This window comes from Primulina huaijiensis, chromosome 3, assembly GCF_012295235.1.
Source record: "Primulina huaijiensis isolate GDHJ02 chromosome 3, ASM1229523v2, whole genome shotgun sequence".
Lineage (NCBI taxonomy): Eukaryota > Viridiplantae > Streptophyta > Magnoliopsida > Lamiales > Gesneriaceae > Primulina > Primulina huaijiensis.
In genome coordinates, this window is record NC_133308.1 from 4,022,124 (window position 1) to 4,091,375 (window position 69,252).

The following is a 69,252-nucleotide window of genomic DNA, read 5'->3' on the forward strand; positions in this document are numbered from 1 at the left end:
TTCCAAAGTTAAAACACAACGAACACAACAATTTCAAGAAGTTAATATCACTGCCTTTACTTTTTCATATAAAAATACGTTGGTTCAAAGTTCGTTGATTAATAGACCTTACTCGGCAATGTCAATGTTTATTGAAGTATCAGTCTCACTGTCACGATTTCTGGCACATGAAATGATTTTATTCCCTAGTTTCCCTGAGGATGCGAGAAACAACAAATCCAGACTCTGCAAGTTCCTCATTTTCTCATGATCCTGCACGTCATTAACATCATATGGAGCCGTTTCAGTTAAAAAAAAAATTATGGTGTCAGTTTAAAAACAAGTGCTCTACAGAACACAAATCACACCTTCAGCTCATTTTCAACTTTCTTTGACTCAATTAGAAGCCGTTTTTCATCTATAAATGGAAGCTTCACTACACCCTAGCTCAAGGAGGTAAAAGAAATAAGAACATTACTGAAGGATGTAAAAAGCTAATACTTTGATAACATATTCAAGGGAAGGTGGGGAAACCTGCCACAAGTATCGCTTCCCATCTACATCTGTCTCGAATTCTAATCAAGCAATTAATTGAAATCGTGAAAGTCAGCATCATTTTTCACAACCCTACAGTTTATTTCAAGAATATAGCATAAACAAGACTTGCCTGTGGGGTAGAAGTCGATTATCAACGAATCCTCATTTATCATGAGTCTCTGGTATGCCTCAGGAAGTGCATGAGCACTGTAAAATGTACTTCTAATCTTTAGATGACCATTTCAGAAACCAAAAATCCATCCATAAGCAAGAGATATGAGATGAATACACTAAATTTACCTCTGTGGAGGGAAGACACCCATTAGCTGATCAAAAGGTTTAAAGGGCGAACCTTTCATAAATTTAGCTCGTGTTTGCGTGAGACCTTTGAAATCCGATGCTAGGGGACCATAATGATACGGATAAAACCTGTCACGGTTCAATAACTCAAGGGATTCATCTCACAAGGAAAAATGTACAATGTGACATACCAGGTCCATGAAGGCACCCCAGAAAAATAGTATAAGAGGACCCAACAAAGTCCCTCCCCGTATTTAGTAACCTGAAAAATGAAGAAAATATCAAACATGATAAAATAAAACAATGCCGTGTAAACCTTGGTGAAGAGAAGTGAGCTTAATCAAATTGTTTGCTTGTTAATTTGTTCATAAAGATGGTAACTCTTATACATGGAATGAGGCTTTTTTAGTACTTAATATAAGAGGAAAAATACAACGGCCAACTATTTGAGAATCTTTGGGATTTCAACACACCACATTTTTTCTCAGGGCTTCAACCTCTTCAGGGTTTTCAACACTGAATTTCTCTTTATAGTATCTTTCCTTCCAGCCAGCTGTGCCAAATTTCACCTGTGCAAATAGGCATAAAGAAGGATATGTTTTGTTTAACAATTTCTAGATGAAGAATGATACGAAGTACAAGTAAAATCCAATTTTGGAATATATACAGTTACAGACTTTATCTGTGCCAAAACAGCCATCTTTGAACAAATCCGACTGGCTACGCATGTAATCTTTGATCTTCTGCTTCAGCTCTTTTGTATTTTTCAAAATCTGAAAGGCAATTGAAGTAGCCGCAGAATTCATATCATCTATCAGAAATAAATTGATATAATCAAATTGACCGTGATCAACTGAGGAAACACTTGGTACTAATTGCAAATGATAAAAGCTTTATGTACAAAATTACTCACTGCCTAGGATGGATGTCCTGGAAGCAGAAGTCAAAATATCTCAAAATTATCAAGTGAAAAGTTGTTTTAGTCATACCTGATCATCTGATACGTTTACACTTGATGGTAATTCTTGTTCTTTCTGGTATTTCTTGTCATAATCATTCTTATAAATTATATTTTTCTCAATCTTATTGGCATTGGTCATCTCTAACAGGATCCTCCTCAATTTCTTGTCTCGAATCTGAGCCCTTTTCTCAAATATTTTATCCTCCTTTTCTCCGACAGTAATCAAGAACCTCTCTACTCTTTTTAACTTTATATAGCGAGCATGTCTGTCCTTCACCTGTTTCAAGGACCATGGTAAGAAAATTCAATATGGCAGCATCAATATTTCTCAAAAGCAGAAAATTGAAGGAGTTCTGAGCAATTTACCTGTTGCATATCAACTAAATAACCTCCTAAGTTCTTGAACTCATTTTTATAAACATGCATCAACAAATTTATTGCACCCTTTGGCAGCATCAGAAAATGTTCCCAATTCCCATCATCTTTAAGTAAAAAATTCAGTGAACATTGCTTGGAAACAGAAAATGAATTAGAACCTCGTGGATTTCCAACGATGGCATATGAGGAAGAAAATCATTGCCAGCAAAACAACAAATCAAGATGAAATCGTCAATGATCCTCTCAAAATCATAGGAAAGCTTCTCAGGAAGACTAGTGATTTCCAAATCCAGAGCCAGATATTCTCTCAGTATCCAGACATGGAGAAACTTCATCAATTTCAGAATAACGTCAGCATATGAATAAACATAAATTATTGGTAAACAGCATTGTACCTGGTAAGGCTTTTTCTTCAAACTTTTATCAATTGAATTAATTGGTTCCTTTTGTGACGCCAATTCATGTGAGTCGCTAAAGCTTGTTCGCTGAAATGGATCCTATTCCAAGACAAATACACCCGAGCATGACTTAATTTCATATAATTTCCATCATAGCGAATATATTAAAGGAGATTCTAACATGACTGAAAGCAAACATTCATATTAGTACCCTCTTAAACCAGCCACGTGACTTCAAGATACAAATCTCAGCTTCATTTTCACTATTCTCTGCGGCTGATCGTAGATCCTGTTAAACAAAGAGCGAGGTTACAAAAAAGATTAGTAAGTTTTCCAACATAAATCTCAACTACCCACCCTCCTCAAAACTATATTTTAATAACATCCAACACAAGAATAAGAGGTTCGATTAGAATAAAAATCTTCAAATTAAGGGAAGACAGTGTCATTGAACCAAAACCTCTCTGATAATAGAAAAATGGATTTCATGTGTTGTCAAGGCGAGCATAATGAGGTCCGCATCCTGCAGCAAGATGTCAAAGTTGGATTTAATGACAGGAGGGAAGTTTCAAGTAAAAACGAAGCAATTTTTAAAATTGATCATTCTGACTTCAATGATTTGAGGTCATACCAATCCATATAGGCAGTGCCTAATATTTGGATCATATGCTGGAGCCGACCGCTGAGCTCGTATATATGACATTATCTTATGTTCTCCTTCGCCAGGAACACTGGCATCTGACAAAATCACCTGCAAATTAAGATAAATATTGTACACAGTGTCATGTATATATGTTGTGTAAAAGGTTAGTTTTATCAGCATATTTCCATGCATGGATAACCTTGATCCTTCTCCAGGCTACACTGTCACTAATCCGCAGCCTGATGTAGTTTCTAAGTTTCCTCGCCAATGTGTACATGAATTCCGTCCCTGGTGTGATGACATTCGAATCAGTGACTTGGGATTCTTTCTTGGGTAATAAAACTTTCCCTTCCATTTCAAACTCTTTCCTAAACTTATCATCCACTTCCTCCTAGAGAATACACAGAGAGATAACAAATAAAAATTCAATGACAGTAATTCACAACCACAACCAGTGGTGGAGCCAGGAATCTGGTGTTACCTGGGCTGAATTTTAAACTCTAATATCTTTTAATATTTTAAATTGATCTACCCGGGCTAATATCAAATTTATCCAAAATTATACATGAATTTACATATAAATTTTTTTTAAAAAATTTGGACCAGTAAAAGGACATGTACCTCCGCCCCTGACCACAACAAAAGACAAAATATAAAGAGGTGAATGTCTAACGGCCATTTGGAGATCTTTTGCAGCCCGAAATCGCCTGCTTCTCTGCTGATTCATTTTCGCTCGTGGGGCGACACCATCTGAGTTGAGTTTATCGAAATGTTCATTTTACATAATAATGTGCTAAACAATCGATCCAACTCTTGCAAAATTTCAAGGTGGAAACGTCGTACCAATGGCTAGGTACAAGAGCTTCCGAGGCCGGACTATGTTAAAAAGTCGATCAATGTAGTCGTATATATTGCTGAAGACCTCGTCGAATGTCGTCGGAGGGAAAAGCTGAACAAGCATAAAACCTTCGACTTTCAGAAAGCCGACCGACATAATCATACGTACCAGTGCAGAATAAATCAACTAAAAATAAGGTAAAATTTAAAGAGATGAATACATAAGAACGCACAACCACATCACATGCAGATCCTTCTTTACCAAAGGAAACCCTTTACATTAACGAGAAGAAGATGATTACTAAACACCAGAAAAACTCAAAAAACACACGTATATAGAAAACGGCATTTCAAGAATATTTGTATGCAAACAGACGTAAGCACAGAGCGATATACATGCAAAAAGATAAAAGGAAGGTGAAGAGACGTTATCATCGGGATGGAAACACGGATGAATGATCCCGTTCATGTCAAGATATAGATTATCGAACTCCAGCTGGTTCGGGTTCTGCGAACTGCTGTCTACTTTATCTCCTCTTTCTTCTATGGCGTCGACAACTATTTGAGGGTATTTTTCAACCAGCCACCTGTAAAACGAAGGCACACCCATTCTTCTTCTTCCTCAGTTTTCGAACTTACGCTGTAAGCTTGTGTGACTTATCAACTTCCAGTGTGTGCGTGTATAAAAGCTTCGAGGTTCAAGTTCCGAACATATAGAAATGATGACTGACGAGGCACAGTGAGCAAAGTTAATTCATTTACCGGGAAATTGGCATTCGGTTCCAACCGTCGATTTTTTTTGTTTTCAATCTTTGGATATTTTGTTAGTACCACATTTATACATAAAATGTATCACATTTCCACTACCATATTTTGTATGACATAGTACCACAATTTTGTGGGTAGGGAGTGAACCCAAAAAAATATTTTGATTGGGTATTTTTCACCAACTTCCTCATTCATTTACGCATCCGGATAAATTTGTAAAATTTTATTTATTAAAAAAAAAGTTGATAAGAAAATACATAAATAAATAAATGACAGCTAGAATAGAACTTTGAGAATCGGTATGTTCGACCCTACCGGTTCGGGCAGTATCTGAACAAACTCATTGATCGTCATTTGTATACTAATCACCAACTCATTTGTTTAATTGAGCATGTGTGAACCCACGTGAGAAAATCCTAAACCCAACCATGATTGACATTTTTTCTGGTGATAATTTGTTTGGTTTTGGGATTTTGGAACGTCAATTTTCACATTAAAGAAAGGGTAAAAATTCTCTCGATCTTTCGAATCACGCCCCGTTCGAAATTCCATTCATTTTTTGGTTTCGAGATTTCGGGTGCTCAGTTTTCACAGCGAAGAAATGATTACTCATTTGAGAGAGAAAATATTTCCTCTCTATTTCAAATCGCTCCCCCCCACCCCGCCACTCGTTCGAGATTCTGGTATTTTTTGGTTTTTAAAGCTTCTCCAATCGAGCTCTAAATTAATGTAAAAAGTAAGATGATGTATATAGTTTGTTCCTTCTCTAACCCAACGCTATGTTTGATGTCAAGATTGAGATTTGATACAGTGCTGTAGCAATAGAGTTGCTTTTTTTTTTTTGTTTTATTTTTGCAATTCTTTTTTATGTTATTTTACTTAACCTCTATATATTATATAATTAGTTTTATAATCTAATTTAATTATTAAAATGTATTATTTCAAACAATAAATTTTAACAAAGTGATTTTAAAAAACTTGGATATTTTAATTTAATACATAATTAATAAAGATAATATTATTATATTAATAAATTATTTGTGATAAATTAGTTGTAGTAAATAAAATAGTATAAAATATGCCATGAATATCTTAATTATGTAGTTATAATTAAATTAATTAATATTGAATACAAAGATACAAGTATAAAAAAAATTAAGATTTCAAACACTAATTTTTTGAAAATCAAAGAAAATGATACAAAATTAAATAAACAAACATAAAAAACACTAAATTATTAAAATTGACATTACAATACAACATAAAATAAAATAATATGACAACACTTAAAATCAAAGATAATGATACAACATAAATCTAAACAAGATAATAAACAACAAACTATTAAAAATCATACCACAATAAAATAAAATAAGGATGACAAGCACTTAAATTTAAAACGGAGGTAAGCTGGATCCAGATCCTCCAATGTCTCCAAAATATTTTCCATCGTCGAGACTATCACGTGCACGTTTCCTTTCCTCCCTCTCACTCAAAATTCTTGACTGTTCGGCCCTAAAATTTTCATGCAAAGATGGATCTTGAATTGAGTTGAGATCGATTACCAAAATTTTGTTTCCTTCTTGAAACCTAGTCAAATCCAACATTTGTCGATTTTGTTCTATTTTTTTTTTTCATTTTGTTCCAATTTTCGTTCAGTTTGTTGCATACGTTTTATCTATAATTCTTTGTTATGTTCACGATACGCATTTACAGTTTGGATTATTTCCAGAATTTTTTCTTGTCCTAATCTGATTGATTCAATTGTCTGTGACATATATTCATCTTTTTTCTTTTTCAATTTTGCTTTTTTCACTCCAAGTGGCCGCTGTGACGAAGTACCACCAATATTTTCATCATTTAAATTAATCTCAAATGGTGATAATCCAGGGGACGCTGATTTGGGGGAATCCGTTGCTTGTGTGTCCGATTGTTGAGAGTCAAAAAATTCAATACCTCTTTGAATTGTTGACCGTGAATGATTTGACGAAGCTGCAAATTTCTCCATATCTTTCATAATAGACCATACATGATCAAACTTAAAACCTTTCTTGAAATTAGAATCATGTTTCATTAACTCTTTTGCACGAATTATCTGTATATAAAATTAAAGTTAAGTTAAATAATATAAAAAACTGATAATACTATAAGTATAGATATTCTATCAAAACAAAACTCACAATATCCATATCTGAAGCACCGCTTGGATGGAGTTGTTCAACTTGTAGGATGCATGCTTTTAATTTACTAATCGCCGCCAATATTAAGCCCATACGAGATTGCACAGATCTTTTGTTATGAACTTCAGTCATGTCGGGTGCTCTGGAACTGTTGTAGCTTTGCTCGACACGACTCCAGAATTGATTTCAAGATTGGTTTATGCCTATGATAGGATCTTGGGAAATGTCAAGATAAACATGACAAAGGCGTATGTCTTCTTGATATGAATAAGAAGTAGTTCGTGCATTCGAAGCCATTGAAACAAAAATATGTTGGGAGATAAGTATAATATTTATTATATATAGAATGATAATGGTGACTCGAAATGAAATTATGTTATATCTATATATAGAATGAGTGATACTAGATGATATGAAGTTGATGGTTGTGATTGAATGAAATCTAATCCAATGGTGAACAAATCAGATCAGATTTTTTGTATATAGGATAAAGATCCTGCGGTTCCGATTAAATGAAATCTAATCCGACGGAGTATAAATTGGATCAAAATATGATAAGTTTTATAAATGATAAATAAAGATCTTATGGTTTTGATTAAATGAAATCTAATCCGACGGTGTATAAATCGGTTCAGAATTTTTGGATAGAAGATAAAGATAATGTGAATAGATTTGGTTTTGTTATATAATATCAATCATATGAAGTTATCCAACTCGTACTTCAAAATTTCCAAATATCAATATACAGCATGAATTTTCAAAATTTTCGTTTTTTTAATTCAGCATCATCTAGCTCATCTGATGAATTTGATTCACATGTTCAAGATCAATTTGAGTCCATCAACGAAACATAAAATTTATTGGGGAGTCTAGCAACCAATAACACAATTTTAGCGGCTTCATATGCTGAGCAACATGAAGTTGAAGTCAAACATGGAGGGTCGATTCCCGGTCATATCATAATTCCGCGTGATCGAGAATTGGCGGATCGTAATCTTTTCAACGATTATTTTGTTGATAATCCAAGATACAATGAAGCAATGTTTCAAAGACGTTTTCGAATGTCACAAGGCCTTTTTTCCGTATTGTTGAAGATGTAAAGAATCATGATCGTTATTTCATACAACGAGTAGATGGTCTTGGTCGGCTGGGACTCTCTACTAATCAAAAAATTACTGCTGCAATGCGGATGTTGGCATACGGTACACCAGCAGATACTGCTGATGAATATATTAAGATAGGATAATCAACTACAATTCAATGTCTTCAACGTTTTTGTCGGGATATTGTAGAGGTGTTTGCAGAGCGATACCTAAAGTCACCTACCTCCATTGATATTGATAGACTACTGCATATTGGTGAAAAACGTGGATTTCCTGAAATGTTGGGAAGCTTGGACTGTATGCATTGGAAATGGAAAAATTGCCCAACAGCATGGGCAGGACAATACGCGGGTTGTAGTGGTTCTCCGACCATTATTTTTGAAGCGGTTGCTGATTATGATCTTTGGATACGGCATGCATTTTTTGGTATGCCAGGGTCTAACAATGACATCAATGTTCTCGAGGCATCCAATCTTTTTTCAAATCTTGCGCAAGGTATCGCTCCTCCAGCAAGTTACTTTATTGGTGGAAAAGAGTATCATCAAGGATATTACTTAGCCGATGGTATATATCCTAAATGGTCAACTCTTGTGCAAACAATTCATGATCCACGCTGTCCCAAAAAAAAATATTTTGCAATGAAACAAGAGTCTTGTAGGAAAGATGTCGAACGCGCATTTGGAGTACTTCAATCACGATTTGCAATTGTATCATCTCTAGCACGTGCTTGACAGAAGAAACACTTGCAAGATATAATGATTGCATGCATTATAATGCACAATATGATTATCGAAGATGAGCGTGACTTGGATAAACCAATCCAATATGCGTTGGAAGCACCAACTCCAAATGTGGAAATGGTTACGGATCAAAATATAAGATTTCAAGAATTTCTTGCTCGGTATAAAAAAATAAAGGACAGAGAGGCTCACTTCGCACTACGAGATGCACTAATCGACCATTTATGAGATTTATATAGTAATTCCGTTAATTAAAAGTTGGATATTTGTGTGTCATTTCTATTTTATAAGCATCATTTGAATATTGGTTGTATGTTAGTAATTTATGTTCAAAATATTTATATGTGTGATTGTAATTTTTTTGAATGATTAGTTAATTACATTTAATTAAGTAATAAGTTTAAGTATTTAAAATAATAATATTAAATATTAAAATTTTTTAAAGTAATTATAAATATATATTTAATTAATATTTTAATTCATTAATATATATAATGAATTTTAATGCAGAAATGATTTTAGATATTAGTGATATTTTAATTATTGTGTTTATAAATATTTTGTGAAATAAATTATTTGTTGTTAATAAAATAATAGGGAATATTTCGCGAATATTCCTTTTAGTGTAGAGTTTAGAGTTGATGGGTTGGAGATGAATTTTGTATTTGGTGTAAGAATTACACTATTTTAAAGTTAGTGCGACACTAAGATAACGAAATGAGTTGGAGATGGCCTTAGATTTCGGACCGAAGAAATTGGTTCTCATTTTAGAGAAAAAAATTCTCTCCCCCTGTATTTCAAATCGCCGCCGTAGTCTCGCCGTCGCCGGGTTAGAGATTCTCCATTTTTCACAGTAAAGAAAGGGATTCTCATTTGAAACTTAAAAAACACCTCCATCGTTCTTCTTGTTTTTGTTCGAACTTACGCCACCGCCGCCCATTCGATTAATGGTTGGACTTTGCGTTTTGTCCACTCAAGATTCGAGCTCTGTCTATATCAGATAACTTCAAGTGCTTTTAGTTAATTTTCAAGTAATTTGAACAATTTTATCCATTCAAGATTCGAGCTTCTGTCTATTTCGAAATGTTCAGAAAATTATATTTTATTGATAACCTTCAACGCTGGTGTTCCTCATTCAAGATTTTTCACACTTTTAGCTATTGTCTTGTCCGAAATATTACAATGCTGCTATTTAATTCATTATTCTTGAATTTATTGAACTTAGGTACAATTTTTTTCATTTGTTTATAATGACAACATTGGTTTTCTTTTTCGGCTTATTGGTGTGTAATGACTCTTTCTTTTTTAAATTTAAATTAAATAGTGTTTCAATCTATAATTTGAATGTTGCATAAGAACTGATTTTACTTTGTAAAACAATTAATATGTGCATTTAGAATTAGTCAAGTTAGAATTAGTCTAGTGAAAAAGAAATATGTTTGTGTTCTTATTTTTAGTCGTAAATGAAGCACAAATATCAAATATTTACATCGTTATGAAATTTGATCGTCGTATTCTTGGACTGATTTTTTTACAAGGCCAGAGAAAAAATGATGTCTTCTGAGTTGGATGCATAAAAAATGGATATAAAACACTAGACTTGTCAAATTGGGTCAGATCCTCCGGAGCGGCCAGCCCCGCTATAAAAATTGAGCGGGTTGGGTTGATAAAATAGCAGCCCGTTTGGAGGCGGACCAAATGGGTTGAGCCCGTTTGGGTTGTGGATCAAGACGTGATGGGCCTAAACGGGACGGACTGGCCTATCAAATTATGGTAGAATTTTATATTTTTAAATTTTATATAAAAATTGGAATAAGTCTCATACTCGTTGGAATTTAACATATTTGATGTTGAAAAATGTCAACAAACATAAACAAGCCTTTTCTTCTCTTCAATTGAATGATAATAATTATAAATATTGTCCTTCAATTGAAGAGTGAAAAAGATGAGAAAAATATGTGAATTCTTGAGCCATTTTATGATACTACCAATAATATAAATAATCGGCCGATTATGACTATACATATATGTATACTTTTTCTTCTATTTAATTGAATGATAATAATTATAAATATTATCCTTCAATTGGGGCTATTCTTGAAATAAAGCTTTCAATGTTTTTTTAAGTATTTTATGAAACTATTTGACTTAAATATATTTTTCTTCTATGTTTAATGCGATATTGTTTAGCTTTTTTAAAAAAAAAAAAAAATAAGCGGGTCGACCTGCCTAACCCGCGGCCCAATGTGGGTTGGGCTGGGTTGGCCATTTAGAGACCCGCCCTGTCTAATGGCGGTGACATGTATATACAACACGCATAAACACATGATTAAAAAAGAAGAAAAAACATATACACGAAGCGATTATTGTTTGATAAAAAAATACACCGAAGAGACTAAAATACGTTAAATCATGTGATGACTTAATATAAGTAACATTTTAATAAAACATTTACACAAGAATAAGGTAAATATTCATATTCTGGTTCCTTTGGAATACAATCACTAGACTAATTCTAAATGAACATATATGAAACCTTCATGAAAGGCCATGAGCTTGCTGCCCAATTCCATATTGATGCAGTCTTTCATTCAGACAATCATCTACCTCTATTTTTCATTCACTCTTTCATTTAGTTCATTATATTTGTTCGGTGTCACGATATCACTTTTGCGTAAAAATGACTAAAATTATAAAAGAAATGAACACAGTTACTAAAAAATATCAAACTAAAATTCATTTTTAATAATCTACTCATCAATCTAGAAAATATTTCATATTTAATATTAATAATAATAGTTGTAATAATATATGAATTTACGTAGGATGATTTCATAATATATGTGTTCGTGTGGGATGATTCAATAATTTTTTAGGTCATAAATAATGGTGTGTGTATATGGACGTCATTCAAATATTTAAAAATTTTATATGAAACAATTCAAAATTTTATTTTGATTGTTTTATGCGGAATCATATATAATTATTTTTTTCTCAAAATTAAATCGTTTTAAAAAAATCTTTAAATTATTGAAGTCTTCTAGAACTTGGCGATCTCCCTTCCACCAGGAATTGTCAGCATGTATATAATTTAATTTAATTTACAAGAAATTTATAGAGTGTAACAAATTTCAAAAGAATCACAAGTACTACAACGCAACTATATATGTATTCGTGTTTCAATTTTCTTTTTTTTTTTCTTCCAAAACTCGTAACAACCAACTTGCTCAAAGAAAAATTATTAAGTATTTTAATACGGTTTTACGGATTTATTTTCGGTTCCGTGATACGGATCAACTCAATCCATACTTAAAGTGAAATGTATTACTTTTAACATAAAAAATAATATTTTATCATGAATTGGATAAGATCTAATATTTATTTTATAAAACCGTTTCACATGAATTTTTGTGAAAAAAACAACATAGCGACCAAATTTATAAACAAATTACGATAGAAATTAAAAAAAAAACAATTGATGAAGCAGAAGAAGCTCAAACATCGACGTGGCAGTTCATTATCAATTGATAATTGATCGCCGCCCCCATAGCAACGCCGTTACTGTTGGAATCAAAATTCACGTACGCCGGGCAATTCACATGCAGATGATACTTCCCAGAAATGAAAGTACCCACTTTCCATCTAATTCTTCCCTCGACTCTCACGTTAATCAGCTCCGTTCCGGTTAACCGATCCTGTTTAAGTGCAGCAGCAAGATACGGAGCCACAGGAACGGAGTTCCCGTTCAGATTCGATGACCAAACGGTGGTATCCTTGTGTCCCTGATACGAGGACGGAAGCAGTTTAGGAGGAGTTATCTGCTGGCTGTGATACGAAGCGTACGCTTCAATTTTATCATAGTAAATGCCAATTCTTTCATTAGGGTTACGGGAGGAGAATGTCACTTGGAGGCTCGTGGTGAGTAGGTTTGCGGCGGAGAGGTTGAAGGCATAGACGGTGGCATCTTGGAGGATGAAATGGGGTTTGGTGGGACGGAGGATGAGATATATGAGGAGAATGAGGAAGAGCGCGAGGACTATGAAGCCGAGTAAGGAAGCAAGAAGGCGGCGACAGAGTTTTTTGCGGTACTGGTGGTGGTTGCGCCCACAGTCCTTGGCCGTCATGTCGCGGTGGTTCTTGCGGCGAGGTTATATATATATATATGCACACAAGGAGAGACTTACAATGGATGAATACGTTATGTATTTTACAATCTTACAAAGAATTACATAAATGTAAGAAAAATTATATATAAGCGAGGGTTTGTCTTGATTGTGTTACTAGTATGATATTTAGTTTTAAGTATTGAAATAGTTCAGTACAACAATATTGTCAAAGTTGATAGATCAAAGATGCATCGAACTTTAATGTCACATTAGTTTTGTAACTCAAAATTAATAACAAGAGGGCGAAAATTTAACCCTTTTATCCATTAGGGAGGAGAGATGCTTGAGGTCGAAGGTTAGAAGATTCAAAAATTTAGGTTGGGGTCTTTATATTTTTTAACTCTTTCGAAGACGACGTTATATGTATGGGATGGCATGACCAACGGGTAAAGCTAGCCGACCATTTTCTTTTTTCTTTTTGGATTTGAGGGGCTTTCTCTTGAATTCAACAACATTATTTCATTCAAACATTGAGTTTCTTAATCTCTAGATTCGATCTTTAATATTTAAAAGAATTTTTTTCGAAAAACTATTTAAGATAATACTTGTATAAAGTGTTGATTGAAGATTTTCCTTTTGCTCCAAATTTCGGCCACACATATTTACATTTTTGTGCTTTGCTTATTTTTCTTATAGATATTTTAGAATGTAATTTAGTTCCTTGACTTGTTAAAGAAGATAGTTTTATATTTCTTTACTAGTACTACTAGTATTAGTTTTGTAAACTCGATTTCTTTTCTAATGATTATATTGTCCTGCAGCATCATACAAATGTGTTCACATATACATAATAATTTCTATATTATTTTTAATTAAGTTATCTATTTCGCTGCTTGTTGTGATAAAGTATTATAATATTCAAGACAACACTTATATGTGATACACACAATCTTTAACATTATGTTAAATAGAACACTTTCAAACACAATGTGATCGTAATCGATATGAAACATTTCTATGTTGGGATTATGAGCGGTGAGCTGAATTTCATAGACAATGAACATGCCGAATCACTTGGACTTCGCGGTTCATCATGGGAATAAATCTACGATGACAAGGTTGGAATCAAACTTTTGAGTATAGAAATATATAGTTGCATCTTAAAATTATAATTTTTAAAGGGGAAAATTTTAAAATTCTTCAATTTTCGGCAAGTACGTAATTTTGGACTTTTGTGTATGAATATTCAGTAAGTATCCTCTCACTGCCTTAGGGTCTCGGGGCTATATACGAATCACAAACAACCACAACATAAAAAGAAAATAAGGGTCGAGCCCCATTACATACGATGAGCCAATAAAATTATGACAAATACAACTGACATGAAAGAAGTCCAAAAGAATCGCATCAAGAACTATAACAGTGGTCACCCATGTTAGAAACACAACATCAAGTCGCCGCTCATTCATGCATGTTGCATAGAGGGCGCGGGATTTAACCGTTCGTCTTTGTTCTGTCGTATGAAATGTGGCTAAATCATATCCACTCATTCATCTGATGACTCAATACATCTCAACATATAAATATCAATAGCAGTCAAAAGATTCAAAGCTCGACGTTCTATGCAAAGACATTTAATGTGACTAGTCAACTAACATCCAAAATAAAATCTAGTTGAAATAAAGTAAAATTTTGTTTTATTTTTAAAATAAAATAGAAATTATTCTCAACTCTACACATTAACAATCAATGTAAATATATAAATGCAATTACATCGGTCACATAAAAAAACTACGTCACAACTCATTACAAAATATTTAACATCATCTCACATCGTTATAAACGTCTTAATAAAAACAGTAAATACATACGTCAACTAAACACTTAATTTACCATAGAAAATCTCAAAGAATTCTCTAACAAAAACAAAACATGTGGAAAAATTATCACAAAAAAGTTTGTGAGACGATCTCACTAGTCAATTTTGTGAGACAAATCTCCTATTAAGGTCACTCATGAAAAAAATATTACTTTTTATGTCAAAAGTATCTTACTATTGTAAATATAGACATGATTGACATATCTCACATATTAAGATCTATGAGACCGTCTCATAAAAAACCTCCTACAAAATCATTTATTTCAATAGCCAACAATTTAGCATAAAATTTCAAATTCACCATTTAGGCTTTAAAATTTCCAAAACTTGCGACTTATAAACTAAAATTCTCAAAATTGATATTTTCATTTCAAACATTTATTGATGATACCTTCATTCGGCTCAATATTAGTCTAAGTTCTCAACTTTGCAAATTAGTTCAAAATTTTCAAATCTTCAAAACTAGTTTCAAAATTCGAGTTTAAGTTTTCACAATTCACATCGCACATCTCAACGTCCTCGCAATATCCAAATATTGAATATATGACTCCAAAAGTCAAAATATTCAAGTTTTTACAAATCTGAATTTTTTTATAATTACTAATAATTTTCGAAATTAGCATTTAAAATTCTTAATGCATTTTAACATTTAAATAATGAATAACTCAACTCTAAAATTAGTAAATACTCGATATATAAACTTAAATTTTCCAATATAAATCCAAAAAAATTATTGATACCTTCGGTCGGCTCAAAGTTTATGCCTACACCCAATAATACATCACATATCAATCATTGGAACTAAAATGAATTAAAATCCCCAAATTTCGAAACCTTAAATTTACCTTCAACAATGAATAAAACGACCCTAAGTTATGAAATTGAGCTCCCAAAGCTAACAAAGATCGCGTTCTAAGGTTACATGGTGGCTTTCCAAAAATATGTTTAATTTCGAAAATAGTAATTTTGGGTTAAAATTTGGCTTGATTTGATTTATTCAACTCCTCTAGTTATTTAATTCAAATACATATTTTAATATCAATTTTCTAAAAAGATAGACGTATGTGGCTATATGTTAATCACATTTGTTTTTTTGTTTTTGTTTTTCCAAAAGAAAACTGATAACTGATGATATGATTGTGAAATGATACAATTTAATTAAAAAAAATGTTGGATGGATATTGTTAGTAGATAGGAGCGAGTAAAATGGAAATGGATATCGTCCAAACTTCAAATCGTGACAATTGAATTTCTATTTGAGTCTTCGTTGATCCATTCTCTTTTCATTTAGTCGATCACTGCTTTGTCCTCAAACCCCGGCATGCCATCTCCTACCATCAGCAGAGAATATTTAGAAACCTATGAAATCAAATGATTTTTCGATTTTTCATTGACATGTATTTGAAAAACACTTTGTTTTAGAGGTTGTAATTTTTTTAGATGATTCAAATAAAAAATTTGTTTAACGAAATTGATCTATGAGACATTGATACGTAATTAAACGCACACCACCAAATTTAACACTTCCCTCGCCAAATCAACTTACACAAAATTTATTTGACAAAAAGACAAAACCAACGTCACCTTATCAAATTCCAATCCGACAAGGACTTGGCCCGCCAGTCAACCCCCCAGGCTTCCCGTGGCTGGGGATCCCAACCGCCAAATCCCCGCAGAACACCTTCAAAATATTCCTACTACTCCACGACTTGGACTCGAAGTTGATCCACGAAACCAACCTGAAATTGAATCCAACATTCGCATTCTTGCCTATCTCTCCATTGACACCATCCACCACCCATTTCTCCACGAAATCCCCATCACCTGCAAATTTCGCCACCAGAGATGTCTGGTTTTTCGTCTCTTGTGAAAATGGCGAGATGGCAGTCTTCGAAAGCGACTCAAATTTGTAATAGACGGCGGCCTCCACGTGATTGTAGGCAGAGCATAGGCAGAAAATTTTTTGATCTTGGGCTGAATGATTTGATAAACAATAGTGACATAAATAGATATAAGCTACTAAATATTTGCTATGTGGTTTTTCATCGAATAAAACTCGTCGATTATTGATTTCTAAAGTGACNTGATAATAATTATAAATATTGTCCTTCAATTGAAGAGTGAAAAAGATGAGAAAAATATGTGAATTCTTGAGCCATTTTATGATACTACCAATAATATAAATAATCGGCCGATTATGACTATACATATATGTATACTTTTTCTTCTATTTAATTGAATGATAATAATTATAAATATTATCCTTCAATTGGGGCTATTCTTGAAATAAAGCTTTCAATGTTTTTTTAAGTATTTTATGAAACTATTTGACTTAAATATATTTTTCTTCTATGTTTAATGCGATATTGTTTAGCTTTTTTAAAAAAAAAAAAAAATAAGCGGGTCGACCTGCCTAACCCGCGGCCCAATGTGGGTTGGGCTGGGTTGGCCATTTAGAGACCCGCCCTGTCTAATGGCGGTGACATGTATATACAACACGCATAAACACATGATTAAAAAAGAAGAAAAAACATATACACGAAGCGATTATTGTTTGATAAAAAAATACACCGAAGAGACTAAAATACGTTAAATCATGTGATGACTTAATATAAGTAACATTTTAATAAAACATTTACACAAGAATAAGGTAAATATTCATATTCTGGTTCCTTTGGAATACAATCACTAGACTAATTCTAAATGAACATATATGAAACCTTCATGAAAGGCCATGAGCTTGCTGCCCAATTCCATATTGATGCAGTCTTTCATTCAGACAATCATCTACCTCTATTTTTCATTCACTCTTTCATTTAGTTCATTATATTTGTTCGGTGTCACGATATCACTTTTGCGTAAAAATGACTAAAATTATAAAAGAAATGAACACAGTTACTAAAAAATATCAAACTAAAATTCATTTTTAATAATCTACTCATCAATCTAGAAAATATTTCATATTTAATATTAATAATAATAGTTGTAATAATATATGAATTTACGTAGGATGATTTCATAATATATGTGTTCGTGTGGGATGATTCAATAATTTTTTAGGTCATAAATAATGGTGTGTGTATATGGACGTCATTCAAATATTTAAAAATTTTATATGAAACAATTCAAAATTTTATTTTGATTGTTTTATGCGGAATCATATATAATTATTTTTTTCTCAAAATTAAATCGTTTTAAAAAAATCTTTAAATTATTGAAGTCTTCTAGAACTTGGCGATCTCCCTTCCACCAGGAATTGTCAGCATGTATATAATTTAATTTAATTTACAAGAAATTTATAGAGTGTAACAAATTTCAAAAGAATCACAAGTACTACAACGCAACTATATATGTATTCGTGTTTCAATTTTCTTTTTTTTTTTCTTCCAAAACTCGTAACAACCAACTTGCTCAAAGAAAAATTATTAAGTATTTTAATACGGTTTTACGGATTTATTTTCGGTTCCGTGATACGGATCAACTCAATCCATACTTAAAGTGAAATGTATTACTTTTAACATAAAAAATAATATTTTATCATGAATTGGATAAGATCTAATATTTATTTTATAAAACCGTTTCACATGAATTTTTGTGAAAAAAACAACATAGCGACCAAATTTATAAACAAATTACGATAGAAATTAAAAAAAAAAACAATTGATGAAGCAGAAGAAGCTCAAACATCGACGTGGCAGTTCATTATCAATTGATAATTGATCGCCGCCCCCATAGCAACGCCGTTACTGTTGGAATCAAAATTCACGTACGCCGGGCAATTCACATGCAGATGATACTTCCCAGAAATGAAAGTACCCACTTTCCATCTAATTCTTCCCTCGACTCTCACGTTAATCAGCTCCGTTCCGGTTAACCGATCCTGTTTAAGTGCAGCAGCAAGATACGGAGCCACAGGAACGGAGTTCCCGTTCAGATTCGATGACCAAACGGTGGTATCCTTGTGTCCCTGATACGAGGACGGAAGCAGTTTAGGAGGAGTTATCTGCTGGCTGTGATACGAAGCGTACGCTTCAATTTTATCATAGTAAATGCCAATTCTTTCATTAGGGTTACGGGAGGAGAATGTCACTTGGAGGCTCGTGGTGAGTAGGTTTGCGGCGGAGAGGTTGAAGGCATAGACGGTGGCATCTTGGAGGATGAAATGGGGTTTGGTGGGACGGAGGATGAGATATATGAGGAGAATGAGGAAGAGCGCGAGGACTATGAAGCCGAGTAAGGAAGCAAGAAGGAGGCGACAGAGTTTTTTGCGGTACTGGTGGTGGTTGCGCCCACAGTCCTTGGCCGTCATGTCGCGGTGGTTCTTGCGGCGAGGTTATATATATATATATGCACACAAGGAGAGACTTACAATGGATGAATACGTTATGTATTTTACAATCTTACAAAGAATTACATAAATGTAAGAAAAATTATATATAAGCGAGGGTTTGTCTTGATTGTGTTACTAGTATGATATTTAGTTTTAAGTATTGAAATAGTTCAGTACAACAATATTGTCAAAGTTGATAGATCAAAGATGCATCGAACTTTAATGTCACATTAGTTTTGTAACTCAAAATTAATAACAAGAGGGCGAAAATTTAACCCTTTTATCCATTAGGGAGGAGAGATGCTTGAGGTCGAAGGTTAGAAGATTCAAAAATTTAGGTTGGGGTCTTTATATTTTTTAACTCTTTCGAAGACGACGTTATATGTATGGGATGGCATGACCAACGGGTAAAGCTAGCCGACCATTTTCTTTTTTCTTTTTGGATTTGAGGGGCTTTCTCTTGAATTCAACAACATTATTTCATTCAAACATTGAGTTTCTTAATCTCTAGATTCGATCTTTAATATTTAAAAGAATTTTTTTCGAAAAACTATTTAAGATAATACTTGTATAAAGTGTTGATTGAAGATTTTCCTTTTGCTCCAAATTTCGGCCACACATATTTACATTTTTGTGCTTTGCTTATTTTTCTTATAGATATTTTAGAATGTAATTTAGTTCCTTGACTTGTTAAAGAAGATAGTTTTATATTTCTTTACTAGTACTACTAGTATTAGTTTTGTAAACTCGATTTCTTTTCTAATGATTATATTGTCCTGAAGCATCATACAAATGTGTTCACATATACATAATAATTTCTATATTATTTTTAATTAAGTTATCTATTTCGCTGCTTGTTGTGATAAAGTATTATAATATTCAAGACAACACTTATATGTGATACACACAATCTTTAACATTATGTTAAATAGAACACTTTCAAACACAATGTGATCGTAATCGATATGAAACATTTCTATGTTGGGATTATGAGCGGTGAGCTGAATTTCATAGACAATGAACATGCCGAATCACTTGGACTTCGCGGTTCATCATGGGAATAAATCTACGATGACAAGGTTGGAATCAAACTTTTGAGTATAGAAATATATAGTTGCATCTTAAAATTATAATTTTTAAAGGGGAAAATTTTAAAATTCTTCAATTTTCGGCAAGTACGTAATTTTGGACTTTTGTGTATGAATATTCAGTAAGTATCCTCTCACTGCCTTAGGGTCTCGGGGCTATATACGAATCACAAACAACCACAACATAAAAAGAAAATAAGGGTCGAGCCCCATTACATACGATGAGCCAATAAAATTATGACAAATACAACTGACATGAAAGAAGTCCAAAAGAATCGCATCAAGAACTATAACAGTGGTCACCCATGTTAGAAACACAACATCAAGTCGCCGCTCATTCATGCATGTTGCATAGAGGGCGCGGGATTTAACCGTTCGTCTTTGTTCTGTCGTATGAAATGTGGCTAAATCATATCCACTCATTCATCTGATGACTCAATACATCTCAACATATAAATATCAATAGCAGTCAAAAGATTCAAAGCTCGACGTTCTATGCAAAGACATTTAATGTGACTAGTCAACTAACATCCAAAATAAAATCTAGTTGAAATAAAGTAAAATTTTGTTTTATTTTTAAAATAAAATAGAAATTATTCTCAACTCTACACATTAACAATCAATGTAAATATATAAATGCAATTACATCGGTCACATAAAAAATGCTACGTCACAACTCATTACAAAATATTTAACATCATCTCACGTCGTTATAAACGTCTTAATAAAAACAGTAAATACATACGTCAACTAAACACTTAATTTACCATAGAAAATCTCAAAGAATTCTCTAACAAAAACAAAACATGTGGAAAAATTATCACAAAAAAGTTTGTAAGACGATCTCACTAGTCAATTTTGTGAGACAAATCTCCTATTAAGGTCACTCATGAAAAAAATATTACTTTTTATGTCAAAAGTATCTTACTATTGTAAATATAGACATGATTGACATATCTCACATATTAAGATCTATGAGACCGTCTCATAAGAAACCTCCTACAAAATCATTTATTTCAATAGCCAACAATTTAGCATAAAATTTCAAATTCACCATTTAGGCTTTAAAATTTCCAAAACTTGCGACTTAAAAACTAAAATTCTCAAAATTGATATTTTCATTTCAAACATTTATTGATGATACCTTCATTCGGCTCAATATTAGTCTAAGTTCTCAACTTTGCAAATTAGTTCAAAATTTTCAAATCTTCAAAACTAGTTTCAAAATTCGAGTTTAAGTTTTCACAATTCACATCGCACATCTCAACGTCCTCGCAATATCCAAATATTGAATATATGACTCCAAAAGTCAAAATATTCAAGTTTTTACAAATCTGAATTTTTTTATAATTACTAATAATTTTCGAAATTAGCATTTAAAATTCTTAATGCATTTTAACATTTAAATAATGAATAACTCAACTCTAAAATTAGTAAATACTCGATATATAAACTTAAATTTTCCAATATAAATCCAAAAAAATTATTGATACCTTCGGTCGGCTCAAAGTTTATGCCTACACCCAATAATACATCACATATCAATCATTGGAACTAAAATGAATTAAAATCCCCAAATTTCGAAACCTTAAATTTACCTTCAACAATGAATAAAACGACCCTAAGTTATGAAATTGAGCTCCCAAAGCTAACAAAGATCGCGTTCTAAGGTTACATGGTGGCTTTCCAAAAATATGTTTAATTTCGAAAATAGTAATTTTGGGTTAAAATTTGGCTTGATTTGATTTATTCAACTCCTCTAGTTATTTAATTCAAATACATATTTTAATATCAATTTTCTAAAAAGATAGACGTATGTGGCTATATGTTAATCACATTTGTTTTTTTGTTTTTGTTTTTCCAAAAGAAAACTGATAACTGATGATATGATTGTGAAATGATACAATTTAATTAAAAAAAATGTTGGATGGATATTGTTAGTAGATAGGAGCGAGTAAAATGGAAATGGATATCGTCCAAACTTCAAATCGTGACAATTGAATTTCTATTTGAGTCTTCGTTGATCCATTCTCTTTTCATTTAGTCGATCACTGCTTTGTCCTCAAACCCCGGCATGCCATCTCCTACCATCAGCAGAGAATATTTAGAAACCTATGAAATCAAATGATTTTTCGATTTTTCATTGACATGTATTTGAAAAACACTTTGTTTTAGAGGTTGTAATTTTTTTAGATGATTCAAATAGAAAATTTGTTTAACGAAATTGATCTATGAGACATTGATACGTAATTAAACGCACACCACCAAATTTAACACTTCCCTCGCCAAATCAACTTACACAAAATTTATTTGACAAAAAGACAAAACCAACGTCACCTTATCAAATTCCAATCCGACAAGGACTTGGCCCGCCAGTCAACCCCCCAGGCTTCCCGTGGCTGGGGATCCCAACCGCCAAATCCCCGCAGAACACCTTCAAAATATTCCTACTACTCCACGACTTGGACTCGAAGTTGATCCACGAAACCAACCTGAAATTGAATCCAACATTCGCATTCTTGCCTATCTCTCCATTGACACCATCCACCACCCATTTCTCCACGAAATCCCCATCACCTGCAAATTTCGCCACCAGAGATGTCTGGTTTTTCGTCTCTTGTGAAAATGGCGAGATGGCAGTCTTCGAAAGCGACTCAAATTTGTAATAGACGGCGGCCTCCACGTGATTGTAGGCAGAGCATAGGCAGAAAATTTTTTGATCTTGGGCTGAATGATTTGATAAACAATAGTGACATAAATAGATATAAGCTACTAAATATTTGCTATGTGGTTTTTCATCGAATAAAACTCGTCGATTATTGATTTCTAAAGTGACTATTTCAATCAAATCAAATTTTATCAGCACATGTCTAGGATGAGAAGACCATCACAAATGAAAGGTGCAAAAGTTATCACCAAACATTTTAAATGAGCATCAAAACTAACTTCGATAATTAATAACATCCAAGCACCTAAATAAGAGGAATGAACCCATATTGAGAATTTAATAACATTAAGACAACAACATAAGCATTTCACTTTACTAAAACCATTGTAAAACAATTTATTATCGTCTCAAAACTCAAATTAACTCAAAATAGTATGTCGCGGTCACTTAACAAATCATTGAAAAATCACTTATTAACTTCTGTGCATGAACAAATATAACATGATTTTACTTCAAAGAAAAACAGAAAATCCAGAAACAAATAAAAATATACATCATACGGAAGTTAATTTCAAACTCTATACATAACAAAAATCTAATTCTATGACTTCATCACTACATAAGTTAAAAAATAACTACAAACTCAACCAAGCCACGTTTTGAATATTTCTACATAATAAATGGAATAAACCAATTAAGTAGCAAAAATCAATCATTTCACCTTGTGCTAACTCAATCGAGGCCCTCTGCCGTACAACCCTTTTCAACTCCAAGTCTTTGCTTTCAAAACTGCATTTTATAAAGTAATTTGATTGTTCTTATGATTAAATGGGTTTAAGATAATTTTAGTAGACTAAGTTATTNTTTCGGAGATCAAGAACACGCGGGATCCGTTGGTGAACGTGAAATTGGAGAGGGAGAACGAATCGACCTGGAACTCGGGTAGCTGAGGCCGGAGAACGAGCCACACGATGAAGGTGGTCGTACCGAAGATGAGACAGAGTCCTATCTTAAAGGCGAAGATGCAGCGGAGGCAAGAAACTCGCTGGACGTAGTCGGGTTGGGGTGGGTAATATGGTTGGGGATAATAAGGGTTGGGCTGGTAATTAGAGTAGGAATTAGGAGGAGAACCGGTGCCGGCGGCATAAGGATATGCAGAGGCGGAGGGGCCATTATGGGTGGGGGCGGGATAGCCGGTGATCGGTCCCTTGCGGTCCTCCATGGGAATAATTCTACCGCAGTTTTTTGTGTTAGGAAGCCAACAAACTTGTGATATATTGGTGAAAATAGATATGCGATGCATGGAAACTATGTTTTGAATTGTCAACGATCATTTTCCTTAGGTTGTATTAATTGTTCCAAATTTGGTGTTAGGACATACTAATCTCACATTGAATTTTACATTTAAAAAAAAAACTTGGATAGCGAACTCTAATCGGGAAGTCTCGGACAATATTTAATTTGGAAAATTTAGAAAATCATCAGCCAATATTTATTTTTCATCACTCGAACCTGCATGCATGTTTCTCATTCTTTGAAATAAAAAATGAATATTATCTCTTCGTTTCTAAAAATATCTTCTTTCAAATTCTACACTTTACAACATAATTATTATATTTATTACAATTAAATAAACTTTTATAAATCCACGAAATACTTTATTATTATATAATTATTGTAATTAAATAATGCTGTAATTCAAAACATAATAGCTGAAAACATAATTTTTATACAATTGACGAAATGAGAGTTACATAAAAATTAGATGTGAAACATAATGGACAGCAGCATCTATGAAGTCCGTCCATTCTGGTCAAGCAACATTCCTTTTAGACTTTTCGCTAACCAAATTGCAGTATCTCTTGGCGACACCTTTTCCTTCCCAAACGGCTTCAAAATCACAGCAAGTTCTTCTAGTCTACTTTGCTGAAGCAAATCAGCGGACAGTTCTAGTAGACCTTCAAGAGCGTCAGCTCTTTGCCTGAAAGAAGAGACGTCTAAAACTTCCCTTTCTCGTGTTTCCCCCTGTGTAGGACGAGCTATGGGATTTTCTGGTTTTGAAGTATCGAGGTTAGGAGCTGTAGGAATGGGATTTGTACTTGCCACACTTATTTCCTTCGTGACAGAGTTTTCAAGTAGATTCGAAGAGGAGGCAGTGTCTTCAGAGCAAGTAAATGAAGCTGGATCATTAACATCAAAAATTTCCCTGGCCATATGTATCTGCTTCCTGACGTTCGTGTTTTTATCCACATTTTCATGTAACGGATGCTCAGTCCCCACTTGGTCTCTACCATCATGTATCACATCATCAGAGGCAGTTGGGAGATGACTGTTAATTGATTTTTCAACAACTGCATCTTGCACAAGTATTCCATTGTCTGAAAACAAATTCTTCGGAATTGGGGAGACAGGAGAGACGGTCAAAGAGGAATAATATTCTGCTGAGTGAACTAGTTCCTTTTCCATGAACTTGTCATCGCCCATTGATGAAAGATCACACATTTCACGCGTATTGTTGGGACTGATGGGTGGGGCTGCATCTTCTTCACACAGGAGTAAATCTTCAGATAGAGAAAATGAATTCTCTTTCAGTTTCATGGAATCCATCTTCTTGTCACAAGCACTCACATCCGGAACATTGTCATCCAAGTGTTTTTGAATTGCTTCGTAGCATAAGAAAGAGTCATATTTATTCCAGCGACAGGCCTTAGGAAAATTTTCGAAGGCCTCAGAGTATGATGAGGAAGAGGTGGAGCAGCTTGGTCTAGACTCAGTGATATCAACTTCAGTGCGTAGCTGATGACCGATTTGGCAATTAGCTGCTTGTTGTTCCATAGGGTAATTCCCTATCCTTTCCGAGGTAGAGGGATCATGCTTAAAGATTTCCAAATTGGTGGCTTGCACATGATTGTTAAGTATCTGGTCTGACACGCTAATAAAAGGGGTTGGCGTATCATCACAGACCTCGAATCCTTGAAACGGCACCAAAGAGGAAGCAGAATTGCTGCTATTTGTCTGCATTTTATTGGAACCAACTTCTTCATGCTTCCTCAGATGCCGCCCAATTTCCAGTGAACTGCATTTTATTGGTTTAACAACTTCAGTATCCTTCACATCACTAGAATAAGTTTTTATGTCATTATTCAAGACACTTGGAGAGTCACATCCTTCTTGCCTCATTCTTCTAGGAAACGAAGACCTTCTAGACAAGGTAGGAGGTGTTTTTTCTCTTGTTTTTGAAGAGAATCCTTCTTCAGCAACTGGCTTTAAAGGACCCAGGGGAGGGATTCCTTCATATCTAACTTTAGTCTTCCAGGGGTTTTCCACAAGAAGTAAATATGAATATAGGTTATTGGCATAAAATCAAGCTGAGAAACAGATTTTATTACAGAAAAAAATATTAAAACTTTTAGTACCTGTTGCTTCATAGCATCTGTTAATTGTATTCTCTTATTGGAATCAGAGTCGGGCTTCACTGATGAAGATGGAGGCATCTCTACAATGGCTTTGAGACCTGGACGAACGTTACCTGGTTTGGAGAGCCTCGGAGATGCCTCGACATAAGTTCTTCGGGTACTAGCTCCACTAACTTTTGAATGGTTGCTTCTAATTGGAGAACTATTTTCTCTGATATTTTCTTCCTTCAAAGCCATCACATTGGTTTTAATCATCCTTGGCTGCTTAGGCGCGTTACCATTTCTCTGTTCCTCTGGCAGTTGCTTCTGACCATCAGACTCCTTGGTTTTCAAGAGCAATGATTCAGTTTCTTGTGTGTTGCTTTCACTTGGTGTCAAGCTGTCTCTGTCGCTACAAGAACTGTTGCTACTTTGGCTTTCAGCCATGTTCTTTCTACCCTCACGAGATCTACAAAGAGCTTTTTTTGGTAACACAGCAGCAGCTGTATTATAGGATGGACGGTACTGGTCAACATAGGGCTGGAGATACGGGTGTTTCAGAAGTTCAGATGCCTGATGAACATTTGAAATATCAAATAATTAGACCTCCTCCGAAAATTAGTTCAGGGATTTGAACAAAATCTGAAGGTTCATACGCTTGACCGATGTTCTGGATTTTTTCTTAGCATGCTTTTGATCAATGTTTTCCTGTAATATAGAACACGTTTGAAATGAATTTAAAGTACACCGGCGTTGTAAACTAATGTAGTATATGATTAATCATAATTCTAGCATTTATCATCAAAAGGAAATTGAAATTTTTAGGAATTTGGAAGAGCTAATAGATCAAATTTCTAGACCATATCGATAATCACCATTTACATAGACAGATCGAATTGACTTACAAGACCGGAGAGTAACAGGGAGGCAAAGGGCCCATGGATGATCTGTTAATTTTGCTTATTAAGCCAGCCATGTCCTGAAACATGCATACAGCTATTAAGCTTGCAGATGTATTAAGAAAAACTTAAGAGGGAAGAAAAAGAATGAAACGAGGTTGTGAGATATTACAAAAGCCTTGAATGCGGGACGATGAGCAGCCATTTCATACACGCAGCAACCTGATTTACAAAGAAAATAATGCAAGAAGGGACTTCATATTTGAGGGCAGTGACATGATTCAACTTAGGGTAAAATCATTTCCTGGGTTACAGAAAGCCCACAAAACTCAAAAAGGGTGAACTAGCATGGTCTTCTCCCGCAAAAAAAAAAAGAAGAAGAAATAAAGGCTTTGGCTTTTGATGAAGTATAATGATAGCATTAGAATCCAGTTATACTCATTTGATGGTATTGAAGAAGAGAAAATGGACATTATCATACCAAGAGACCAAATATCGGATTTAAAACCATATGGAATATCAGCAAGAAGTTCTGGACACATGTAATTGGGAGTTCCAACAACCTGCACCGAAAAACAAGTTCAACTTCATAAGCATAATTTATTAAATTTTCCAGGGGAATCGTTTGCATGATAACTATTTACCGAAGAAGCCAAATCTTCTGCTTTCAAAGTTTTAGCAAGTCCAAAATCACCTGCTCAAAACAGAATTAAAAAGTAAAAACTAAGGGATTATGTCATACTAAGCCATATCCAAACATTTTTTTCTAATTCAAAGATTGGTTAATTATTCAAAAAACCTTCATTGCATAGCATCATATCAATACGAATAACATGAATAGTTTAATGTAGCCTACATATTTGAAATTGATTATTTTCATGTTGTTGAAAACATGTGTTGTTATCTAAAAAAAACATGTGTTGTTATCTAAAAAAAAACATGTGTTGTTATCTTAAAAAAAACATGTGTTGTTTCAAAATGATTAATGAATTTAAGCATTTCAAACCAATGGCAAAATCTTTCATCCAAACACAAGGCAAAAGGAAAAAAACACAAATCCAAATTACCTAGACGAACATCTTGATCTTTGGTGAGAAAGATGTTGGAGCACTGCCAAGAAAGTGCTGTCAAGATTAATACGAATAATCATAAAATTTAACAGAGAAACAAAGACCAAAGATTGCATCAAATTAGATTGCTACTTTGAGGTCCCGGTGCAGAACAAATTTGGAATGCAGGTACTCAACAGCCAATAACAATTGAGTGAACCACTTCAACAGTTTCTGCACAGTGTAAAATGATTAACACATTATTGTCAACTACCAATGATAAAATGTATGGTTAGCTGAACATATCAGATGTGTAATCATGTCTATTATTAAAAAATGGGAGTTACATGAATAAAGAGAAAAATGAGACATTATTCCAATGAAAACAACTCAAACCTCCTCAGGGAAGTATTGCCCATTTACTTTTTTCATTAGTTCAGCCCTGAAATATCAACAGCGCATAGAACATAAGGAAGCAAAAACAACTTAAAATAAGCAACAGTACTTCCCAATCAAATTATCACCCAAAACTCACATGTCGCCTCCTTCACAATACCCAGTAACTATGCAAACATAGCAACCCTGCTTTAGGATTGGGAAACAAAGAGATCAGGAGGAAAATAATAAATATAACTCATATTTACTGCATGAAAGAGGATTCTGGGACTATAATGGAACTAGCAATTAGAAGCTTCCAGGCCACTCACCTTCTCAACCCAAGCTTCCTTGAACTCAACAACGTAAGGATGTTGTAACCTCGCAATTAATGCCATCTAGAATTTTGCACAGCCAAAAAGGAATCTTTACATTTTAGTCAAGTTCTACGACACCATGAACAATATGCACACTAATAACACTCGATTGCATAAAGAAGATGAAATTCGCAGCAAAATTCAAACTTAAGAGATGCGTATACACCAAACAATGAAATAATAAATACAAAAGTAAACTCGTTAAGATTCCAAATGGTTAAGCTAAACCTAATCACAAGTAAACTGATTTAGCTTAGAAATGAAGCAATGACATTAGTTAACCTCTTCGTGAGCTGATCTCCGGCATCGTTCAATTTGTCGAGCTAATCGAATTTTCTTAAGCACGTACCTGTGTTCCATTCCCAAGAATCACAGGGAAAAAAGTACGAGGATAACGCATTAAAGAATTTTACTGCAAAAAATTTGGATATGAATAAAATTAACTTTTTTCATTGTAGGTCATACTTTTTCCTTTCCAGTTTGTGATGTACCAAAATGGCTGCACCAAAGGCTCCACGGCCAATCTGCTCCATGATGTCATACTGGCCCATTCTTGACTCCATCGGCAACAAATCCCGAGTCCTAAAGCACTGTATCACTATATTCCACCCTTGATAAGCATGTACCAAAGGAAATGAATTGTTCCCAAAAAAGAAATCTGGATGACTATACTCCCCGAAACTTTCACTGCATCAACTCCTTATAATACAAACCCCCAAAAAAAATAATCTTGGATCCTCTAATCTCTGAATTATATCGTAAAATCAATTGCTGTAATTAAATCTCAAGCAAGATATATTACACTAAAAAATGTAATGTGTATTCAAACTAATCTCAGACACATCCGCTGCCTCCTCTACCCATCTGCAGATCCATCCCAAGAAAACACCAATTTACAGGAACTGCAAAACGAGAATAGAAAAGTAAACAAAAATGCCCACCAAACTCCTGAAATAAAGCAAGAACGGAAATGCAATTAACTGACCTTCTGGGTACCCCACAAATGAGGATTTCTCGAATGGGTTCGATCAAAGAAAGCAGGAGAAGTAGACCTGAACTCTGTTTCTACAGCATTTTTTTAATAGAGACAAAATTGTTCCTTCTCTTTAAAAGTTATGGGCAAGATGTGCATAGAGCAGCTCGTTTTACTTATTACTATTATTTGTTCCATGGTTAATTATTTTCCCAATAATTTTATCATTTCTGGGTTTTAGGTTACTAATTTTTCATTTTATCTGTTACATTATATTTTCATATTTGTCTATTTTGATCTATTTTCTTAGGGATGGCAAAATGCAACACGACCCGTCAACCCGACACAACCCAACACGAAAAAAATCAGCTTCGGGTTGGGGTTTTCGGGTTCGGGTTCGGGTTCGGGTTAGTACCAGGTTAGACGGGTTTCAGCTTGGGTAGCGGGTTGACCCGAATTTTTTTTTTTGAAAATATTACCTATATATTTATATATTGTATGTTTGAACAAAATTTATTGTATATTTATATGATCAATTTTCATCATTTAATATTTATTTTGTATATTTTTTATTCTTTAACAATTGTTTATTTAATTTAGTAAATATATTTTTAATTTTCTACAATTAAACTTTCAAATTTAAATCGAAAATTTTGATATTATGTGTTTAAATTAAAATATTATTTTTTTTATTTTTTCGAATTTTTTTCATTAATTTTTTTTTTAAAAAAATAAAATTCCGGTTAGGCGGGTTGACGGGTTGAGTCGGGTTCGTGTTCGGGTTGGTTTGGTTTGGGTTGGAAAAAAAATTCGCGGGTTGACCCGAAACCGACCCGATCGACACCCCTATATTTTCTCACATGGTAATACACTGGAAAAAAACTGATTAGTCTTAGATATCAAGTGGCATCGTGGTGGAAATGTCTATGAAATAAATCAAATAATTCTCAAATTTTTAATCATATGAATTTCAACCACATTCTAATTAGTTTTTTCTGACGAAAATTGACAACTTTTAGAGAAAATATACCAAAATAGTCAAATATGAAAAAAAAATAATGTATTGAGACCAAAAATTGAAAAACCAATTAACTAAAACACAAAAATATTAAAGTTACTAGAAAAAATATTAGTCCTTTGTTTAATTAATTGTGTTAAAAGGGTGTTTATTATATAGAGTTGACTATAGTCAGTAGGGTTAGGATGATGGCAGATTTAAGTTACAACTACCAACCAATTTTTCATTAAAAATATTAATTAAAAACCAAAATTTCATATTACATTACAATACAATAAAATTTATACAAAAAGATTGGATCTTTTTTGGTGTTTTTGAGTTTGACTCCTAATGGGGCAACGTGGTGATTGGCTCAATTTCAAAATAATTAGTAATGTTTGAGTCACACCAAAATATTGAGTTCCCCTTTATGGATACTGGAATCTGACTCCATGCAACAATGTACGTTGACAGGAACAATTCATGTTTCGAAAACAAAGTCAGATGGTAAGCTTCGGACACAGCCGACCCGAAAATGTATCGAAACTATTAGACGTGATCTCGAACATGTCGACAACAGAAATATAGACATAAGAATGTCATAAACTTGATAATGGCCGTTGAGATTAGAATACTGTACTGTATTTAATCACAGTAGAGAGCTGTGACTTTGCAAGGACAATCCTGCAAAATTAATTGAAGAGGGATATGATTGATTGGATGAAGTAAGGTGCAAAGTTTCGTGCACTGTAATTTCATTGCATGCATGTGCTGGGGGTCACGTGCTATATCCACGGGCCACGTGCCTTGTCGGGGATATACATTTAGACAGAACGTAGTAGTCTACAAATTAAGTCAATCAAATAAACTGTACTAGATAAGTTATGTGTGACATATTCGTCTAATAAAATTTTGATATGAGTTGAAATTGTTATCAATTGATCATAAGTAGACATATTTCATCGACTTGGATATCATGATGGTTGCATTAGTACTATTATTAATAGTATATAACTTATGTGTAATATTTAATTGATTGACACGAAAATTAGATGGGGAAATTAATAATTAATTTTCATATGTCAACAAAGGTCACCAACTATATATTATCTTCTCGTGACTGTCATAATTTAAATTTATTAAATTCCAAATAAGAAAACAAGTTGCTCAAAATTTAATTTATTAGGTACCCACAGCATTATTATATTGTTTTGTTCATCAAAGCAGTCCATCTAAATAGTTGAAAATTTCAAGTGATCATTGACTATATTTTGTGAAAGTGAAAAGTTATTAAAAATAAAATAAAATATATATTTTACGATTTTTAAAAAATATTTACGGGCCAACTTGCTATTGTTGATATATTGTTGGTGATCGGTCCATATCATAAATGGGATTCTTACAACTGCTCAAAAATTTAATTTTATCATTAAGAAAAGAGATAAACATCCCCGAAAATAGCCATTTTAAAATACTTATTTATTTCGATCTATTTTTTATTATTACAAATCTTGTTTTTAAGGATATAATAGGTTTGTTAGAATCGAGATTAGAAATTTAGAGAAAGTTAACAAGTTTTTTTTTAATTGTTTCGATTGTTTTAATAGTGTTGAAATTTTATTCTTGTCGATGGAGTTTTCAGTAAATCAATTAATGTGAAATGTGCGGAAGTAAGTTTACTGAAACTGATTTGAACAAATTACTATTAATTTGGGTGGTTAGGAGAAGATAAACTAAATGATAAATAAATGTAGGAATTTTTATGAATGTTCGGATATATGCCACTCATTCTTCCTCAAAGAAGGTTGTAGTAATTACAAGTGATTTGAAATTACTCATTTTAGTTAGGACTTAACAATATCTAACTAAAACCGAAACAAAAGACTTAGAGCGGTAGAGTTCCTTGCTCATAGCTTATGTGAACTAAACAGAATAATTTTATGCACCAACATGATCCTTGATATGATCAGATAAGTAAAGAATCAGCGTGTGCTTCTTCTTTAATACGACTTTTTGTAATATTTTTGCAAAGAAATTTGGTTTTGTTTTCAGTCAAGGATTATTGTCTCTGACTGGTTCAACTGATCTTATATATAGTCTCAATATTCCACGGTGTCTTTTACAAAAAAATATCCGTTCATGACTGCAAATGTACTTGTTGTCGATTCATCATCTTTTATGATATCAGTTAACATCTGACAAAGACTGTCACTTTGATCCTTAACACTTATCGGTATAAAAAAAGTTGTATTATTTTAGGTTCTGATCCTTAATCACTGATCGATAAGGTCATTGTAACGATCTTGTTTAAAGCGATATCTTATCGGTTTGAATTAAATCAGAAGTCGCTTAATCAGTTTGGTAGGTTGAATTTTATAGTAAATATCAGTTTGGGCTTACGATCAGTTAAGTAACTGATTTAAGTTTCTGTTCGAATTCAGTTGTGATTTTCTTATCAAACACCAAAATTATGTTCCAAAAAAATTATATATTTGAAGTAATTTTAAAATTATTCGTCCTGTTTTGAATTTCTTTTTATTCATTAAAATATTTTTTTATTAAAACATAGATCCAAATTTTAAGTGTTAAAGAAAATAATATGCTAATCTTTTTTTTTTCAATATCTTATCACTTTGAAACCAAAATACTGTCCAATCTAATTCCACGATAATGTATATAGAAAAAATTTATTTTCTACATTCCCTCGTTTCTTTCAAAATATAATCATTTAAATGTTTCATTAATTCATTGATTATATCTCATTTACTATCTTTTCAATATTTAAAAATAATGAACAAAAAACATTAAAAATGTGAGACAACCTTTGACGGTAGTAAAACAAAAATGACATCTTTAGCTCAATTTATTCAAATAATAAAAAAATAAAAGTAAATCCGCCCCGTTAGGTGATGGTTAGACCTAGTTAAGCTTGTTTACAAGCTAGTCGGATGGATCTCCAGATTTTATAAACTCGCTCCGTCATTTCATATATATAATTTTGATATGGTGAACACAAACTGTGAGTACCTATATAAACATCGTTGATGTGATGTGTCTCACACATCTAGTAATCGAACGTCACTCCAATCGATGTTCACGTAGATACATGGTGAGTATTAATGAATCCAAAAACAAAATTTTCACAAAAAAAAAAAAAAAACTATTGAAGCATAGTTCACCGACCTTCATGTATCCAAAATTTTGAAAGATGACCTCTGTCCAATAGATCCTTGTGCTGTGTGTGTGTGTGTGTATATATATCATGCAAATGGATAAAAGCCNTATAGCTGTGGTTGATGATATGATTGCAAATGAGCTGGTTCACGTACGACTGCTGCTGTCACATTATATATAAATTAATATTGCAGTAATCCCAGATGTAAAAATGGTTTGCAAAAGTAAAAATTGTATTACAGTGGACAAGGAAAGGTGACTTTTTTTAAAAACGTCAGTTTAATTGATGTCAACGGAATCTTACCCAAATATCAAAAACGTCAGTACTCAGAAGGTTATAGCCGTCAATTCGCACCATAAATGGCATCATCCTAGATTCTTTTACTTTTACACTATCCTAACTAGGATTCTTTCTTTTACACAATCCTACATTTTTATTTATATATATATATACACTTATTAGAGATATTTTTTCCAAAAACTTGTTAGTAGTAGGTTATAGTTTGCTCATTTTTTTCTTATCACATTGGTAGATTTGAAACCCTATATATATTTGTTGCTCTCCCATCTCTAAAGAAGCTTATGAACTCTACTCGTTACCATTAATTTCCGTCCTTCATGTATTATTATCATAATTGCAACACAAATGCCACGTTTAAATAATTATTTTTATAGGAGGAATTAATATTCTTATAAATAATTACAAACTCATTAACTCATAAAAAGAACTTATGGAAATAAATCTTATATAATGTGTATAACCAAATGATTATTAATAAATTAACTTGAAAGCTAGAACTAAACATTTTTTTATATCATAATCTAAAAGATGAAAGGACTCGAAATTTGAGTTTTTACAAGGGAGAAATAAGATTAGATCATTAAGACTAAAGCACGGTCTCAAATTAAATCACTCTTGACACAATTAGGACTACATAAGATCCCTTCTCAATAAGTTTCATTAATTAGCAAGTCATGTGAATTAAACACATGAGCTTGATCTTGATATCAATAGCGTGATCAAGCTCATAACGTCTTAACAAAAACTACAAAATATGATAAAATATAATTCTAATATATTTAAACTATAAAGAAGCTCAAATACTATTAATGGGAATAAGATATATGATTATAAATTGTATGATCAATTAGTTGTTAATTTAGCAAAAATTGCATACAACCGAATGGTCACGCATTCATCGTTCCAAGCTTGAACTAATTAAAGAGTAAGTCTCTTGTGAGACGGTCTCACGAATTTTTATTCGTGGGACGGGTCAACCTTACCGATATTCACAATAAAAAGTAATATTCTTAGCATAAAAAGTAATATTTTTTCATTGATAACCCAAATAAGAGATTCGATCCACAAAATTGATTCGTGATACCGTCTCATAAAAGTTTTTATGCTAATTAAAAATTCAATAATCTAAATGAATATTCCAAAATCTCTAAAATCTTATTCCAATGTGTATTTTAATTACATGTGAAATGGAGCGGATGCGGTCAATGCATCAATCAATCCTTTCCATAAATTAATTTAACAAAAAAAGGATATTACGATATATATATATATATATGTATATATATATATATTGTAAGGATATACATGCATTGAATCCTTACAAAATATATATGTAATGATTACGTATCATTAACATTTTTGATAAAATCCCAGATGTAGTATCCTCAGATTCTCCTTTATCATTGCCCTTATATTGTTAAACAAGCAAGATTTAATCGCACAAATCCAATCACATAAATTAAAGGGGAATCTTCTTCATAACGGAAACTGGAAGACTCTTTCTCAAGGCTTCATGTCAATTAGTATTATTATAACGGAGATTTGTCCATTGGATATTACATTTACTAATTATAACTCATCTTTACCCTACAAATTCATTGGGGCTTTTCTCTGCTACACTACATGATGTAAATTTTGCCCTGGTAGGGTGGCTAAACGAGAAACCTTAGATTCCTTAATTATAGTGTCAGTCTCATGTAAAATATATGAAATTCACACGATCAAATAATAAAAACTATAGACAGAAAAACATCATGTGCATCATAGATTGTTGCACACATGCTTGCACAACTTTCCCGTTATAATTGGAATTGAGTCGAGTTGAGCTAGAGAAATGCACTACTTGAAATCAAGAACTCAGGCTTTTTAAGGATAAGAATTGAGCTCCATTATATTTCATTTCATGTTTTGACATCACCGAGAAATATGTTATTTGATTTCTAGTGAGTCAACAAGATTTGGGCAAACTAGCAAACGCATTTAGGTACAAAAAAACTTAATTTTATGACATAATTAGATAAACGTACAAAAAATGTAGGCAGATCCAGTGTGAGATTTTATACACGATAACGTCGAGTGATGTCATACAGTCACAATCATCTGGAACGGCGCCGTCAAGAGAATGCAAAGCTCCAATGTCAACATTATGAAAAGATCTTCAATAAATCCTGCATGGTTTTGTTCCCTTTGCTCTCTCTTAAATTATGGCATTTGTCATATCATTCCAATTTAGTTTGATGCCCAAAGGAAATGGCTGCATGAGCAATCATTCTGGACAACCCACAACTTTTCTATATAAATGGGCACTTGCAACTCTCGACAATGTCATCGGTGTTATCTTAACAAGCCTTAAATATTAATTACCCATATATATCTTTTAACTGCAATGAAGTTCACAAGGTTGAAGAACTCCAGCCTGTTCTGCATGTCACTGGTTCTGATTAATCTACGTATGTCTGCACAGTGTTGTACAAGAGAAGGCTCGGTATTTATGCATCGCAAGGTTTCTAGCTCTCTATTCCTGCATGCATTTCTTAGATGATTTGCTCACCTAGCAAGCTAATCAATATTACCCCAAAACAATTAAAAATAAATTTCAACTTTCATGAGTATTAAATCTTTTGAACAATCCAAGTTTTTCCGAAAATATACGCATTGTCGCTCCGTTATACTTCACTGAAGCTATGAAAGTCGCTGACAGCTTCTAGTATAATTCTTGATTTCCAACCATGTTTACGTACAGGCTTTCTTGGAGATGAAAAGGACAGGTTTCAAGATCAGTGATGTGAATGTACCTGGAAGCCATACTGCAAATAATGAGATGCCTGAGGATTGGGATCTGAGGAGGGTTCCAGGTGGCCCCGACCCATTGCACCATAATGGTCAAGACCCGAAGAAGCCCCGGAAAACTCCGTGATATTTTGGCATTATGTTGTTGAAAGATTTCTGCTGGTTTCTCCTTTATGCTCTGAAAACATAAATATCTATGTATGGATTTTGGACAATATAATGGTTATTTTAGATCGAAGGAAATCAAATATTGATCAAGAATATATGTGAACGTGAAATTTACCAGCTTGTATTAGTAGACTTCTCAAGATTCTATCTTTTGCAACACAAGTTTAATCAAATTCATGTAATTCCACGTTAACTTCTAAAATATGCTCAGATATCGTTAGCTCATACGACAACCATTCCAGCATTGTATAGATATTATCTGCATCTGCATGAGATTTGTCACCTGCCACAAATTCATAAGTTTTACCATTAACTTCAATTGAGCTGATTCCGGGTTTCTTTTGAATCCCGAAGGTCTTCATTTTCTTCCTCACATTACTGGCACCATGCCAACTTCCAGTCGCTGCATAGATATTCGAAAGCATCACGTAATTTGAATCCCCACTGGGATCCAGATCATAAATATAATTCATCAAGCCTTCTGCCAAGTCCACCTCCTCACAAGCTCTACATGCAGCCAATAGAGAACCGAGCATTATCTTATTTGGCTTCATTGGCATGTTCCGCATCACCACTAAAGCCTCTTTCAATCTCCCAGCACGACTATAGAGGTCGACTATGCATCCATAATGTTCTACAGTTGGAGTGATTTTATGGAATTGTGCCATTTTATCAAATAATTCAAGCCCCTCATTTACTAAACCACCATGGCTACAAGCTGTAAGAGCTCCAGTAAAGCTAACGCCATCGGGTTTAAACCCATCAATTTGCATAACTTTGAAATACTTCAAAGCTGCCTCTGCATGCGCATTAACAGCCAAGCCAACAATTATTGAGTTCCATGAGACCAAGTTTCGTTTAGCCATGTTGTGGAACACCTGGTGAGCCAACTCAACAAATCCACACCTACAATACATGTCTATTAAAGAATTATTAACCCGAATATTGTTTCTTAAATCATGTTTCAGCACAAACCGATGTAACCATAACCCTAAACCAAGTGTTCCCAAGTTAGAAACTGCAGAGAGCACTGAGACAATTGTTACAAAATCAGGCGCCACGCAAAACATCTGCATCTCTTGAAAACAATCCAAAGCTTCGTCGAACTTCCCCTTCTTCACAAACCCATCAATCAGTACAGTCCAAGACACAGCATCTCTGTCGGGCATTTCATCGAACAAATCGATTGCCTCCTCAAATTCACCATTTCTCATGTAACCATTAATTAGAGTATTCCAAGTCACCTTATTCTTGATATCCAAGTGGTCAAAAACCATTCTGCTGATTCCCAATTTACCAAACTTCGAATACATGCCAATTAAGGCAGTGCCCACCATCACATCGTTAACATCCAACCCGAGTTTTCGACAATACCCGTGAACGGCGGGCCCGAGGGATAATCCCTGGGAGGGGAAATTGGCACATCCAGAGAGCAGAGTTACGAAAGTGATGTGGTTTGGCTTGGCACCCGATAATCGCATGCGATTGAATTCTGAAGCTGCTTTGGATAGACGACCAATTTTACAATAGTGGGCGATAGATGAGGTCCACGAGGCCGTAGTGGCGTCGAGAGAACCGTTTTCATGGTTGTCGTAGGAGCTTCTCAGGGCCCAGTGATGGAGTTTTGGAGGAGGCTGCGGCGGCGAAGGGAGCTGGATAGGGATTGGGGAGGCTGTGAAGGCGGGAAGAAGGCTCATTCTTTCAAATTACAGTTAGGTCTCGTAGAGAAAACGGCTTCCTAGTTTTCCTTTTTCCTATTCTTTGTATAGCTGGCAAAATGGGGTAGATATGTTGGCCCACCCATTTCATAAAATAGGTGGTTTGCGAGCCCTTCTAATGGGAAGTTGATGGCTTGAGGTTTATAAAATAAATCTTATCAAACAAAAAACCTTGCATTGAGAATTGTAGGTTCAAGGTTTATACGATAAACAAAGTCCATGTTTATTGTGTAGGTCCCACCACCATATAAAAAATTGTGCCAAACTTTTTTTTTGTTTTTATTTCTTTAGTTTGATATATGGTCAACACAAACTCATATAATTGTTCATTCCTTTTTGCATGCATTTCGATTCTTTTTTTTTTGCATAATTTTTTTTAGTATAAATATATATTTAGTCAAATATATAAGTGAAAGTAAAAAATAAAGCTAGTAAATTAAAATGAGTAGATGAATGTGTGATTTGATAGTGGGGTCTACAAAAATTGTGTTTTTGGGTTTATGATCGGGGTGGAAAAGTTTAAAAACAATGAGGTTTTTAACTTTTGATGTGGCACAGAATAAACCTGGTGATAAGGTTTATGACTGGAGATGCCCTTAGTAAAATCTTGATCCACCAAAATACGGCTCGCCCCATAATGATGGGTTGAGATGGATTGTGCGTTGGTCCGTCTCGTTCCACCAATTCAACACAAAATTAGCAAAGTCAAGTCGGGTCGAGCCGTCTCGCTACAAAAAATAATGAGGTTGGTTTGATAAAATCTAAACCTGCCAAAATACGAGTGATACCCGTTTATCTGTTTTGACAGTATTAATTTTTTGTAACGATATAACAACATTTTTTAATCACGTTCTAAGTTTTTCTACGTTTCTTTAAATAATGTTCATTTTTATATTTTAAATTTTGTTACTTATTTTTTAACATAATTTTTTTATTATATATTCAGAATTTACAATTTCTAGCAAAAATGATGGAATCGACTCTTGATACTCAAGTCTATTGGTTTTCAGTTGAGGAAATAAGGTAACTACTACACTTGATGGCCTGCACAAGAATATGTACAACATTGGATAACATAAGATGACAAATGCAAGAATATGTAGCAACTAGCAAGGAGACCATGTTCCCCATGTTTCATGTCTTTGTTGGAATGGTGCAAATCCTATGACTAGATCCACCGACACTCCCATATTAATGGTACGAAAATTATTGATTGTATCAAGTAAACTCATGGAATTGAATTGAACTTGCTTTTTTAGCTCTTGTAAACTTTAAAAATCATACTTTAAAATGACTGTTGGTATGAAAAGATTCAAATATCATGATCATGGCAAGACTTTGTCAAAACAAAAACTTACACATTCGTAAATATTATACTTAAATTTCGATTTTTATTTGGTTTATGTCTATAGTGATTGCCTATTTGGTCTTCTCTCAGCCGCCACGGCGCAGATAGACTAATAGGACATGTACAAGCAGCAGCGAACATAAATTCCTTTCACCGAGCATCAGCAGAGGTAAATGAATCAGCAAAACCTGATGGCTTAGCCGGTATGCTTCCTTTACTGTCCTGGCTACAAGTGCCACTAAAATCTTGGGTATCCGCTTCCTGCCAGCCCTTCAACATCTGTGGAAGAGGCAACGTCATGTCAATGCCAGAACAATGATCCATATTTTCGTATGGTTTCCATTTCTCGACCAACCGAGCTAGCACATTCACGATGTGTCCCATATCTGGGCGATGGTTTGCCTCACGTCCTGTGCAATGTCCTGCCAGTTCGGCTATGATGTAAATGCTATCGTAAATTTCTTCTTTTGCATCAAGAGAAGGGTCGATCGAGGCAATGAGCATATCTTTGTTAGATTTAATCTGGCAAAACCACTCAGCCAAGTATCTGTTTTCCTCTGAACGATTTTCATCAAGTGCCACTAACCCTGTCAAGAGCTCCATTAGTACTACTCCGAAGCTGAAGATATCGACCTTTGTGGTTATTTTTCCTGTCACTGACAAAGATCAAAAGATTAATCGACAGAAAAACAAAAGAGCAAATAAATCAAACACAGATGAACCAGTATTAGGCACTGAATTTCCTGATTCTTATCAAGAAAATATGCAAGCGATATGAAAGGCTCGATAGTCTTGAGCTTATTTATTTGTCATTTATAGAACACATTCTTACCAGCATATTCAGGTGCAAGATATCCAAAAGTTCCAGCCAGTCTAGTAGCAACAGATCTCTCTTTATCGGGAGCCAACTTTACCAATCCAAAATCGGACACTTTAGCCCGAAAATCATCATCAAGAAGAATGTTTGCCGATTTCAAATCACGGTGTATAAAGCTTTGGTGCGCCAAAGAATGGAGATATTCGACTCCTCTGGCTACATCAAGAGCGATACTAAGCCTTCTTGCCCAAGATAAAGGCTGTAAATTTAGACTCCTCCACCGGAAAAGATGTCTGCTCAGAGCCCCTTGAGACATATATTCATAAACCAGAACCCTCTCGTTTCCTTCAGACGAGTACCCTAAAAGGGATACCAAGTGACGGTGGCGAACATTAGAAAGCACAGCAATTTCAACTTGAAATTCATTCACTGCTTTGTTACCGACTGCCATAGCTTCCATTCTTTTAACGGCTAATTTTGTTCCATCTTCAAGTTCACCCTTGTAAACTGCTCCAAAACCTCCACGTCCCAGCTCGTTTTCTGCCGCAAAATTATTGGTCACTTTACGTAGGACCTGAAAAGATATTACCAAGTTCCCCGCCTCAAGAACCTGAGTATCATCCAACCTGTCAATCATCCCACTCTCGGTACTGCCACCAGTTCGAGTATCCGAGGATGAGCTATCCGCTACTGCGATTTTTAATGTATTACTGGGATCTGATGAATCTTTTGGATGGATCACCACACCACCAGGTGATTTTATAATCCTTTTTTGGCGACATAGGCAGTAGACAGACAGTAATACTGCAAGAAAAATCAAAATTGTAGAACCCGCAGCTGCAGCAACTTTGACCAAAACTCGAGATTTGGTCCCATTTTCTGGTCTTGACTTCTCTGTGACAGCAGTAGGTGCATAAGTCCTTTCACCTCTACCATCTGACGCTGGGTGAAGATCTATTGAAGGATTGTTTGGTGGTGATTCATGGCCATCATTTGGAGAAGGCGGCATTGGTGGTGCAGTATCAGGTAAGGGGGATTGTTTAGGTCCATTAACTGTCAATTTCGTATTAGCATCAATTATGACATTCACATCATCACGGAATCTTGGCAGTGGTGGCTCGAAATTGTTCCCACGTATGTTCAACAATCTCAAAGATCTCAAAAGGGTAAGATTTGTAGGAATGATACCGTGTAGATTGTTGCCTTCTAAATGAATTTCAAGTAACGATGGTAGATTCGCAAGTGAAGGACCAAGTGTACCATTAAGCCCAAGATTCTTCAAATTTATGACCGCAACCTCGTTCCTCGAGTCACAACTTATCCCCCACCAAGGTCCTCTACACGGGTCATTACCAATCCAATCAGAAGCAAGTTTTTCCGGGTAACTCAAATCTTGAAGAAAATCTAAAAGAGCATTCACTTCAGGAGCACATGGCTCACCAGGATCAGATTGGCAAAACGAATTTGACTCGTAAGAAACATTTTCAGATTTGAACTTTGGTATTGAACCCATTAACATGTTATTGTTCAAATCCAATACTTGAAGATGCATATTGGCCAAGCTTTGGGGAATCAGGCCAACGAGCCGATTCCCATTGAGGTTGAGCTGTCTCAATAAAGTTAAATCCCCAATATTATCTGGAATCGGACCCGTAAATTGATTACCATGGAGCCATAATTGAGTTAATTCAACCATGGTTGAAACTACATCAATAGGGACACTCATACCACCCCCATCTTGATTATTCAACCACAAAACCTGCACCATGGAGTCACGAAAGCTGCTGGGTAAAACACCGGTGAGCCCGTTGCCCGACAATCTCAACGAAGTGAGAGACGGAAACTTCCCGAAAAACTCGGGCACCGGTCCGACAATGTTGCAACTCGAGCAAGAAAAATTAGCCAACTGGGAACACTCCGCTAGCTCACTGGGTATACTCCACCCCGAACTCCGATTAAAGGGATTATAATCGGCTGCCAAAACACGAATACTGCTTAGACCTTGAAAAAAATCTGCAGGGATCGTGTCGAATTCATTAAAATCCAAGTATGCGAATTGTAAATTGGATAATCCACTGAAAGATGGGAGCTTTCCATTAAAGTTGTTTCTCTGAAGGCCAACATTCATCAGCATATCTAATTGATTAAAATTCTGTGGCAAAGGACCCTTTAGTCCAAGGCCCTGAACCTGGATTTGAGTGATTCTGCCATTAGAACAGAACACATGTGGCCAAGAAGGAGGGTCACAGGGGTCATTTCCCTCTTCAGGCCATTTCAAAAGCTCTGGATTTTCTAACCCATTTCTGAAATCATCCAAAATCTTGAAGTCATTTTGGTCTGTAATACCATGAACAACTCCCAAAATGCAAATGAAAAGAATCCAAACAATGTGCATCAGTTTTCTTGGAGCAACATCCATTTTCCATGCATGATTATATCACAAAGCAACTGGATCCGATATCTACAAATAAAGGAAAATGTGCTCAGATATTCCGGCCGGGGGTGTGGGGAGAAAAAACAACAAACCTCGTCCAGTGTACATGCAAATGAAAGAATCACTTAGATCGGCTGGTTTTGTAATTTTTGGAAGCAAAATGTTGAATGGTTAATGGGTTTTTCCCCCTCAAAGCAAGAAAGAAGATTGAAAGCGAGAAATGTGGAGAATTTTCACCATTTTCTTCCGGATTTTCATTCCTCTGCAATTGGAGCAACGCCGCCTGTATTTCACAAAAGTACAATTATTCGGTGACTGCTACACTCTCTCTCTCTCTCTCTCTCTCTCTCTCTCTGACATTGATTTTTCTTCTTGGTGTTTTGTAATTTCTTCTTCTATGTAATCTTCTCACTGACTTTTACGGTTTGATGACACGCGAGAAACAGTTGAATACAATGTATGATGTAGATTACCATGATGTGTTTCACCGACTGAAGACACTTTTGAAAACGAGTTCTTGAACTTGCGTTTGTCATCCACTTCTTACTCAAGTTTTTATAATTATGAGATTTAAAATAATTTTGTTGTTTTTATCTATATATTTATGTCACATATTACATCTAAACCAAAAAATATTTTTTTAAGTTTTTACTTTTTGAATAAGTCTCTTGTGAGACGATCTGATGAATTTTTACTTGTGATACGGGTCAACTCTACCGATATTTACAATAAAAAATAATATTCTTAGTATAAAAATAATATTTTTTTATGAATGAACCAAATACAATATTAGACCTACGAAATTAATCTGTGAGACTGTCTCACAAGAATTTTTGTATTATTTTTTATATTATTAGCAATATATTTTATGGATACATTTCACTTTTAATTGGACAATAAATTCTATGGTCCCATTAATAAATGTACCAGTTTGATCGGCGATAATCAAGGAAGCAGATTTCAGGTTGCTTTCAGCTTTTGTAATGACACCCCAAATCATCCTTAAAATAAATAAACAAATTAGCTAAAATAAAACATTAAATAAACAATCACAAATTGCAGGGCCCACTGTAATTTTATCTGTGTTTTATGACTGTGTGTGTGGTATACCTTTTTTTGTTCCGGAAATTGGCCTTCAGTCCTCAGTCGTCGTTTTTTTTTTGTGTTCAGTTCCTAAGTACTTTTTTAGTACCATATTTCCACATGAAGTGTACCACATTTCCACATGAAGTGTACCACAATTTGTATGACATAGTACCATAATTTTGTGGGTAGGGAGTGAATCCAAAGAAATATTTTGATTGAAAATTTTTCACCAACTTCCCCTATTTTTCTTCTCATTCTGTTTTGTGGTTGCGATTCTTGACTTTTTAAAATAAAAATCATGACTTTATTTTAAAATCATAGTTTAATTATTTATCTAGCGAACAAAACATTATTTGAAACTCTTAATATATATAATTAAATCTCCTAAAAAAATTGATTTTTTCAATGGATTTTCAAAGTCACGGACAAATGAAGGGATTTTCCGAAGCTCTAAGCCACGGAAGATAAGCTGAAATTGTGCAGTTTATTGAAGATCTCGATTTTTTCTATCTGCTGATCGACTCTCACTTTCAATACTTCTTCAAAGTTCCATGATCAAATATCAAAATCTAGAAGAAATCTGTCGATTTCTCCATGTTCATCATGAGGTCATTGAAGATCTGACCTACACACTTATCATTAGCATAATATAATGTTTGTCTTAATTGAATTGACAATATGAGCATGAATTTATACCATTGGTATTTAGATGCATTGATACCAAATATTATATTAATGATTGCTAAAAAAGATTAATGATATTAACATCACATTAATTATACAAAATTGATACCAAATATTACATTAATTATATATAAATGTTAATAGAATCAAGAAACCATGCTAAACTGGAACCATTCGATCAACAACAATAATTACATAAATTCTAAATATATTTCCCGACATTCATCGAGATAAAAAAAACATTATGTGGAATATTAATCGGGATGAGTAATTTTTCTTACTCGTAAGCTTCATCTTTCTATAATCTTTACTTATTTTAAATCATAAAACTTACGATGATTGATTCTTAATCAAATTATTTTAATGTAATTGATGAGATCCGGGTAAATCAGGTGAATTGAGTCGGGACAATCCACCGAATCTGATAAGAGTTTTGTTTGAAAGAAAAAATGAGCAGTGAGATATCTCTTGAGATAAGAATATATCAATGTGATATAGCTACAACTGTATCCTGCAAACAAGAAGATTAACTCGTGAATGGGTTCCGGAGAGATATCCGACATGACTACTCCGATGTTTAAGTCAGTAGGTGAAGATGAAGAGAACCGGTGTAGATAAATAAATGCTACTGCTGTGTATATGTCAATACATATTAATGAAATAAGAGCAAAACAAACCTGCTATTTATAGGAAGAAAGATGATGACTTTTTTTTGTTTTATGTTCCGCTTACAACTTGTAGCCACCACCTATTTGTTGTCACACCGTCTTCACTTTTCATCACGTTAAATCAGCAAGATTTTGTCAGGTACGCTAATCGAGAGAAGATATTACATGCTTTCGCACTCAAGTGCAGTGCTATTATCGATGCATCCCGGGTAGAGAGTCGTAACTCGAGAATTTGCCCGAGAGCTCAGGTCTTTGATTGTCCGGTAAATAATATCCCGGAAATTATCTTACATGTTTATTCATGAACCCTTTCTATAAGCTTATCCTGATCTGGATTATCTATTTACTATTTTGATGACTCGGGCCCTTCAGGGGTATCGGTAGTAATAACTATACTAAATTATGTATTTGCATTAAATAATTTGGTGGAATTGTAACTTGAGAATGAGCACAGATTTTATTTTATTTTTTGAATAAAAAATTGGCACAATTTAAACAAAGTGAATCGGTACGATGTGCCTGCCGACTAAGGGCGCCCTCGTTCTCCACTCGCACGTGTCTGTCTTTTTCAAACATTTGACAATATTAATTAAATACTAATAAATCAATCATTAAAAAAATCATGAGATGTATTAATTATATAATATAGATTTGGATATTAATATTATATAAATTAACAAAAAAAAATTGTGATATAGTCTCACGATTCAATATTTTGATATAAATCTCTTATTTGTATCACACATTAAAAAAATATTATGTTTATATTAAAATATTACTTATTATTGTAAATATGAGCAGAGTTCATCCGTTCCGTAAAATCGTTTCAAAAAAAACTACTAATAAGTGACATATGTAGACATTTCTTAGCAAGTACAAATTTATTTACGTTAAATTAGCCGTTTAGTCCCAACTCTATGTCTACATTTTGTAATAAATTATTGTTATCAACATTTTCTAGGCATCAATTGAAATTCTAAAGACACTTAATTAGTACAGATCCCAGTCAAAATCATTAATAACTAATCTGTATATTAAACAATTTTCTTCGTAATTTCTTTTTATAAATATGTCCTAAAATTTCATGTTATGGACCCGACATACTTCAAGATTTCAATCGGAGTCACATGATGTGCTGCTATCGTGTCACGTCTCAAGGAACCGTAGTCATATCTCATTCTATTATAGAAATTATTTTATTTTATTTTACTCTTTTTTTAAAAATAAATATTTCTTCATTTTCTCAGTTCCAAACAAAATAATTATTTTCTTTCATCAGTTTTTCAAATGCTCATCATATTGGAAAACTACAATTTTTTCTTATGTATATTAGTCATTTTGTTGGTTTGACCATATATGTTGTCGTAGTCCGATATATACATGTATATAAATATATATATATATACTAGGATATATCATCTCCTGAGAAGTTTTCGTGCGTCAAGCTGCTAACGTTCCATCGCTTGATCCGGTTGGTTAGGTGTACAGTAAAAAAGTGATTACATATCTTAACGGATGACCATTTCTACTGAGTACATGACCGACGGTAAGGAAAGAGTAAGACTGATCTCAAATAGATAAAGATATAACATTAACAGATAGACACACCCCTCACCGTATTCATGGGCTTAACAACCCGACCTATTAATACTCAGACGCTGCATTCTGTGCTGCCAAAAATATAAGAAAATAAAGTTGCGTGTTGGCTAACATCTATAACTTTTGGCTTAGTTATAAACGTTTAATTATAATAATTGTTATCAGTTATGAGTTCAAATCTCGCAAAAAGCATATTTTTACATTTCTTTGGGGGATGAAATGTTGAGTTAAGCATGTACAAACGAGAGTAGTACTGTGATGGGTGACTTTTTGAAAAATTTTCAGTGTGTCATGATACTTACGTTGTGCTACTTGATCTGTTGGGCTAGGTGAATCGTAAAAGAGTTATGACATATCTTAACGACTGATATTGTATCTGTTAGGACATTATCGGCGGTAAGAATAGGGTAAGACTGATGTCAAAGTGATATGAGATAGCACCGACAAATAGATAGACACCTCTCCGAACTCATGCGCCTAACAACCTGACCCATTAGCACTCAAGTAGGTACACTCAACGTTGCTTATAAGAAATTAAAGTTTCGCTTTAATCAACAACTATAAATTTTGTTTTAATGGTAAACACTTTATCTTAACAACTCGCGATAAAAAAAATTTAAATTACCAAAGTCATAAAATACAATATTATAACTAAAATTCGATTATATTAATTCAGTAAAAAAAAATTGCTCATCGTTATCCCTACCCATAATTAATAGCGCAAAAAAGAAAAGAAATAAGGATTGGGCTCAAATTTTATCCATCAAATGAACTACATTGGGCTCCCAATAAAGCAAAGGGCACTTTCAGTGCATCTTTAATTTGTTCTTTCCATTTGAACAACAAATTTCGAAATTTACGAAACTTTCAACTCTAATTTTCTGCAATCTCTTTCGCATGATGTAAGCTTAAATAATTTATTTCTAATTTAAAATTTGAAAGTTTCGCAATATTTACCCTATATAAAAAAAAAATAAACCATGGAGTAGTTTTAAATTTTTGTCTCGCGGGTAGTACGTCTTATGTGAGACAGTCTCGCAGATCTTTATCAGTGATATAGGTCAATCCTACACATATTTATAATAATAATTAATATTTTTGTCATAAAAATTAATATTTTTCATGGGTGACTCAAATAAGAGATATCTCTCACAAAATTGACTCGTGAGACCGTCTCCCAAAATTTTTTTTGTCTTGCTGGATGTTCCTCTTGGCAATATTATTAATTCAATTCTCGAATTTTAATTAATCATGTAAACAAATATAAAAAAATAAAAATCTATGAACAATATATTTTCTAGATTTCTAATTATATATACTCTGACTGATATATGTCTTATAAGTTGTGGAGTATGTTTTTTGATCTCTTGTAATAGCATAATATGCATTTTTTCAAATGATAAAGTTATATAATTACGAGCGATCAACCCATGAAGAAATTATTTATTTGAATAATATGAAATCACTCAATTTTTTTATAATATAGAACTCAATCATATGATATATGCCACTGATTTTTTTTGATATTCAGTTGTAAAATTTAAAAATTAGAAAATAAAATAAATTAATTAAAAGTCTGAAGAAAGTAAAATTGGAATTAAAAAATTCCTCTAAACTTTGACTCTTTTTGGAAATTCAAAAGACGCCTTTGATTATTAATATTGGGTTTTGATATGTCATTAACCCTGTATATATGACTTGATAAATGTACAATATTGGCTGAGCCTATTCTTGAAAATAAAAAGAACAAAATAATATTATTATCTTATAAAATTTAATTTAATCCATGGATGACCTAGAGATAGCTCTACATATTATTCAGATTAAAAAAATTCAAAAATTCTATTCATAATTTTATAAATTTTATATCTTTTTATTTCAAAATTTATTAATATTGTTTAAATTCTAAACTTGATATCACGTTTTTAAAAAACCTTATATATTACATTTTTTCTACTGCGATTGAACCCACAACTGCTATCTTTGAATATGTAAATCCTTGAACTAATGTAACAATATGCAAACCGGGTTAACTAGATAAACAACATTAGACAAATCATACGCAACATCGTCGAAAAGATATTGATAGAGATAATCGAATACATGAATATTAACCAAACACTTACATAGGACTACTCCACCGACTTACTACATTTTGATCAAGGCACATGCATGCTTATCAAGCAAGTTAATTATTGCTACACAGCGTTCAACGATGTGCATAGAATGAATAAGTGGGAATCAACTCAAATTCCACTGTTGCTCTCCAAAATCTAGTCATTTTCGCTCAATTGTTTACGTCTCTTTACATACCAAAAGCAATCATAAACAAAGTTATGTCTCTATTGACATGAATTTTTTTGGGTAAAGTCCAAAAATAAATCCGTTAGGGTTTATACTCAAGGTGAACAATATCATACAATTGTGAAGATATGTGTGACTTTCATAACACAACAAGTGGTATCAGAAATATGGTCTAGATCGACTCATGTGGATGGACTCCATGAATATTTGATGATTCCTAGTAAAAATCCTTGATAAGCTCTCGAGGTGAGTGATGTTCCAAATAATATTTCATGTAAGACGTGCCCCTCAATGCAGTGAAGAAGAGTGACATCGATTGGAGGACGAATAAAGCTTGAGGGAAGGCCCAAAGAATGAGAATAATGGTCAAATTTCGTTTGAGGGGGATTGTTGGGAATAAAATCAAAATATCATATTGGAAGATCAAGAGGAATACCATAAGTTAATAAGATAGAATGATATCTATACCGACATGAATAGACATGAAGCCTTTTGAGTAAAATTTAAAAACAAATTGATCAGACTTTATACTCAAAGTTTACTATCATTGTGAAGATACATGTGACTTCGTCACAACATTTTCAAACTTTACACTTAGTTTAATCTATATGTAAAAAGTAAAAACTCTAGCTACATTATTCGGTATTGTCATGCTACGGCAGCTAGCATTCGCACTCTAAACAATCTTAGCCAACTTTTCGTCATTATATATTGCATACTTCCGTGCAAAAAAAATATTTATATACTTACACCATACAAAATTTCGACTTTCAAGATTTCAGAATTCAATAAATACAATTATCTGAATTACAATATTAGAAGTCATTTACTTAAAACACGTTTTATTAGTCGCATTTTCCCTTTTTTACTGTTGTTATAAATAGGTTGACTTGTGGCAGTTGAATCTCAGATTTTTTGATTACAGAAACATAGCTTTGCTGTATTGAGAAACTCTCGTTCATTCATCAATGGAGTTTTGCCTCGTTTTTCTTTCTAATATGATATCAGAGCGTTAAATCTGGTCGCTACTCTGTTCTCGCCATGGTGAAAGCAAATGCGCCACATCTTCAAGCTACGACTTCGAAGAATGGGAGAATTAGCGATGATTCGAGCAGCCCATACTTTCTCCAAAACGGTGATCATCCTGGTTTAGTGCTTGTATCTCACTCCCTTACAGGTAACAATTATAATACGTGGAGTCGTGCGATGTCTATGGCACTTACTGCTAAGAATAAGCTTGTTTTCGTTGATGGAACGCTTGTGCGTCCTCCTCTCGAAGATTTGTTGTATGGTGCCTGGATTAGATGCAACAACATGGTGATTTCGTGGCTACTTAATGCTGTGAAGTCGAGAAATAGCTGATACCTCATGTATATGGCTACCGCACATGAGATTTGGATAGATCTCCGTGAAAGGTTTCATCAAAGTAATGCACCTCGAATTTTTCAAATCAAAAGGCTATTGGCTGGTTTGCAACAAGGTTCAATGGATGTTAGAACTTATTATACTCGTTTGAGAACTCTGTGGGATGAATTGAAGGATTTCCAGCCGGTATCGGTGTGTAATTGTGGTTTTATGAAAGAGTGGGCGACGCACCAAAATCAAGACTGTGTTATGCAATTTCTGATGGGACTCAATGAGTCATATGCTCAGATTCGTGCTCAAATTCTGATGATGGATCCGATTCCTGTAATTTCGAAGATCTTCTCATTGGTAGTTCAGGAAGAACGTCAACGATCCATACATTCTGATTTTTCTGGATCGTCACTGGATCATTCTTCACACTCGTTTACTCATCCGAGCACTGCGATTGTCAAGGGATCCTCATATGGTAAAAGTGATAAAGGTAGAAAGTTGGATCTGCCAACATGTTCTCAGTGTCATTATCCAGGTCACACTATTGATAAATGCTACCAATTGCATGGATATCCACCAAGTCACCCCAAATACAAGCCGAAGCACCATTCTGTATCCAACAACCATGCATCTAAAGTTCGAGCAAATCATCTTAGAATTGATGATACTCCAGTCAATCCACAACCAATCAGCAATGCACCTGAGTCATTAAGTTCTGAACAATGCAAGCAGCTTCTTGCCTTCTTGAGTACCCAACTCCAGCTTGGTTATGGCATCAGCATGGATTCTAAACAGCTTGAGGCATCTGCATCGTGTCTCAGTGGTATCTCTTCACTATCCTTCTATGATTCTTCTATCCTCAATAATCATTGGGTCTTAGACACAGGAGCTACACATCATATTTGCTGTTCTCTTGCATATTTTCAATCCTATAAAGCCACAAATTCCACAGTCACACTACCTGACAATTCCACAGTGGCAGCAACACATATAGGGTCTGTTTTGTTGTCCCCTGATTTGATACTAGAGAATGTACTTTTTGTTAGCAGCTTCCATTTCAATCTTGTTTCTGTTAGTTCTCTGACCGAACATCTAAAGTGTTATGTGTCCTTTTCTTCTAATTCTTGTGTCATTCAGGATATCACCAAGGAAAGGAGGATTGGGATGGGTAGCCGCGTTGGTAACCTTTATGTTCTGAATCCATCCAACACTCTTCCTGTAATCTGTAATGTTTCTCTTACTCATAGCCAATTGTGGCATTACAGAATGGGGCATCCATCTTCACCTAGGTTATCTGTAATAGGCCAGTTAGTTCATGATGATTCAATAAATCCAAATGATGTACTTGATTGTTCAGTTTGTCACCTAGCTAAACAAAAGAGACTATCATTTTCTTCCAACAACCTAACTTGTGATATTCCTTTTGAATTAATTCACATTGATGTTTGGGGTCCATTTCATCTGAGTGTTGAAGGATACAAGTATTTTCTTACTATTGTTGATGATCACACAAGATACACTTGGATATATTTGATGAAAACCAAGTCTGATGTCTTGCGCATTTTTCCTGATTTTTGCAAGTTGGTCCATACATAATTTGGTTCCAAAGTCAAATCTGTTTGTTCCGACAATGCTCCAGAATTGAATTTCTCCAATTTTTTCAAAAACGAGGGAACTGTATCCTATCATTCATGTGTTGAACGACCACAACAAATTCTGTTGTGGAACGAAAACACCAGCATATCTTAAATGTAGCTCGAGCTTTGTTGTTCCAATCACATGTTCCTTTGATCTATTGGAGTGATTGTGTGTCTACTGCAGTCTACCTTATCAACAGAACTCCTTCTCCACGCCTTTTTGATAAAAGCTCTTTTGAGTTGCTGTTTCAGAAGCTGCCAACTTACTCTCACCTTAGATCGTTTGGGCGTCTTTGCTATGGCTCTACACTTTTGAGCCAACGCTCCAAATTTTCTCCTCGTGCCATCAAATCTGTATTTCTTGGATATCCCTCAGGTTATAAAGCCTACAAACTTCTCAATATTGACACCAATGAAGTTTTTATATCTCGGGATGTTGTTTTTCATGAGCAAACTTTTTCATTTGCAGAACAATCATCTCCACCCGACCCCTCTTCTCATTTCATTTCTGAAAGTGTCCTTCCCACGCATATTAATTTACCATCACCAGCTGCTGACCCACTACTGCAATCCCATTTTAAAAGAGTATCCACCAAACCTAGTCACTTACGTGACTATCATTGCTATGCTACTTTCTCAAGCTCACCGAGCCATCAACAGCTCACCCTCTGTCATTGGTCCTCAGCACTCATCGACTCTCACCTTCCTACCGAGTTTTTGTCAACAATATTTCATCCATCCACGAGCCTCGCACATTTTCTCAGGCTGTTCAGCACCCGGAATGGTGTCAGGCCATGAGTGATGAGTTGTGTGCTTTAGAGAGCAATGACACTTGGACCATTGTTTCCTTACCTCCTGGGAAACACGTTGTTGGTTGCAAATGGGTCTACAAAGCCAAGTTTCTAGCAAATGGGACTCTCGAATGATATAAGGCCCGTTTAGTCGCAAAAAGGTATACACAACAAGAAGGGGTAGATTATTTTGAGACCTTTTCTCCTGTTGCTAAATTAACCACAGTCCGAACTTTGCTAGCTTTAGCAGCCATTCGAGGTTGGTCCTTGATGCAACTTGATGTGAACAATGCATTTTTGCATGGTGACTTATTTGAGGAGGTTTACATGTCACTTCCTCCTGGATATGAACGAAAGGGGGAATCTTTGCCACCTAATGCTGTTTGCAAGCTACAAAAATCCTTATACGGGCTCAAACAAGCCTCACGGCAATGGTTTGCTAAGTTCTCTTCTACTCTTCTTAAGGTTGGTTTCGTTCAATCTCATGCGGACAGTTCCTTATTTGTTCGTACACACGGTGATGTTTTCTTGGCTTTGTTGGTATATGTGGATGACATAGTAATTGCCACAAACAATGATGCTGAAGCTGAGAGATTGAAACTTTTCTTGAACATGCAATTCAAGCTAAAGGACTTGGGCGACTTGAAGTATTTTTTGGGCATAGAGGTAGCAAGATCTTCACGAGGCATATACATATGTCAGCGTCATTATGCACTTCAGTTAGTCACTAAAGCTGGACTCATTGGGAATAAACCCCGCACTACTCCCATGGATGCCAATTCGAAACTCAGTCAAGATGATGGAGAGTTATTAGAAGACCCATCCTTATACCGTAAGCTTGTAGGAAAGGTGCTTTATCTCACTATCACACGTCCGGACTTGGCTTATCCAGTAAACAAACTTAGTCAGTTTGTCTCAGCACCACGATCTGCTCATTTGCAAGCTGTGTATTCAGTTCTGAGATATGTAAAAGGTACAGCAGGACAGGGTGTGTTCTATAGTTCGAAGACCGAAGCCAAATTGCATATATTCTCGGACTCTGATTGGGCTGCATGTCCTGATTCACGTCGCTCAGTCACTGGATTTTGTGTGATGTTAGGCAGTTCATTAGTTTCATGGAAATCAAAGAAGCAACAAACTGTGTCTAAATCTTTTGCTGAAGCCTAGTATAGGTCCATGGCAAATGCTACTTGTGAAGCCGTCTGGATGATTTCTTTGCTCAAGGATTTGTGCACGGTGATCGATATTCCAGTGACGCTGTTTTGTGATAATCAAGCAGCCATTCATACAGAATCCAACCCTGTATTTCATGAGCGTACAAAGCATATTGAAATTGACTGTCACATTGTGCGCGAAAGAATACAGTCAGGCATCATCCGAGTAATGCACGTTGCCTCTCACTTACAACTTGGAGATATGTTCACTAAGGCCCTTCTTCCTTCAAAGCTTCGAGCACTGATGGTCACGATGGGAATTGAAAACATTCACTCCCCATCTTGAGGGGGAATATTAGAAGTCATTTACTTAAAAAACGTTTTATTAGTCACATTTCCCTTTTTTACTGTTGGTATAAATAGGTTGACTTGTAGCAGTTGAATCTCATATTTTTTGATTACAGAAACATAGCTTTGCTGTATTGAGAAACTCTCGTTCAATCATCAATGGAGTTTTGCCTCGTTTTTCTTTCTAATATACAATATAAAAATTAGGTAAAACTTTTATTACAAAAAAATAACAGTGTCGGGTATGCATGTATTTCAAGTTGTATATTGTTCTTGAAGTTGTTACCATATAATATAAACCATATATATTTACATTGCCAAATTTGAAACAGACGATAACCCTTTTTACTTCATCGGATCAGCTTCGTCAACGTCAATTCTAACAGATGAAATGTCACCCCGCGTGGCAAATTGTTTAGGATTCTTGCTGTTCTTCATCGCTGATTCACCTGGAATTCCATTTGCGTCCTTGCATTTGAACTTGGCAAGAGAACTCAGTTCGGTAACGGCTTCTGCGATGTTTTCCACGTAAATTACGGTGTCAATCAGCAGCGATGCAACTGCGGCAACAGGCATCATTTGCAGAAGGTTGGTGTCTTCCAACAGTTTAGATTTCAACAAAGATTTCAGGTTCTTGGTGTCAATTTTCAGGTTCACCAGGGCAGGATCAGGGAAGGGCGGTTTAGTCATTGTCTCAATGCTCGATGCTAGTTCTTTTAGTACTTTTCCAGATTCTGAACTCATTCTTGAAAATGATTCTTGTACTATCCCCACGATGCCTTCTGGCCCCTGCAATAGTGGAAACCAAAAAATATATATTTATTTTTTTCAATTGAAAAAGACTGTATATATATATATATATATATACCTGAGTACTCCTGGAGTTTACGTAGCCATTAAGGGCTTCAACTCTGCAGGCACACTGCCTTGTCAAGTTTCCGATCTTTAAGTATTGTTTCCACGGATGTCGGTACATGAATCTGCCATGGCATGGTTCCCATTTCGCAAAATTTGCCTGTCATCATTTAACATTCAAAATAAAGGTTGTATGCAGATGAATCAAAAAAAGAATGTGACAGAAATGTGTTGATTTCATTCACCTACCAAGTTCTCTAAATTGCTTTTTGAATCAAGAACACTGTTTAAGCTAACAAGATTTGACCTTTCATTCTTTGAATCTCCCCCTTCTGATGTTTTGAAACACTCATCAGAAATACCTATCAAAATTATAGCATCAAATTGACGTTAAATAATCTGCTCACATATGGGAATTAACGAAGTAACATCATAAATATATCTGCGGTATGTTCTATATATAGACCTTCCAATAAATTTCCGAGCTTGTCGATGTCTTGAGCAACCAGCACGTGAAGATCTTCACCGGCCCAGACGGGGCACACCAAAATGGATACCACTACACATGTAGCTGCACCGATAAGTACAGTGGATAGCCTCTTTTGCACCAGTTCAAGTATTTCGTTCGTCCGCAAACCGGATATAGAAACCATAGAAAATGTCAAGATGAATATCAGCATCCCATAATCATATCGAGCTTTCACTTTGGGAAAGAATCGTATAAACGTAGACAACACAGCTGCAACATATGTACAAATGCCACAGAACCATATGCATCAGTGAGAAAAAGAACTTAGGAACTTTAGGAATTAAATTTTTTCCTTGGAAATTAAATATACCTTGTAGGAAGACAAATAGCCCAATCAAGATCGGTTGGCCTGTTTTTCCACTTACAATTGCCAAGTGATTTGCTCCAATGCCTAGAACACCGGCTACCAGCGTTGCAACTCCTCGGTTTAGTCCTTTTCCTAGCGTTGCACCTGCCAAAGAATGGGAAATTATAACATATTTCATGTGTTCGTCATTAATTTAACTACGGTTTGATCATAACAAAAAAGAAAAATACCCAACTTACCGACAGAGAACTCAAATACGACCACCACAGTCATCACAGCCCACATTGCAGATACACCAAAGTTGCTGTACAAAGGCTGAAAGTAGTAAAACAATGAGACTAATGTTAGTGCGATCCCAACTTTTAGCGAGTGTATCAACTTTCTAGGATCATCTTTCGCCATCTTTTCCGTTTGCTTTGCAATTTCATCAATTTTTGCCATCATCTTTGCTACAATGCCTTTAATCCACAACCATCCACTCAAACAGACACTCACTTTTTCTGTATTTTCAGACTCCATTTCCATCATCGTCATCTAATAAATAGAACTAGGAAAACTCAACTTATTTTACGTGAAATGTTGAGTGAGAGTACTACTCCATAAATGAGTGACTTATATAAGAAGAGAACGGTATTCAGATATGAACAAAAGAATATATTCAATTCTTTTCAAAATATTTTACTTTGGTGCCTTTTAATATGTACCATGCAAGTACTAGAAAGTAAAAGAAAAGAATGGGTCGCTATAGTGAGATGAGAAAAGTAGGATTTTAACCACGAATAAGATATATCTGTTATCCACAAACTAATGCACCAAATTAAAGGTGAAAAGGGTTTTTTGACATTGCTATTTTACAGTGTTTTTCTTCTGGTAAAGTTAAAAACATGCTCGGATATTTACCAGGAATAGAAGATTGATAGGTCCAGCCACTTACCATTAGGTGATAGTTATCTCAAGCCAAGTTGATAGTTCGAGTGTTTATATGAACTGTAACGCATACATACTAACATTTGACATGTCTGTATTCCATGAAAACATTCTGCAGTTCTTGGTGTCAGATATGCTGTATATTTTCTGGATTATATATGTCTTTGAATTGATCAATTTCGTTTAAGCTGAAGTATTATAACTAAGATTAATCAATGAATATTGTATTCTTTTTTTTAAAAAAAAAAACAAATTATTACAATTAGTGGAGAGGATTTTTGTTTTAACATGAATTCGAATTTACGCATCCCATCTTCTATGTTGGGATAAGCTATGTCACTGCACATCGAGGGAGTTGGTATCCATTAATTATATTTAAGGAGTTATATGTGGTAAGAAAATTGCTGTTAGAGTATTAATTTGGTCTTTTTGATAGTCAACTTATGAAAATTGGAAGAAAATAACCAAAATCGTTCAGGAAGTTTGCATATTTTTGTTGTTTATTTATTCCTTATTATGTAATTAAAATAAGGGTTTTAGTACAGTATAAAAATCGACTTTTATTTGTTCTTTTAATCCTTTTAAGTACTTGACATGACATTGATCATTGCTGAAGTGGAGCAGCATTATTGTTGATCTGATAGCTAACATTATTAACGTATTTGATATCACATATGCACTTGTGACGAGAAAAATATAATAATAATTAAATGAAAACTAATCGAAAAGCTTAATTTAATAAATAAATATACTATGTCCCCGTCGAGTCCCAGCCGACCTCCTAATATCCGTCATGTGGGCGATTAAGCAAGCTATGGCCGACCTCCCTGCTGAGGTCCAACCGACCTAATTATACATCCTCATTTCTCGAATCCTGATTCATGTGCCGACCTCTGAGCATATGCATGGCTCTAGGAAGGGTCAACGTAAGCTTACCACACGCAAATAGAGTTCGGGTATCAAATGACCCCACAGTAAGACATACAAATCTCTTATTATGAAAATCCAGAGTTCAACAAGAATTCAAGGAGATAAAGAATCAAGACTAGAGTTTTAGTCATGCAAGAACTATGCTCACATGGTGACTCTTTTTTTATAAATATTTATACACTCACTCATATTGCTTACTTATTGTATTCTCTCTATTTCTTATTTTCTGACTTAATTTACGTCGGAAAAACCTTTCGACCCTCTTCTGACGTTTTTGCTTGTGTTTTCATGCTACGTACCATCCTACAGGCCGAGCTGACCTCGCGAAACATGTTCCCGACCCTAAGGCAGGTATCACTATTTTTATCAACATCAATATGTATAGAATAATACCACAAGTGCATGTTTTAACCAGACTGACGGGAGTCAGGTACATTATTACCAACGATAAATTTGATGAAGTACTCTTGATTATTACTCGGAAGAAAGGCGCAAGATCCTCGTTTCCAGACACGATCTACGTAAATGCATGCACAGGCTCTTTTATTCTGATTTGAAGTATGCACCCCGTATAATTTGGTTCGCAAGGAGCTGTATATTTTGTTTTGACAGATGAATAAACATTGTGATCAAATCGGGCAGTGAATATATTCTTGGAATTAAAGCAGTTTCGCTCGTACTATCTCTTCTGACATATCGTGTTTCAACCCTTCAAAAAGAATATCTTTAAGTTACATACAACATAATACACCCATAATTCCTGCTAGATTTCAACCAACCAATCCTCCAACTTTCTACTTTAAATTGGATATATAGATTGTGTTCAACGTAAATCGATCGTATCGCGCCAACACTCCAGTGAAAAAAGAATAAAATGTTTTAAAAAAAAATACAAATATAGTTAATTAAAATTATGAATTAACTAATTAAGAACATAACCAAAAACATATTTTCCTCTTTACAAAATCATTTTACATCGTCAAATTTTTTGATCAAACAGAGATAACATTTTATGTTTGCTGTATAATTCAATAATTCATTTCTTATTTATTTTTTTAATGATATATTCTAGCATCTCAATCACATAGCCTTTACTGTTTGATGCGAATGTGATAAGAAGTATACAGACAGCTTTAGGCAACAACAAAATAATCCAAAGATAGACCGAATTGACTGGTGATTAATTTTCATAAATTAAAGAAGAATTTAGTGTTTAATCCTTGATAATGAAATAGGAAAATGAACCTGATCTTGCTTACTCTATATTTGCAATACAAACAAGAGTAGGTATCTTGTCCGTGAAACAGGTCGATCTGATCAATATATGAAAAAAAAAATTAATATTTTAGGCATAAAAAATAATAGTTTCTCATATGTCGGATCAGATATGAGATCTTTATCACAAAATTGACAAATCTGATATTTTCGTATGGTTTTGTGGACAATATTATCGTATCATATCTGATTATATCCCTATAAAAAAAGTTCATTTAATAATGTTTATTGAAAAGCAAAAACTTGTGTGAGATGGTCTCACGGCTCGTATTTTGTGAGACGGATCTTTTATTTGAGTCATCCATGAAAAAGTATTACTTTTTATGCTAAGAGTATTGCTTTTTATTGTAAATATTGGTAAAGTTGATCGGTCCCACAGATAAAAATTCGTGAGATCGTCTCACAAAGGATCTACTGTTATTCAAATATACCCCTCAATCTATCAATTAGGTCTCCCCATAAAGTATATAAAAAACATGGGACAACTTGCATATCATGGAGTAACTTTTGATTAAGACTAGACAAATTTATTGAAAGTTTAATTTCTTTGAGACAGTTTCAAGTCTCCTATAACTGATTTTTCGATAATTTATCGATGATATATCATGTTTATTTTGTCATATTATTTATTTATTTCCTGATTATTTATCTTACATCAATCAAAATATTGAATTTAAATTACAATATTACTCTTAATAAATCAACGAAACCGTAATTTATCATCTTATCTCAAATTTAATCAATCAAATCAAACAAACAATTATTTTTCAATAAAATCAAATATTATATTAACTATCATTATTCATTTATTTTTTATTATATAGATTATTTATCTACGTATTATTATCATATCTTTAACTTCAAACGTCATTTTTTAGTCTTCATATTACGTTTGATAAGGTTTAGTTCAATCTATCTCAGAGTGTCTGTCTCTCAGAGTGTCTGTCTCGGTGTAGATGATCAAATGACCATCATTTTTCGATTTCTTTTTCTGTTTTTTTTTTAAATGTGAATCGATGATAACATTAGATTTACATCAACCAGCCATATTCTCTGAGACGACTGTTAATTCTTCAGCATTCACGTCAAATTAAAAAGAACGATGAATGAACAAAATCTATGTTGGTAAGCATGATTTGTAATTCCGTAAGGCATTTTTTATTCTCGTCTAAAAGAAAAATTAAAGTGATCTCGAAGTGGCCGGTTTTATAGGCATTAAGTTTATCTACCTCAATTTTTTTTTTAAAAATATATAGATTATGATATGAGCAAACTTAATCAAAAATACCCATTTAGATTTAAAACTCTAACTTTGACCGAGTCTAGTCGAAGTTAAACTCGGTTTTTACTAACTTAAATTCGATTAATAATTTTTTTATATTTTATCGTTAAGATATATGTATTTTTTTAAAAATATACTAGTTTATCCTTGCTTTCATCATAATTAGATATTTGTCATCGTAGATTTCATAAAAAAAAAAAAATGTTTTGTTGGTCAATAGTCATTCAAGATTTAGTTCAAATTACTTGAAATTAGTTGAATCATAATCGAGTTAAGCTCGATTATTTCAAGCGTCATGCCAGAATCAAGGCGAGTTTTGGGATCATAGAGAGTACCACATGAACTCGATATGGCTCAGGGCACCCAGATGTATAATTGGCACAAGTAGCTAGTAATGAATGTATCATGAGTTGTCCTGATGACAAAGAAACCAGACAAGGGTAACAAAACAAACACTGGCATAATTTGAGAGCAAAAATCCATAGATTTGTAACAAAGAAAGAAACAGCCGTAAACTAAACAAGCAAGCAAACAAACAAACCGGTCTCCCTAGCTATATCATTGCACACAATTTCTATACATTACAAGAACCCATCCTGAAACAACAGCAAGTAGAAAACGGAACTTCTCCCCTATCCGGTTTTCATAATCGAACCACCCTTGAACTCATTCGATGCATAGATCCAATAACAGCCGAAAAGCGAACATCAGAAACATACAGCTTTGCTCGAGGAAGATATAATATTTCCATAAGAACGATGCCTGATTTCAGTTGGGAATCTTAGTGATAGCGAGCTTAGAGTTTGCCTGCTCTCAAAACTTCCAAACCAAGTTGCTAGTCACGGATTTGATTAGTGCATAATTCTTATATACCAGACATTGAAAGGGCGGGGGTTTGGCGAAAGTGTTGGACCATTTTCTTGTCTTGTGGGACATCTTTCGCACTTTGCTCCAGCAGGCGGACTAATGAGATAAAGATTTCCATCCTCGTGACGTCCCTGTTAGCCTGTTGCCGCAAAGGACGTGTAAAGAGAGAAGAAGGAATTTTAATTGTTATTTTAACTGTTCTTAACAAAGGCGTACCTCAACAGCAAACCGAGCCCAAATCTTGTCATTACGAGTTTCCATGACCCCTTTCAAAATGGTTAATCCCAGTCCTCTGATTATATCAGCTATTTCCAAAAATAAACCTCTTTCTTCACATAGCATCTGCCGGACAAACATCTTTGAGCTTAATATTTATGCACTGGTTTATGGTTTCAGGGAAGAATATAAAAAAACGTCTGTTATTACCTCCACGAGCATCTGACGGGGTTGATTTAGATCCTCGACTATAATAGGACAGACCATGGATTGCAAGCCTATTTCATAGGCCCATGTCGCTCCTCCTTCAAAGTTTTCTTTCAGAAGCAAATTGCCATCCTTGCCAATTAACTGAAACTTGATAAGAAAAGACATTAGTTCATCAAAAAAACGTTCATCCCAATAGAAAGCCCAAAATGTGGTGTTCGCACCTTTGATTCTCCAGTTTGCTTTAGCTTATCCGCATGCTTGGTGACACTTTGCAAGAAAAGCATGTGTTTGATGGTCCGTTCCAGAAGAGAATCAATGCTGCACTGTTAACACAAGAAGGGAAGTACAAACGATGTACAAGAAGTTACGAATCAGGCCTGCCAAACTTGACACACAGAGAAAATCAGAAAAAATGGACTCTCGAGCAGGAAATATTACCTTTGCACCATTTGGGACAAGCTCCCTCAACTCCTTGACACGATCTTGGATCATTTGGCGATCTTTTGGCCTAGGTCTTGGGTTTTCTCCCGGTTTAAGCCTCTTACGATTTGTTTTGCAAGTTTCACTTGGTTTCTTGGAACATCCAATAGACACACTATTATCCTGTTTTGTGTTTTGACCCTTTTCAATCCAGGAACTTATTTGCGATCCATAAATTGAACTACTCGGGGAATATGTCTCCTTCTCTTCCTTAGAAGACAAGGTTCTCAATGAACAAGAACTCGTTGCTCCTGCCTTTGCCAAATATTTTGGAACACCAAATAGTTCTCCCTTCACCTGGTCAAACCGCCCATACGGGAGAAGTGAACTATTTGGTGCAGAAGAGGTGCCTGTATTTGTCAATGATGTCCTGCAAGAAACACTGTCATTTGTGCACTGTGGCACAGTAGTGGTAACATTAGAGACAACGGCATCCAAGAGATGGTCAGCGCCAATCAAGAGAATCACACTATCCGAGTTTCCTTGGCTAGTATCATTTGCTTCCAAAGAAGCCAAACTCTTGGAACAAATATTATCGTTATTGGATATATGCTTATCCGGGGTTGATTCGTAACTCATACAGCTACTCCAGCAACTACGGAACATTTTATTCTTAAAGTCTGCACCCAATATATCAAACAAATCGTCTCCTGATTGGAGTTGAGAGCATGGATCATCGTACTTGGAGTAATTCCCGGAATGAATCATATTCAGATGCTTATCCTGCTGAGGCAGTGTATTATCACTGATTTGATTTATGTTTTGTCCAATTTCTTTGTTACAAGCAAATAACTCACTTTGTGCACACTTCCTGTCGAAGTGATGAGGTTGGTTCACAGAGCTATAACCATGTAAGGAATTTGCCATCAAATTGTCAACGGAAACAGAGAAAGATGACTCCATTTTAGACAAATTCATATTTATATGCCCACTTGAAGCTGAAAACTCGGAAGCAATATTTTCGTTACAAATCCTGTTTCCATCTGAACCATAACCTATTGATGATACAGTTTTCATATTTTGAATAACTAAAGATGAACTGCCAGAAGGTAAATCAAGAGAAGAAATCGGGGCATAAAGAGAAGCATGTTGGTTCCTCCATATTTCTGTATTCGAGGGTATAACCGGAATCGAGCTAACAACATAGTTTAGGCTGTCAGTAATGAAAGAAGAGGCATTGATTGTATTTGATTCAAAAGACGGGCCACGAGGAGTAGAATTTCCAAGGCATACCGGAACCCCAATTTTTTGGCCAAGTTCTTTTGATGCATAATTATCAGACAGTAAGGTACCAGGTATGTTTCCCAGCTGAAGTACTAATGACGTTACACTGGTAATAAAGCCCACGTTCTCCGATATCTGAGACAGTACACAACAACTTCATTTTAGGAAGTCAAATTTTTGTGATCGTAAAAGTTAAATGGAAATAATCAAATGGAAAGGACATACCAACAAGTAGGATCCAAACTGAACAACACCATGAGGAAGAACAGGAATGACGACAATCGTCTGTTCAACAAAAAAAGTAGAGAATTAGCTAAAGGATAAAGTCATGGCAACAAAAAATAAAAGATCAACTGTGACAAAAACTTAATCTGGATACCTTAATGCCAGCTGCTAATTGTTGGCACACCTCTTTCACAACCTAGAACGCCACAAAAAGTTAGAGGTAATTATTCCTATGACGGCTAGTGTAAATCACTCAGGTATTAAAAACCCCAAGAAAAATAAACAGTATTCCAAAGCTAACATCGTATTTGAAATTGAATGTTTGAGTTTATCAAAAGCAAAAGTGTGCCTTGTGTCAAGACAGATCTAACATAAGCATTCGATATTATACCTCCGATAGATTGGCTTCTCCATAATAATTCTCAGATAGTATCCACTGATGGTTACCAGTAAATGCAACTCTTCCAACTAATCTGAAACAACGAAATCAGACAAGTATCTGAGTATGTTTGGAGAATCTTATTGCAATCCCTGCACGAGTAATGCACAATATTAGATTTCTTTACCCTTCTCCTAAAATATTAACATGATTTTCCATCATCATCTTGTTTACTAGCAAATGAACTGTGTCCTGTGTTTGGACACCAGAAGGCAAATTGCAATTTTCCTCTGAAACCCAAGAACTACTGAAATCTTGGAAGGCTTTTTCCAGATTATTGTTTCTCGAAACAATCCATGGATGTCTCGAATTCGAATTCGAATCCCAATCATAATAACATTCTTCCCAAATTAAAAGCCTGCCAATTCAAAATTTAGCTCATATTAGCATTCTAAACTTTCAGAATATCATATAAACACAATGTGAACTCGTGGTGAAAACTGTAAATTTTCAAAAAGGGAAACATGATACAGGGAGCTAGAAAATTGGTGCAGACAAGGACACTATCAGAAACGAACAAATTCTTAAACAGGAAATCATAACAGTTGAAAGGTTTTTTTCATGATATTAAAACAAATATATTTGTTCCTTTTACTAAGATTCCCCTAGACAAATTGAATGAACCAACCACAAAACTCCAAAGTTAGAAAAGGAAATTATTTGATCACAAAGATAAAAAAACGACAAGCGTACCAAATAAATCTGTAATATGTCAAATCAAAATCATGGTTACCGCTAAATTGGGATGCTGTAAGACTGTAACAGTATATGACAAGTAGTTAAACATATAATTACGGATCAAACATCATAATGTCATTAAATTTGACCATAATTTGTTGGGTTCCACTTGGCTCGTTGTTTAGATTTAGGGAAAAAGAACATGTGGAGCTCATCTTTTTATCCCCTTATTTGCTCTCCAACATGGTGGTGAGCGCAAAATTTCAAGAAAACAGGGCATTGTTGCATCCCAAGTAATCAAAGGCGACTGGAAAAGGAGGAGCATATTAAAATGCCTCTCCATCCATAATAAATATTATGATTATGATGATCAACAAATGAAATAGAAGTTTATGTTCAAGGAAACAGAGGCAGCAGAGTGCAAGGAGGGGGGTGGGAGGAGAAAGGCTGGTTTTTATCCTCAAATCCAGCAAAAAAGATTGAAAAGAAACAGGCTTGATTTTGACAAACTTACTTGGGGTTTTGGCAACCAAACTTCCAGAAAACAGCATAAGACCACTGGTTGACTCCACAGAGAGTCTTCAAAGCCTCTTTCAACAAGTACCCCATGGTATACAACTTAAAAGAGCAGCAATATCCGATTGATTTGGGAATATTCTTGTATTTTATCTATAGAAGAAAATGTACCGCGAGATTCAAATTGGAACTGAGAGGACAAAGGAATATTGAACTATTCCCCTTAGAACGAAACCATTTTCCTTTTTCTCTTTCCACAATATATTAGTCTAACTTCCTCTGCAAGACGCACGCCCAGCCTGTTGTGTTCTCAACCCACCGCTACCTTTCCTCTCCGGTCCCAAATCACCTATTATCATCCTCTTGCAACCCATTCCTCTGAAAAACGGAGGAGTTTTGAAAAAAGAAAGAAGGTGGATGAAGTGGAAGAAGGACCGCCGCAAGTTGGAGACCCTTGGGCTAATCCTACACTATCCCACAAGCTTTAAGCTCGCAGTTGACCACAAGAATAGGTTTCTCCATCTTCAAATAATAACAGAGTAAATGCGAGTTACGACAATGTTCATACAAAATTTCAAGCGTAGATAGCAAAGATCGGAGCTTTATGCGAATTTTAGTTGGAGGAATATGTAGGATGTCACTCTTAGCATGTGTCTTTCTTTGAAGTAATGTGTTCTCTTTTCTGGCCGAACTATGTATGAAATGAATGATGTCTGTCTGTGCACTGCTTTTGCTTTTGTTACACTACTTGACTACATGGGATGGGATGCGAGGGAGTGTGCTAAAATGCGCCACGATGATCATCAATCAATGAGAGATTGGGTGACGAAAACGGCCTGGAGTTTGTGTGGAATTGCCATAGCTGCCACTGGTGGAAAGGTGGGGGATGTGGAGGTGTGTTTTTTGTCGGCTTTTCTACGTTGATTTTCATCTAATTTCAGGGGTCTGTGTTATGGGACTGAACAATCTTGGAATTTGGTTCAGTCAACTGTTCTCTTTAAATTGGAGTTTTTTTTTTAATTTGGTTCGATTTTTTTTTTTTTTAAGAAAATGACATATTCAAATATATTTCAAATACACTCGATGAGGTCATTTTCTTAAAAAAAAGAGTTGATCGAGATTATTTAACCAATTTCTCATAAATTATCACCCAAAAGATGAATTTAAAACTCAAAAAAAAAACATTCACCCCCAAAATTATTATTTTTTTTTTTAAAAAAAAACCCATTTGGAACATAACCATGTTTTATTATTATTATTACTATCATATTATTTTTTATATTATGCATTTGTAATTTTTTTTTGTTTTATCCATCGCAATTATTAAAAAAATACATCTAAATTAAATTGATCTTCGCCCAACTCTAATTCATTCAAAACAAACACGTTTGATTCATTTGGTGAGAAAATAAACAATTTTCAATTCTAATAAACCATGTTTTTCCATTAATTTTTTGTGGGGGACAAAAGAATTAATTGGGTTTCTTTTTTGTTTGAAGCACAAAAAATACTTAGGTTGTATGAAAACAAAGAATAAGAATTAAATTGTACTCATGTATGAAGAGTTCAGAGTCGGAAAGCAGAATTCAGATATTGTTGTTGTACGCTTGGGGAATGGGAGTTGGTGTCTCTGATCTTGAATTCTCACTATTACCCTCAACCTTTGATCGAAATTACAAAAAGACACAAATCTTGAAATATAGGGAGTCTCTCTCCACCGCAGGATCTCTGTCGGGTCAGGACCACGAACCACTGGGGCAATGACGCTAATCTTTTGTCACTTCGTTTACTTTCTCTTCAAATGATACTTTTGATTCATAAATTTTAGCAATTTGTATTATTTTTTTATTGTGAATATCGATATGGTTGACGCGTTTTACAGATAAAGATTAGTGACACTGTCTCACAAAAAAAATCTATTATTAATTTTATTCATCGTGGTTGGTTAACTAAAATAAAATTAAATTAAAAAAAATGGCGTGTGAAAGTCTAATGCCGTACCAATTTTATTAAACTATAATTTTGTTTTTATTATGTTAATAAACGAGAGACTGTCGACATCAGTATGAAAGGAAAATAGACAAAGCAAAAATATAGTAACAAAAAATGGAGACTCCGGGAGATGGATGTGATGCTCATTTTTTTGTAAATATATATTTAATTATTAATTGGTGTTTCTTTAAAAAAATTTGTCCCTATATTCGGTAGTAAATTGACTTTCTGTCAAATAAATAAATGTATGGTTGATAAAATTCAGAGAGTTACAAAAATTTTCATGAGATCGTCTCATATAATAATTTTATGAAAGAGATCTTCAATTTGACATGACTCATGAAAAAGTATCGTTTAATATTAATTTTTCATGTATACGTGGATTAAATCGATCATTTCACATTCTTCTGGATATGTGTAGTATGTTATGTGAAAATAATATTCAATTGATATTCCAATAAAATATTAAGATGTATAAAATTAAATTGTTTATACGTGATGACGATGCATATAGTACTGATAAGCGCTATGGGGTTTGGCAAAAGTAATTATGTTTATAATTTAATTAATTCAAAATCATTAATTACATGCTGTATTACATTAATTTCGGGGTCTGTATATATATATATGGTTCAAAGTTCTCGAAATCAATGGTGGGCTGTATGAAATAGGAAACGCCATTGTGGGAATATTTTGTTAAATAATAGTATATGAGACGGTCTCATCGATCAATTTTGTTGAACGAACCTTCTATCCAATCTGATATATGAAAAAAATTATTTGTTATTCTAAATATAGATCAGATCAACTTGTCTACGTGAGACCGTATTATCGAAAAAATCTAACTTTATTTCATAAAAATTGGTAATAGAAATAAAATAATAAAGAAAGCGAGAGAGGAGGCATAAAAAGATGGATCCCTAGTTGGATGCACATGAGTTTAGTGCACCTTTTCTGGTTTGT

The 69,252-nt window shown here is 34.3% G+C and overlaps 10 protein-coding genes and 2 pseudogenes across 19 annotated transcripts in view; 2 read left to right on the plus strand and 10 right to left on the minus strand.

The window, feature by feature from the left end:
• Positions 1 to 4,675, minus strand: part of LOC140971985 (5'-3' exoribonuclease 3-like) — a 5,863-nt gene extending 1,188 nt beyond the window's left edge. The window contains exons 1-18 of the mRNA XM_073434458.1: positions 4,461 to 4,675; positions 4,040 to 4,145; positions 3,870 to 3,946; positions 3,396 to 3,587; positions 3,185 to 3,304; positions 3,014 to 3,076; positions 2,765 to 2,842; positions 2,314 to 2,652; positions 2,144 to 2,221; positions 1,806 to 2,054; positions 1,494 to 1,589; positions 1,290 to 1,385; positions 1,008 to 1,078; positions 817 to 945; positions 647 to 723; positions 514 to 554; positions 348 to 422; positions 113 to 252 (exon numbers count right to left, since the gene is read on the minus strand). Of these exons, the coding sequence (XP_073290559.1) occupies positions 113 to 252; positions 348 to 422; positions 514 to 554; positions 647 to 723; positions 817 to 945; positions 1,008 to 1,078; positions 1,290 to 1,385; positions 1,494 to 1,589; positions 1,806 to 2,054; positions 2,144 to 2,221; positions 2,314 to 2,652; positions 2,765 to 2,842; positions 3,014 to 3,076; positions 3,185 to 3,304; positions 3,396 to 3,587; positions 3,870 to 3,946; positions 4,040 to 4,145; positions 4,461 to 4,643 (2,210 nt within the window). The 5' untranslated portion in view covers positions 4,644 to 4,675. The remainder of the gene's footprint in view (positions 1 to 112; positions 253 to 347; positions 423 to 513; positions 555 to 646; positions 724 to 816; positions 946 to 1,007; positions 1,079 to 1,289; positions 1,386 to 1,493; positions 1,590 to 1,805; positions 2,055 to 2,143; positions 2,222 to 2,313; positions 2,653 to 2,764; positions 2,843 to 3,013; positions 3,077 to 3,184; positions 3,305 to 3,395; positions 3,588 to 3,869; positions 3,947 to 4,039; positions 4,146 to 4,460) is intronic.
• A 3,163-nt stretch (positions 4,676 to 7,838) lies between these two features.
• LOC140974591 (uncharacterized) lies at positions 7,839 to 9,052 on the plus strand (annotated as a pseudogene).
• Positions 9,053 to 12,279: 3,227 nt separating this feature from the next.
• On the minus strand, positions 12,280 to 13,023 carry LOC140972103 (NDR1/HIN1-like protein 1). Its single transcript, XM_073434572.1, has one exon. It carries the CDS (start codon positions 12,946 to 12,948, stop codon positions 12,319 to 12,321), a length of 630 nt encoding a protein of 209 aa, XP_073290673.1. The 5' UTR covers positions 12,949 to 13,023; the 3' UTR covers positions 12,280 to 12,318.
• A 3,374-nt stretch (positions 13,024 to 16,397) lies between these two features.
• LOC140971986 (uncharacterized) lies at positions 16,398 to 17,566 on the minus strand. The gene is made up of 2 exons (XM_073434459.1): positions 17,530 to 17,566; positions 16,398 to 16,783 (listed from the first exon to the last, which is right to left on the minus strand). The coding sequence occupies exons 1-2, from the start codon at positions 17,564 to 17,566 to the stop codon at positions 16,398 to 16,400; spliced, it is 423 nt and encodes a 140-aa protein (XP_073290560.1).
• An 860-nt stretch (positions 17,567 to 18,426) lies between these two features.
• Positions 18,427 to 19,196, minus strand: LOC140972105 (NDR1/HIN1-like protein 1). Its single transcript, XM_073434573.1, has one exon. The coding sequence runs from the start codon at positions 19,116 to 19,118 to the stop codon at positions 18,489 to 18,491; it is 630 nt and encodes a 209-aa protein (XP_073290674.1). The 5' UTR covers positions 19,119 to 19,196; the 3' UTR covers positions 18,427 to 18,488.
• Positions 19,197 to 22,568: 3,372 nt separating this feature from the next.
• Positions 22,569 to 24,117, minus strand: LOC140971987 (NDR1/HIN1-like protein 2; annotated as a pseudogene).
• Positions 24,118 to 24,601: 484 nt separating this feature from the next.
• On the minus strand, positions 24,602 to 30,131 carry LOC140973181 (serine/threonine-protein kinase Nek5-like). 2 transcript variants are annotated; one of them, XM_073435788.1, is made up of 15 exons: positions 29,976 to 30,131; positions 29,456 to 29,892; positions 29,273 to 29,339; positions 28,946 to 29,011; positions 28,774 to 28,820; positions 28,635 to 28,680; positions 28,392 to 28,472; positions 28,257 to 28,299; positions 27,834 to 27,883; positions 27,671 to 27,752; positions 27,362 to 27,411; positions 27,196 to 27,269; positions 26,947 to 26,998; positions 26,312 to 26,863; positions 24,602 to 26,204 (listed from the first exon to the last, which is right to left on the minus strand). In XM_073435788.1, the coding sequence occupies exons 2-15, from the start codon at positions 29,551 to 29,553 to the stop codon at positions 24,687 to 24,689; spliced, it is 2,826 nt and encodes a 941-aa protein (XP_073291889.1). In that variant the 5' UTR covers positions 29,554 to 29,892; positions 29,976 to 30,131; the 3' UTR covers positions 24,602 to 24,686. The 2 variants fall into 2 exon arrangements, with proteins under 2 accessions (XP_073291889.1, XP_073291888.1); XM_073435787.1 differs by having other exon boundaries at positions 28,774 to 28,823.
• A 6,193-nt stretch (positions 30,132 to 36,324) lies between these two features.
• LOC140973182 (pentatricopeptide repeat-containing protein At1g05750, chloroplastic-like) lies at positions 36,325 to 39,198 on the minus strand. Of its 6 annotated transcripts, none has more exons than XR_012174588.1 (3): positions 37,509 to 39,197; positions 37,231 to 37,419; positions 36,325 to 36,956 (listed from the first exon to the last, which is right to left on the minus strand). XR_012174588.1 is itself a non-coding variant. In XM_073435790.1 (3 exons), the coding sequence occupies exons 1-3, from the start codon at positions 39,088 to 39,090 to the stop codon at positions 37,140 to 37,142; spliced, it is 1,725 nt and encodes a 574-aa protein (XP_073291891.1). In that variant the 5' UTR covers positions 39,091 to 39,198; the 3' UTR covers positions 36,325 to 37,139. The 6 variants fall into 6 exon arrangements, 1 of the variants encoding a protein (XP_073291891.1); XM_073435790.1 differs by adding an exon at positions 37,475 to 37,504 and having other exon boundaries at positions 36,325 to 37,348; positions 37,605 to 39,198; XR_012174591.1 differs by having other exon boundaries at positions 36,326 to 36,851; positions 37,231 to 37,403; positions 37,509 to 39,196.
• A 1,238-nt stretch (positions 39,199 to 40,436) lies between these two features.
• Positions 40,437 to 44,204, minus strand: LOC140973184 (receptor protein kinase TMK1-like). 3 transcript variants are annotated; one of them, XM_073435794.1, is made up of 3 exons: positions 43,948 to 44,204; positions 41,292 to 43,737; positions 40,437 to 41,115 (listed from the first exon to the last, which is right to left on the minus strand). In XM_073435794.1, the coding sequence occupies exons 2-3, from the start codon at positions 43,693 to 43,695 to the stop codon at positions 40,610 to 40,612; spliced, it is 2,910 nt and encodes a 969-aa protein (XP_073291895.1). In that variant the 5' UTR covers positions 43,696 to 43,737; positions 43,948 to 44,204; the 3' UTR covers positions 40,437 to 40,609. The 3 variants fall into 3 exon arrangements, with proteins under 3 accessions (XP_073291895.1, XP_073291894.1, XP_073291893.1); XM_073435793.1 differs by having other exon boundaries at positions 43,803 to 44,204; XM_073435792.1 differs by having other exon boundaries at positions 41,292 to 44,204.
• A 7,318-nt stretch (positions 44,205 to 51,522) lies between these two features.
• Positions 51,523 to 52,873, plus strand: LOC140972106 (uncharacterized). The gene is made up of 2 exons (XM_073434574.1): positions 51,523 to 52,230; positions 52,545 to 52,873. The coding sequence occupies exons 1-2, from the start codon at positions 51,537 to 51,539 to the stop codon at positions 52,577 to 52,579; spliced, it is 729 nt and encodes a 242-aa protein (XP_073290675.1). The 5' UTR covers positions 51,523 to 51,536; the 3' UTR covers positions 52,580 to 52,873.
• Positions 52,874 to 55,533: 2,660 nt separating this feature from the next.
• Positions 55,534 to 57,610, minus strand: LOC140972107 (aluminum-activated malate transporter 2-like). Of its 2 annotated transcripts, none has more exons than XM_073434577.1 (6): positions 57,268 to 57,610; positions 57,032 to 57,172; positions 56,659 to 56,931; positions 56,442 to 56,554; positions 56,227 to 56,352; positions 55,534 to 56,126 (listed from the first exon to the last, which is right to left on the minus strand). In XM_073434577.1, the coding sequence occupies exons 1-6, from the start codon at positions 57,560 to 57,562 to the stop codon at positions 55,683 to 55,685; spliced, it is 1,392 nt and encodes a 463-aa protein (XP_073290678.1). In that variant the 5' UTR covers positions 57,563 to 57,610; the 3' UTR covers positions 55,534 to 55,682. The 2 variants fall into 2 exon arrangements, with proteins under 2 accessions (XP_073290678.1, XP_073290676.1); XM_073434575.1 differs by having other exon boundaries at positions 56,206 to 56,352.
• Positions 57,611 to 61,883: 4,273 nt separating this feature from the next.
• Positions 61,884 to 67,074, minus strand: LOC140973183 (transcription factor LHW-like). Its single transcript, XM_073435791.1, has 10 exons — positions 66,296 to 67,074; positions 65,231 to 65,461; positions 65,056 to 65,137; positions 64,819 to 64,860; positions 64,665 to 64,724; positions 63,174 to 64,574; positions 62,957 to 63,058; positions 62,736 to 62,876; positions 62,526 to 62,651; positions 61,884 to 62,448 (listed from the first exon to the last, which is right to left on the minus strand). The coding sequence occupies exons 1-10, from the start codon at positions 66,388 to 66,390 to the stop codon at positions 62,308 to 62,310; spliced, it is 2,421 nt and encodes an 806-aa protein (XP_073291892.1). The 5' UTR covers positions 66,391 to 67,074; the 3' UTR covers positions 61,884 to 62,307.
• Positions 67,075 to 69,252: the final 2,178 nt, after the last annotated feature.

Coding starts and splice junctions, on each gene's coding strand:
- LOC140972106 (XM_073434574.1), top strand. CDS start 51,537: ATGGATGTTAGAACTTATTATACTCGTTTGAGAACTCTGTGGGATGAA. Junction 52,231..52,544: donor ATCTGCATCGTGTCTCAGTG/GTATCTCTTCAC, acceptor TGTGTCATTCAG/GATATCACCAAGGAAAGGAG.
- LOC140971986 (XM_073434459.1), bottom strand. CDS start 17,566: ATGGAATTGGGCAGCAAGCTCATGGCCTTTCATGAAG. Junction 16,784..17,529: donor GCTCATGGCCTTTCATGAAG/GTTTCATATATG, acceptor CAAATCATTCAG/CCCAAGATCAAAAAATTTTC.
- LOC140973181 (XM_073435787.1), bottom strand. CDS start 29,553: ATGGAGTCAAGAATGGGCCAGTATGACATCATGGAGCAGATTGGCCGT. Junction 28,473..28,634: donor GGCAATACTTCCCTGAGGAG/GTTTGAGTTGTT, acceptor TACACTGTGCAG/AAACTGTTGAAGTGGTTCAC. Junction 27,884..28,256: donor AGATCAAGATGTTCGTCTAG/GTAATTTGGATT, acceptor TGTTTTGAGCAG/GTGATTTTGGACTTGCTAAA.
- LOC140972105 (XM_073434573.1), bottom strand. CDS start 19,118: ATGACGGCCAAGGACTGTGGGCGCAACCACCACCAGTACCGCAAAAAA.
- LOC140972107 (XM_073434575.1), bottom strand. CDS start 57,562: ATGACGATGATGGAAATGGAGTCTGAAAATACAGAAAAAGTGAGTGTC. Junction 56,555..56,658: donor GCTCGGAAATTTATTGGAAG/GTCTATATATAG, acceptor TAATTTTGATAG/GTATTTCTGATGAGTGTTTC. Junction 56,353..56,441: donor AAAGCAATTTAGAGAACTTG/GTAGGTGAATGA, acceptor AAATGATGACAG/GCAAATTTTGCGAAATGGGA.
- LOC140973182 (XM_073435790.1), bottom strand. CDS start 39,090: ATGAGCCTTCTTCCCGCCTTCACAGCCTCCCCAATCCCTATCCAGCTC. Junction 37,505..37,604: donor GTCGTATGAGCTAACGATAT/CTGAGCATATTT, acceptor ACAAGCTGGTAA/ATTTCACGTTCACATATATT. Junction 37,349..37,474: donor CACATATATTCTTGATCAAT/ATTTGATTTCCT, acceptor CCAAAATATCAC/GGAGTTTTCCGGGGCTTCTT.
- LOC140972103 (XM_073434572.1), bottom strand. CDS start 12,948: ATGACGGCCAAGGACTGTGGGCGCAACCACCACCAGTACCGCAAAAAA.
- LOC140973183 (XM_073435791.1), bottom strand. CDS start 66,390: ATGGGGTACTTGTTGAAAGAGGCTTTGAAGACTCTCTGTGGAGTCAAC. Junction 64,725..64,818: donor AATTAGCAGCTGGCATTAAG/GTATCCAGATTA, acceptor TTTGTTGAACAG/ACGATTGTCGTCATTCCTGT. Junction 64,575..64,664: donor AGTTTGGATCCTACTTGTTG/GTATGTCCTTTC, acceptor GTACTGTCTCAG/ATATCGGAGAACGTGGGCTT.
- LOC140973184 (XM_073435794.1), bottom strand. CDS start 43,695: ATGGATGTTGCTCCAAGAAAACTGATGCACATTGTTTGGATTCTTTTC. Junction 41,116..41,291: donor TCTTGCACCTGAATATGCTG/GTAAGAATGTGT, acceptor GATCTTTGTCAG/TGACAGGAAAAATAACCACA.